Genomic DNA, 60,948 nt, shown 5'->3' on the forward strand with positions numbered 1-60,948 from the left:
TGTCACAGGAAAGAGCTCCTTTGTATGCGAGTTGCAGCATCTATTTTTCAAGATAACCTTTATTTCATGTACTGAGTGTTAGCTTTGCTGAAAAAGAGAAAAGCCGAGATAACTCCTTCACCTGTGGAACATTATTACGCTTTCTGGAAAAAAAGAAGAATGAGTTGTTCTGGTATATGATAATGGAGGTGGAATGAATCGGGCAGAAGCAGGTGCTGAATTGCACCTCTCTCTCTTTCTCCACAACTGCCTATCTTTGCAATCTCACTCTCTTTTCTCTGTCTGTCTTCCCATTTCCAACACAGGCTGATTTTTCTCTCTCCCTCCTCTCATTATCTCCAAATTCTCCATTTTTCTTACGCACCATATAACGTCTTCTGGGATTCATCAGCAAAAACTCTAACCAGCAGCTCTGTTATTTGTGCTTTCTGGTTAGGTGGTACCTGCAGACCTGCCCTGCTGGGCTCAGTGCTGTACAACCAAAGCACAAACTACTGGCTTCTGCAGTGAAGATTTTCCAGTCTAAAAATTTTGTGGTTTGCGTTTGGCCACAAATTGGTCTGTGGAACATTTTCCCCCTGGGAAAAGGCTGTTCTTTAGGTAATAGGTAAAAATGTGAATGCTTCATTGGAGTACTCTAATTCCAATGCCATTTCAAAGGCAAAATATTGAATCAATTTGAAATCAAAATGGACTTTAAATTTTTTATTATTTCGGCTGTTTCCTGCCCCATTTCCCACTTGTTTTCACTTCTATATTAGAATCTTAATTTTATTCTGCTACATATCTATATACCATTCAGTATTGCAGTACTAAACTGTGTTTCAATAATATCAAAATGAAGCATTTCAGTCGGCGGTGGCGTAACTTCTGAAGAGAAATATTTCAAAACCATATTTTCTGATCTGGTCTTATCTGAGACATAAACAAATGTTTAGTTGCTAGATTTCTCTAGAGACAGAATGCCTGTTTTCTCATCAACTTTAATGATGAGCCCTAAGAAATCCTGAGTTTGATCAGATGGAATGAGGCACATTCAAACATATCTTCTGAACTGGATGCTGTTATTGCTGCGTGACAGTGATGTATGGAAGAGATTCCCCCTGTCCCTTGGCATACCCCATTCTCCGTGTGAAAACGTGAATAGTGCCTTCCCCTGCTTCCAGCTGTATGGTTAATGCCTCATTTGACAAATTATTTCAGCAGGGAAAAGAGGCTGGTTGCCACAATTACAACAGGCAGCAAACCTGACTGGACACCAGCCTTTTTATGTACACCAGTCCCTGGTACCCACAGTGGGAAGCCATCAGTTCAGGGATGCAGGAGGTGGCATGGACCTTGAAGGGAGAGAGGGAATCCCAGATGGGATCAGGACTTTAAATAAAAACCAGAAATAAAATTAATGTTCTGGGAAGAGCATCTTAGCAGTCATTTATCCTACTGCTCTGGAGCAGGGCTGTGGTGGGTTGTGGGAAGCATGGCTGGCTTTATGCTCTAATCATGGCCATGTGTGTTTGCAGAGCTGGCAATTTCACATCGACTGGATCCTACTGGCAGGGGAAAAGCTCTGCAGCGCATGCATCAGTGAGCTGTATGCAGATATAACGGCTCTGAACGTTGCTACACAGAGTCCGTGCTGCACCATAAATTACAGGGTAGTTATTTCTTAGTTATTTAGCAGTTACAGTGTAATTAGTTCCACTTAATGTCAACTTTTGTCAATACGTCTTCCATTAGCCAGAAAATTACAGCTGGGTTTTGAAGCGATGGCGATACATGAGCTTCTCTGAGCTCAAACTCGGAAAGAGGAGAGGGTGTGCTGTGGGGAGGCGATGGGGCTGCTAGGTGAATTCCAAGCCTGTCTCATCTCTTCTGCATTCCCACAAGCTTGCACATACTCACCTCCACACTTACACAAAACACACATCTCTTCTCCAGGATCAATATTCCAGCCCAGACAGCAGAGAGGAATCAAACAGGTCCTTGGAGAAGTTTGCTTTGGCTGCTCAGAAACAGACAGACAAACAAACAAGCAAATAAACCCAAGAGCTGCCTTAAGATAGCATTTGTTGCCCATATTTTGCAAAGAAACTAATTAAGAAGTATGCTTTAGATTTTGGAGATCCCAGCTTTCATTCAAAGAGGGCTTGATTTCCAGCCTGTGACTGCTTTACTCTTGGTCATCACTGGATGTATCTCTGCCTCCCTCCCCCCCCCCCCCCCCCCTTTTTTTCCCCTTTTTGACACTGCAGACATCGTTAGGAGATTGACATTACTGAGTTTTGCCATTCCTTTGGCCAGTATTTTAGTCTCTAGTCCAAAAATGATGAAAATCAGGGGACTGGGGTTTAGAAGAAGCACAGAGAAATATTTTCCTGTGTCCCGATTCTCTGAGTGACGCAGGATAAGGCAGGCTGGCTTTAAGAGTGTTATCCTTCCACCTAAAAACCTCACCGTAGGGCATCACCAGCCTTTGGGAATAGTCTTAGTGTGCAAGATCCTTCTACTTATTTCAAAACCATGTGAAAGCAGATTGTACCGTGTGACTATTGACTGAGGTACTAACAGTAGACTGATTAGGAAATTGCAAAAGAAATTCTTTTAAGATTACTTCGTAATGGTGCACATCCAACTCATTCTGTCTTTCTGTGTGCCACTAGACCAGGTCTAGGTAAAGAAGTAGAAAAGAGCCAGCATGGGTATTTTTTTTTAATTATTATTATTTTTAAAATATATATGTTTGATATTCCAGCCTCCAATACTCCCCTCCATATAATTTTCCTCTATGACTATGCTATATTCATTTCACACAGTGTCCTGTATAGTGCCAAAGCTGGTTCTTGAAGAAGAATTAAATATTCAGTTCAGGAAAAACATATCAGGCAGAAAGAATATAATGGTAATGTTGGTATTAATACTTCCTCCAAACGTATAATGAAGATCCTTTGGTTGTCCCACACCCCTCTGTGTCCACCAGGAGGCCAGGGACAATGAAGCTCCTCCTGCTATTATAAAATAAACAGTAATAAGAACAACAGCAATAAACATTTGCACCACAGAATTTTTCCAGACGAACATGAATTTCAAAATTAATGGGCATGGCTATTCAGTGGTGATTGCAACTTCCTCCTATTATGGATAGTAAGATCAGGAGCATATGGCTCCACTCACCCACTGCAACTGAAACACTGAGACCAAATAAAACCTCTCCTGAGAAACTCTTGGAGATTTTACGTATACATATATATATATACACACACACAAAAATAATCCCCAACTATGCTTGAATAATGAAGGACTGTAATAAAAAATAATGATCTGAGGAATACCATAAACCAAAATAGAAGATAAACTCCTCTGATAAATAATGTATTGTAAACTACTCACTCAGCTGAGTCCATTCCATCTTGCACACGTTTGCATCCATATGGATTCTTCCTTCTCTCTGTGGGCAACCTCTTCTCAAATACAGAGAACGAAATTTATGCAGAGGTTTGTGTCTGTTTCTCTTGAATATTTAAGACCACATTAGACAATTCTGCCCCACCAAACTCCCTTGCCTTAGTCACCAGGAAAGGGATAATTGGCTGTGTTAATGCTTGGATGCACCACGTTTGCAAATCCTGTAGAGTCAGCAGGGACTGGAACCTGTGGTACTTTGGCTTTTTGGAGAGATGTCAGCTGGCAGTCAGCATGGTGGTTAGCTGGGTCTCGGTCTGCATGGGGATGAAAGTATCTTGATCACGTAAACGAAGCAAGAGGACTGGCACGTTGGCTGGCCCCAGGGTATGGCGTGTCGCTCTGGCAGAAGTCATTGATTGGGGAAGGAGAGCTTAGCCTGGTCTCTTCAGCAGCAGCTTTAGGGTCTCTGTGTATGGCACTCTGGGGTGCCCCGAATCGGCTCCTGAGGTTCACTTGGGATGTCCATGTCCCAGCCATGCTCTGCCATGAGGCCGAGGTGCTGTCCCACCTGCTGGGGCTGGGAACTGCAGGAGTGTGGCAATCTTACCCGGGTCCAGCCCTGACATTCTACCACCCCCATGGGACTTGGTCTCTCTGTCACATTTCCCATTTCCACTCTCTTTTCCTGGGTAAACATGCTTACTGCCTGTGTGGGAGATGACTATTATGGGTTAGCACCATTTCCTCTGCAGAGAAACCTGCTGCCTACAGTGCTTCCTCTCACTAGCTTCTTTTTTTTATTTCATTTCCCTGGGACGAAGCTTGACTCTCTGTCAGCACTGCCCCAGCCTCCTGCCACCCCGACCAAAACCAAAGCAGATACAGATCCCTGCCTGCCAAGCAGCAGGAGAGAGGAGGAGGATTAAGGGAGTGGGGAAGTTAAGATAAGCACTTTGACAAGCGTTAATGCAGAAAGGAGAAACCATAACAAACTCCACTGGGGCCAGGATAATTTCTGCCTCTGGGCAGAGGCTGGAAGGCCCTCAGTGACGTCAGGAGAATTTCTAACGGCATCAAGTGTTTGTCATCTCTTTTTGCCTCTCTCCTACACAAGCCCATGCCTGATGACACTGAACCTACTTCCAAGCTTTTGCTGTTCCAAATCTGGAAGGTGTTGGCTGAAGAAGGGGAGGATGTACTGAGTCATGATCTCCATGCTGCATCCATAACTTCTGGGGCTGAGTGATGGAAACAAAACTGAGCTACCACCCACAAAAGCCTTGTGACAGAGGCTGTGGAGTCATAGCCCAGGCCTGTCTCTGAGGGTGGTGGGCTGTGAAACACCTCACAGCCTCCTCATTCCCTGGAGCTGAAGTCCAGCCATAAGGGATTGGAAGTCAGGCCAGTGCAAACAGGAACGTTTTGGTCGGTTGAGAGGGAAAATACTGGGGTCAGTCTTCCAGAGTTACCCTGAAACATGTTTTGGTGCATCTGTGTACGCAGCCACAGGAAATTCAGCAGCTGCTGAGTAAGTTTTGCAGGCTGACCAAGTAGAAGTCTCTGGTAACTGAAAGTCTCTGCTGGGACTGTAATTTGGGACTTTGGGAAATGTAGAAAAGACCTGCTGCTTCTGATCTTATGAGAAGAATAGAATAAGGGTGAGACAAAGAGGGAATGAGGTAGGAGAGAGCAAGATGCAAGAAGAGGGAGCAGAGAGTGTGTGTTCTTAAAGAATCAACAATACACATAGAAAAGGGAATTACCCAGGGGAGCAGAGTGTGTGTGTGGAGCTTGGAGAGATGTTACGGGAGGAAGATATTAAGGCAAAGCTACTGATATTTGAAATGTTATTTGAAGAGAAGTTTTAATCTGATAGGGCGCAGACAGAATTAATGGATTTTCACTGAGTTGCATAGCGCTTCGGGACAGTGCTGGGAACAAAGTGAAAGTTCTGCTGCTGGAGGTCAATGACACATCCCTGGCACAGAGCAAGCTGTCGGAGAAAAAATCAAAAAAGCAATTGAGAAATCAACTCTGGCAAATTCCTCAGAGATGAGAGAGTGTTTGAAAAACAAAACCCAAAAATATAACTCCTGTATCTGCTTTCCTTTTAATTACCCGAGAGTTCCATTTGGATAGCTAGAGTCAGGGATGGGTATGTAAGTGAACAAACCCAGGTAACAGTGAAGCATCTTCCATGTCCTTCAGACTATGGCTGGTCACCTGGCTGGCCGTGGCAGGCAGAGACCTGCGCTTGGAAGTAAGCCCACAGGAGGGGCTGGCTGGGCCACCAGGAGGAGCAGAGTATTTGGGGAAAAACTAGTCACAATCCAAAGCCTGCTTGGTGAAGCTGGTTGTGAACCACTGTATCTCCCGTTCACCTCAGTGGTCTGCGTGACTCAGTTGTCCCTCTGGAAAGCTCATTGCTGTTGAAGAGCAATGGAAAAGAAAAGAGAAAGAGAGCCAGGGAAAGGGAAGGAAGGAAAACTGTGCTCACACAATGGCAGGAAGATCCTTTTTCAGATAAACACCAGTATCTTGGAGATGAACAATACTCCCTGGGCCATCTAGATATCTTATCCTCTCTGGAGCTTTTCTTTTATTTTCTTTTCTCTTTTTTTCTTATCTGTTTTATTTATCCTGCTTTCTTCTTACTACTGCTTCTCTTTTTCTTGTCTGTTCTTTTTACATGATCAGAGGCTGCAGCTCTCTTGTGTTTCCCAGAATCCCAGTTAAAGATCTCATTGGCATCTGGGAGGCAGAAAGTGGCAAAGGTCAAGAAGGCAATGAAATATCAAGTTGAGTCATCCCTATTATTTAAGTCCTTCTGGGAAATGCAGACCATTTGGGTTTGTATTTCTGTTTTTTACCTCTGAAATGTCCTTTCATCTAGGGAAATAGAGCTTGGGTCAAAACCACGCAAGGAAAACTATCACATTTTTTGGTTCTGCTTTTTGGAGTCAGCTGGATGGAATCGGGAGACTCTAGGGAGTTCCTGGTGAACAGGGAAGAAGCTGCAGCATGAGGTCCAAGATTTTAAGAAAAGCAAAACTCTACAGGGAAAGCTATTTTAGAAAAGCCCCAACAACAAGGTCTACAGAAAGGCATGCAAAACCAGGCTTCCTTATTTCTTAATTCTTGTTTCATATATTGATGCCATCAGTAGTATTGTTTATAACCAATTAGCAAGAGAAATGTCTCTCAACAGCAGGTTGAATTCTTCATTACATCTGTTTCAGTATCAAACCATTCCAAGAATTCTTCTGAGACTGCATTTCTCCCAGTGTATTATGGAAATGCAGTGCACCTTTTAATCAGGAGGGACATCTCTTTTCAGGTTTCAGACTTCAAAATTTCTTCTGTTCAAAATGCTGTGTTATTACTGGAATGAAACTAGAGATAAAACTCCAGCTGATATCATGGTTTCAGGAATCTGCAGATAATTCATTTCTAAAACTTGGGACTGAATAATGCATTTCCTTTGTGTTTTGATTCTTATCCAGTTTCTTATCAACTGAAGTTCACTCCCCCCTGCTTAACAAATTGAAGGCATGTATGTCTGGAAGAGGATGGCATTAGGACTAAAATACTCTGCTGAGTATGTCTTGGCTCCGGTGTACTCTCCTGCTGTGATCACTTTTGCATTGGATATTCATGGTCATTGTCTGTGGGTCTAGAGTTAGGAAGGCAAGATCCACAGAGGCTCGAGGAAAGGTCCAGGTGGCTATTCAGAGCTGCGAGTCAGGGTCCTGTCCTCAGGACCTGAAATGTCAGAGAAGGACCTTGCCCAAATGAGACTGCTTTTCAGTCTTCTCATTTATGCCTCTGAACTGAAAGCCTAAAATGGGAAATAGCGGAGATTATCCAGTGACTCAACCATCAGCATTCACAGTAATTATCTAAGAGATCTGCTTCCTTTAGAGTCCAGAAAAAATACAGGCCACTCCAGTGGACAACTTGGAAGCCAAGGAAATGGTATCTTTAGTGAAATTAAGTTGTGATAGAACACCAATTGTAACACATTGGGGGTAGTTGGTTCCTCAAATGCTTAAAACTCTCTTTTTTCCTACCTTTTTAAATCAGACTGCATGTTTTTTCAAGGCAGGAATCTCATCTTTCAATGTGACCACATGCAGGATCATGATACATTTGTGTCATAGATGGGCCACAAAGACAGTCCCTCAGTGTAAGCAGCTGATACCAATAAGCTCTTATCACATCACAGTAATACAAAGGGAAAGGTGGAGCTTAACCTTAGATACGGGACTTAGATTGTCCTGCCCAAACCAACCACCTAGATTTAATGATGCAGAGCATGGAAGAGTTACATATACACCATCCCATCAGGAAGATCTTCCCTCTACTCTGCTGCTTGCTCTTGTCTCAGTAAGGGGATTGAATTAAGTGATGGAGGAAGGTGGATCTGCTCTGTAGTTGAAAAGAATGTGTGAAGCCAAAAATCAAATAATAATAGTAACTCCCATTCTGGAATCTCTTCAGAAAAACATCTGTAAGTAGCTTCTTTAGAGTAGTAAAGATTTTTCTCTTTTTCTTTTTTCCCTCCCTTTACTACAGTGAAATCTTTAACAAATAATCATTTTACACTGTACAGTTCATCAATAAAAGCAATAACACCGGGTTATGTAATAAATTAAATATGATGTGTAGTTGAAAGTAATCGTGCTTTCAGGCATCAGCTTCTTGTCACATTAAGGGCTCTGGCAAACAGGTTTAATATTCGTGGAATGAACAGAATTATTGACAAGCAGTGGAGGAACTAGACAGCAAGTGAGCATCATATTAATTTTTCAGAGGCCAATATTGCTTTTCCTGCTGACATCGCAATAAACTTTCAAGGCTGGCTTTTGCAGTAGAGGGTTTTGGTAGTGGTGACTTGTTTTTTCTTGATCTTTTCTTTTCTGCCATTCTGTCAAGTTGATGTCTTTAGAAAGAGAGAAGGAAAAAGGGAGAGAAATGGTGGTGGCTCACAGAGTAAGGGTTGCTTTACCTTTGGGTTTATTTTCCTAGGTAACTCAATTCAGGGTTAACTCAGATTAACTCCCTTTCACTATATCAATGGACATACTCCATTCTTTCAAAAAATGGTCTGATATTCCCATCACACTTTTAGAATATGCAAGGATTTAGGTACTTCCCACTGCCCTTGGGCTTAGAGACAGTCTGAGGGTTGAAACAATGGAGGTCCTTTAGAAGAGTTTCTCAGTATGGATAGAGTTATGAGAAGTCAGCTGGATTATCTAAGCTTCCTGATATTCAGAATTTTGAGGGAGTCACATAGGAATAGAAATTTGAAAAGCCAGACTTCCTGAGGTCCAGGTGATACAGTTTCCCAGAGCTGAATGTGGGTAGAAACTGATGACAATTCACCTTTTTACCTAAGAATTTCCAAAGTGCTACAAACACAGCTGAAGAAAAAAGAAAAAAGTGTGGCTGGCCGCTTTGAGGCATGTGTTTTGTTTGAGGCAGAGGTAAAAATAGCCACTGACATTTTTTCTTGTCTCATATTTGAGCCCTAACCACCACACCCTTCCTCTGTATGTCTCATGCAATTTGTCACCCAAGAAAGATGAAAAAAAAAGGTGTTAAATAAAAGGACTAGCGTGTCTCTGTTGATGGGATATGGAGAGGCAGAGGAGAAGGTTTCTGCAGTGTGGTGGTCAGTGACTGCTCAGATCAGAGGTGTCTGATAGTTGTCATTAGGGATGCTCACAAAGAGTATCTGTCTTGAGATTTCTGCATCCCTTGGAGAAACACTGCCCAAAGCAACTCCCTGGAGTTGCCTTTTACATTTGGGTAGGATGGATTTGAGCTTCCCTTAAGCATTTCTAAGGCAATGGGTGAGATCTCTTATCTTGTATGCAATTATGTGCAAGAATCCTTGCAGAGACAGTTTCTCTCCCTCATCTACATCAGGGTGGTCAACTCTTTGCTTTTGAGCATTTTTCACAACACCAGGAACAGGGTAATGAGAAAAATGGGAAGTGGGTGAAGGTGTAAGACAGCTCTGGGCTGGTCAGTGATGCCTTCATGGGCTCTGTTCAACCTTTTCTCTCCTCTCCTATCCCTGTTCAATGCTCTGAGGGTGTTAATACGGCTGGCAGGGAAGGCAGCGCTGCAACGAGCTGGGCATGCTTTTGAGCTTGGCAGCATTGTCATTTGATTAGCCTGAAAAGTTATTTTTGAAGGAGGATTGTTTTGCAGACCCCATCAGACAGCACTCGGGTCAGGTTGGTTCATCACACTGAGGTTTCCCAGTCTGGCCTTGGCACACGTGGCCAAATTTTCAATAACAACCTTGGGTCTCTGCAAAAATCCATCACCACTGAATATGGCCCTGGCCATATCTTCCTTTCAGCTGTGAAATGTGCTGGCTACCTCATTCCAAAATACCCCACAATGACCTTATTTCTCCAAATAAATGCCAGAGTATAAGAAAGCCAAGGAGGAGTGGGGAGAGAGCTGAGCTGTGCATCTTAATCAGAATTAGACCCAGCTTCCCCACCCACTCCAACAGATGAGATCAAATCAAGACTCTGATATGAGCAGAATTTTCTTTTTCAATGAAAGGTGATAGAAAGTGTGGGCTCCAGTTCTCCTCTGTTTTACCAGAAAGCTGACAAACTGGTGGATGTTGTCAGCATTAAGATTTGCCAGTGTGATCTTCTCCACTCCTCTCCTGGGATTGGTTTTAAGGGGTTTTGTACCTAATTGTACCCAAGGCTGGATAGATCACTGGACTGGCAGAGTCCAGGAAAACCAATATAACTGAGTGGGATGGTCTCCAGAGCAATAGGCACAAGATCCCTTCCTACTTACGAACAAGTTGTTCTGTTTCACCCCCTCCATGTGAAAAGAGAACCAGAAGTGAGAGAGGTTAAAGCACCAAAAAGGAATCCAGATATATCTGCAGGTCTGGGACAAAAGCGTGAGAAAAAGTTACAAGCAAAATGTCAGCATGGGAGCACCATTTCGGTAATGAGCTGTTTTACAAAATGTGGAAAATGTTAGAATTTCAAGCATCAACTGTGTGTCCTAATGGTGTATTAGCCACCTAAAATGCCTTGGGAAATCTTGTTGGAGTCAAGTAACAGAATAAACACAGGAGAAGTGTGAAGCCATTTTTATCTAAGGGAGAACCTATCTGCAAGGAGCTGGAGGGCTGAAAGAGGGATCCAGGCAAGGAATCCACCATCCAGAGTGGGGACTTGTGTCCACATACAGGCCATCTCCTAAGAGATGGTGGGAAGGAAATGTCCTACCTTTACAGTGAGAGAAAGCAGAGAGAAAGCAGAGAGAAAGCTGATTAATGCGTTGAACCTGTGAGGCTATGACAGCAGAGCAAAGGCTAGTAGCTTCAAAAGAGCTCAGTGCTCAGAACAGGGCTGAAAGAGTCAAAATAGTAGCTGCAGGAAGCATCTCTAAAATCCAGTCTGAAATATTAATAATGAGAACTGCCAATAAGACCTTTGAATTGCTTTGGATGGGCACCCTGTTCAAGAAGCACCTGCCTCCCTCCCTGCATCACTGCCAGTGGGACAAAGTCAAAAGGCTGGATTGTCATGGGTGAAAAGTGGAGATTTTAATTTTTTTATTTTTTAACCATGCTCTTTCAAAGCTGGTGGTTATACCTGTCTTTAAATCTTCTCTGATTTTTCCTCAATGCACGATCTAAGCATTTTGCTGTCTTTTTCACAGGAGTTGGAGAAATTGTGCTATCCCCATTACCTGTAGTGCAGAGGGAGAGAAACATGGAAAATAATATGTGTATGGCTGTTGGGCCCCGAAGCACACCTGAACATCCCACCAGGTGCTACCTATAAAGTCTGAGACCATTTGATTCCCCCAGAGGTCAGTGGTAGATGAAGAACATGCATATGGGTTCCTGATATCACTGAGCACCCTCTTAATCTAAGATGTCTTTTCTCTGCTGAAAGGAAAGCAGCTACAATATGTCTCTTACAGTGATTGGAATTAGAAATGGATTTGTTAAAGCAAAACAAAACAAAGCTCAAGCCTTTGTGTTAAATCTTGCACAGGCGATACTCCTGGGTTTCTTCCAGATTTAGATATATTATTGTTAATATAAAGTAATATTTATTTTTATCCTCACACTTTGCCTTTTCTATTTAACCAAGTTGCTATTTCTGAATTGAAAGCATGCACACAAAAAATGCAAATCCCAAATTTCAAAGGCACCTTCCTTCCACTTGGAATTGGATCTATTTTTGTCCCTGTGACTATCTTACACAGCTCTAATTGTCATGCCCCATTCTGAAATCCACAGTACATTCCTCTCGCCAGCATATTTTTGGATTATTGCTCATTGTGATCAGCCTTTTGTGTTCTTTTTGATATGGGCCAATTTTTGGCATGAGGTGCTGAGTCATACATAATGTGAATCTTATTTGTGTCTCAAGGAAATCTTCCTTTTTCTGTTCCCCTGTACCTGGGCCAACACCTGGCATAGTGTCCCCCATTTCCCAGACAGACAAAGGAAAAAACACCTGAAACATCAAAGTGCTGAGCAGCTCAAAACAATTCATTTAATTACTATTACAAAATGTCATAGGGAGTGCCAGCTTGATATTGTAGTTTCTGTGCTCATTTGTTTTGTCAAAAAACTGAGCAGTGAAAAAAAGTCCCAAAGAAGAAGGGAGGGGGGAAGGAAGGAAATCGTCTTTTGAAACTGAGGTCTATGGACTTGAGGGTGAAATAATTTCTGCACACCAAAAGTACGGTCATACCTGAGTGGGAAGTCAATGAAAAAAAAATATTACTGGAAGATGATGTTTAATTTTCTAAAGACAAATTACATATTACAAGCACTTTTAGGGAGTGATGAAGGAAAGGGCACGATGTAATGGGGTGGAAAATCCAAATAATCCCATCTCTGCTGTAGAACTCGATGTTTTCTGGAGTGCTTTCCCCACAGCCCATACCGCAGTACAGCCCTTGCTCTGGCGCTGCCAGCCGCCTGGTACTTACATCGCATGGCCATGGCCAGGTTTCCTCGCAGGGAGGGTCCCTGCCCGGCAGCTCCCAAGGCTGGTCAACAACATTTCACACCTTACATGTGAATGGATCTTTGTAAGTCTCCTGCAGCTGAAATGATTCTGGGGATCACTCTTTTTTCTTCTCTTTCAGTTTCTTATCTGATCAGCACTTACCATATGTAAGCACCATTTGATATTTTCTCAAGAGGAGGGATGTGTTTTAACTGGGTAATGCAAAACAAAGATGCAATATTGGGGGTAGAATCTGCAGCAGTTTCCATAATAGCATCCTACATGAGAGGTGTCCTCCCGTTCTCTGAGTGGCCTCTCTGAACGGCTCCTCTTTCCTGAATTTTGGGATGTTGAATGCAAAGTGTCTGATATCCGTGCTGCTGCTTTGTGCCTCAGCTCCTCACCCAGAAAATTTCCCTGACTTTCATGCAACGGTGCATTGAGATAGGTGAACCAAGCAGGGGCTCTAGCCCTGCTCTTTAACCCACAAGCCAGGCTGCACAGTGAATTCGGGCAGAACAAGCTCCAGTGGATTTTTGTTTGCTGTTTGTGCTGACCAGCTGCTTTGCAAACTGTTGGGTTATTTTAGTTTTGTTGCCATAATCATTTGGCTCCCTTGGTGCTATCTGTCACCTGCAGATGAAAATGAAAAGCCTTGAAAATCAGGTGACAACAATCCAGCATGTCCAGGAATGTGTATATGTGTGTGAGCACAGAGCATAGTGAGCTGCCGTTAAGGAAATTGTTAAGCACCCGAGAAATGGAGTTCTTGACACTGGAGAGAGAGAGTGTGTGTTTATGAGAAACGTGGAGAAACACAGCCATATGTTCTTCTACTTTTTATAACTCGAGACCACATCCCTTTGAAGGTGGAAATTTAATTCTTCAGTGTCCAGGGCTCAGAGCATGCTTGGTCTATCTCTCCTGCACGCACGGTGGCATTACCTATGGGTTGTCAAAGATGAGCTATTGGGCTAAAGAGAGGCAACGAGACTGCAGTTCTCTGCCCTGTTGTGCAGGAGGTCTGTGTAAGATGTAATTGTTATTGTGGATATTAGAATGCAGAATTCCAGGAAAAATCCTTAAAGCCATGCTAAGGGACAAATTTATGAAGACTCCCTCAGCTATGGCCACAGCAGCCTCTTGGCTGGCACTTGACGTTATCAGAGATCCCAGCAGTTGGTGTTATCAGGGATCCCTTGGTGGTTTCCTACTAGGATAGCAAGGAAGTGTTATCTAATGCTGCTGCCTGAGAAGGTAGTTCCTGCCACCTTTCCCCATCTCCGTGTTTCCTGCATGGGCCGATGGAAATGGAATGAGCAGCCTGTGCAGAAGCAGGAAGTGTAGACCTTGGGCTCAACACAGGTGTCACACTAATTTTCTGTCAGCACAGCCCCAGTGCCGCTGGCAGAGCCGGTCCTGGCTTCCGTCAGTGCACAGGAGGAGGAGCAAGGACTGCCAAGGGAGGGGGCGCAGGGCGGGGGTCAATCCCCGTATTTCCATCTGGCTGAGGGTCTGTGTCTTTGGCCACCTCCCTGATGACCTGAATTGAGTTAAGCTTGATTTAGACTGGGGGAGAGGGGAGAACTGAGCGCTACCAGCTGCATCCTAGAATAGAAAAAGGCCACTGGAGGGGGAGGCAGAGTGTAAGGAAGGGAAGCTAACGCCGTGGCCTCTGTGATTCTGTCTTTGCAGATCCCTCAGGCAACATAACCATAAACAGTCTCTTCAAAAAATGTGAATATTATGCTCCTTTCTGACAGTTTTTTCCCCAATTTCCTTCTGCCTTTACAAGTAGCTGAAGAAAATAAATATTTAATGACCTATTTCAATATTTTAATGTAGGTTTCTTGGTTAAAACACCACAAATCTCTTCGTGAAAGGGCGACAATAGAATTATAAAGTAATGAGCATTGCAGCAAGTGGGAAGTTTGTTGGAAAGAGGAGGGGGGGGGGGGGGGGGAGAGGGTAGGCTGCAGAACACGGGGGCTTATCTTCATTAGGTGGCAATCAACAGTGACTCATTTCAAGCACTCCTTTCCAGAGCTTGTTGGGAAGGAAAGACCCAGACAGTTTGTTGGTTTACCCTTCACCAATCCTTTCTAGAACAACACATCAGTTTCCCTCCTCCACAGCCCAGCTGGACCATGTTACTTTGGTCAGCATCCTGGTGCAGGCTGCAGCAGTTTGGAGCGAGCCGTTAGCTGGAAAGACTCTGGGGAGCCAACACAGCTGATGGCCCAGCTCTCCAGCTCACCAGGGACATGCGCTCCCGCACTGTTACAGGCACCCCAAGGGCCATAAAGGACCTGTTGCCCTTCCCCCGGTGCAGCCTGCGGTGGTGTGTCACCACTCTCAATACATGATGGGGCAGTTGTAGATCCGTGCAGCTCCACCTCCTCTTTTCTAACTCTCACGACACTGCTCCGGCTGCTTCCTTCTTTGTGGGTTCAAGTTGGATCATTTTTTGTCAATCAGCTGTTAGGTCCTTTTTGTGGCACTTTCACGAAGGCCACATTTTCACTCATCCTCATCTACATTTGAGGTTGTTCTCTTGTGTAGGAGACACAGCTGTACAGTGCACCCAGTGTAGGATCTCGGTAGCACCCACAAAAAAAGAAGCCAGAAAATCACATCCTTGCACCACTGTGGACCTCATGCCATCCTTACGTCCTCACACAGGGGTTGCAACAAAAAACGCACGTTCCTGGTGCTGGGCCAAGGCTACTTCATTAAACAACACTCATGGTGCAGTCAGGGGAGGCATGCGCAGAGCATCAGCCTAGTTCTTCTGAGAGAGGTGGGCTGCAGCCCAGGAAATGTAGCAGTGAGTAGTCTCTGTGTAGAGACAACCTGAGAGTAAAAACTTGGACTGGTAGCTGCAGTGAATATTTTATACCGCTCTCTCCCTCCCTTCTCTGTCTGATCTCGGCAGCAGTCTCTAGCCAACATAATTCTTTGTGAGTTACTTTCGTTAGCAAAACCTTTCACCCTATGAAGATGTTCTACTTAATTAGTAAAAGTTCAATTTTTTTGTCACCGACAGAGCCCCATACATCACCATGTCTGGAGAGTCATTAGCTATAAAATTAATCAGGGTGGATAATGGCTGAATAGAGTCAGAGCCCTTTGTGTTCCTTCCCACATCTTTACCTCCAATGTGAGAACTTTTTCAAGAAGGAGAATCCAAAAAGCATCTCCAAATATCCAGGAGACCAGTTTCTAGGGTAGCGCTGGAGTCAGGGATATTCCTGAGCCTGAAGTGGAGGGGGCAATCAGGCCCGGGGGGCGAAGGGGGACAGGAAGCCAGAAGTCTGTCAGTTTTGTTCCACCTTGGTCAGACCCATGAAGAACTCCAGCTGAGGGGCTCTGGATGGTGGAGATTTTCCTTTCACCTGCCTCTGGGAACGCATCAAAGGCACTCATTGCTCACTATCTTCATGGCAAGTTTGGTGTAAGCTTGGGCTGTGAAAGAAGAGGGATCAGGTCAAAGAGAAGGGTGTGCCACATGCTATAGCTTGAGGACTGTGTGCCATGAATGGGTGTCCTACAGAAATCCAGGCCTACAGGAGAAATTCAGACAAGTAGATGACTGAGTTTCTAGCGCAGCCTGTTTCTGTGGTGCACCAAAGGAGCCACAGCACAGGGCTCTGCCACCTGGCAGATCATCTGCCTGGGTGTTTCTGGCAGCCCCGCTTTATAATCCCTTGAGCATTCTTCAGGGCTCCATGTGTGGTAGGGATGAAACGAGGTGCCTTTGCTCCCATGCCTTTCACCAGCATGTCCAATTGTGCAGGGCTGCTGCCATCAGAGTTTTCTGCAGCCCATCATGGTGTAACACGGGACACCTTCCCAGCTATGTACTCATCTCTGCTTGGGAGGTTGCCACTTGGAGGGGACTACTGCAGTTTCCTACAGGCTCACCTATTTCCAGGCAGGCTAACAGACACAATTAGACCAAATGACCAATGGCTCAGCATGGACTTGCAAGTCAGCTTCTTCCTGGTTGTTCTTGACGTTTTCACCTGTTTGCTCCCTGGCTCTGGAGTCTGGGCTTTTCCCCTGCCCATCTGCATGCAGGTGGGGAATGTTGTACATAGTTGTGCTGAGGATGTTGCATGTTTTGCAGGAATTTTTGGACAGGCACATTAGCTTAAGAGATTTTTTTATGAGAATAATAAAATCCTGTTTTGTTCCTATCTCCTGAGCACAGGACACTGTACATATGTCAGTCTCAGATCACCACTTGCTGCTCTGATACTTCTTAAAATTAACAGGGAGATGACAGTAGCTAGTTTTGGTGCAGAACACTGATTTTCTTTATTTTCTGGTGGTAGTATGGTGGTAGTGTTAACAGCAGTAAAGGAGGCCTTACAGTTTGGTAGCAAAGAGAAATAATTATAGATAATGCAAGTGACTGCAAGCGAGTTGATATCACTTATAATTCTGCATAACTGATCACAGGACCTCATTAAAAGTGAACTCCTCATGGTAGACTTCATTTTGGTACAGAAGAAGACCAGACAAGGGGGAGGAAGGAAATACTTTGCCTGCACAAAAGTATGTCATCCCACTTTGCAATTCTCCTCCTCAGAAAATGTCTGGGAAGCAGCCATCCCGGGAACGACTCGCCTGGGCTCTGCACTCCTCCAGGACTTGCCAGTTCTCTTCTGCCTCCGCTGATGCTCATAACACTGTAGCATTCTGGAGTCTTCTCTGACTAACAAGTGGCTCAAGGCCGCTAGCTCTGTCCTCACACTCCTGTCGAGTATAGTTAAGTAAGTGTCTTAACAAATGGAAAGCGATTTCGCTGCCACATCCCTTCTGGGTACGAATCACACCCAGCCAGAATCACAAACGCTGAGGCCTTGTCCCCAAGAATGAAGCATGTGTATCTCAGCAAACAATTTTGTCCTTGGTGTCTGACTGATTTATAAAGCTTGTTTTCAGCATGCTTGTGAAGGGATAAAGTAGAAAAAAATGGAGCTTTAAGCCTCAAAACTCAGTATGATTCCTTGCAGTAGGACATCCTTTAGGCATAGTGTCTCTGCAGAGCTGCAGAACTTTTCTTGTTGCTTTCCTTGGCCAGGCAAGGGCGGAAAACAAATGTTTAGTCTTAGTATTTACCCAAACCAATACAGATCATGCACCACCACCACCACCACCCTCCCCTGGTTATCATTCCTTTTAAAAATAACAGGCAAGGATAATTTCTCTTAGGCTCAATTGAAATTTTTTGTTTTCCATTAAGCATAAAGAAATCTTTTCATCTTGGGGAATCCTTAAGCTTAAGACAAATACAATTTGGGTAACAGAAACCTCTGCTCTCTTTTGAAGAGTTTTCATTTCTAAAATGCCAAAATGAGATATTATCTTTCTTATTTACTCTTGTTTCCAGATTAGCTATTTGAGGGAGTCAAAACAAATTTGTGAAAAGCTTCCTGCACCCTGAAATTACTTTTTCAGCAAACAAAAAATCGACTTCTACATTATACCCAGATACAGTTATCAAGATATGTTTCAGGCTTTTCCCAAGCATGTTTCCCTCTTAAGATTTTATTTGCAAGGACTGAAAAGCTCCACTTCCAAACAATGCCTTTCCTAAAATGACTTTCAGGCCAGATTATGGCTTGACAATGTCTGCAGTGTACGGGACCCTAATGGGGGACTCTTGGCGTATTGATAATATCACATATAAAGGCAGAAAGATGCCCCATTCCCATCCAGATCCCATCTTTAAAGTACTTAATGGGTGGACCATTAGCACTTTAATCATGGTAGAGATCATCACTGCTGATTTAGACAGAAGAATGATTTTTTTATTATTATTATGGGCAGGTAAAGATGTCATCAAGCTATTTGTTTTGTGCTTGATGATCAGTAAATGAACTAATTTATATATAGGATTAGTGTGATCTATAGAACAGAGGTCAGGAACAGAAAGCAGTACCCTGAACTATGTAAAGAATTCTCTTAAGAGATGTTCTATCTGGTCTTCTGCTTTGCACTGAATTCTTGTGAGCATAAATACATAACCTCCTGCTGCCAGTTTGAGATTGGATAGATGGACAGAGGGTTCAGGTACAGAGCTGCAACATGCATCCCCTCTGCTCCCATAAATTAGCCTCAAATATCCCCAGTGTGCGTGTTGCAGTAACCTAGCACACAGACTGTAACAGCTTTCTCCCAGAGGTTCCTTGTCGCCATTTGGCACTTGGAGTAGCCACAAATTTTCTCCCCTACGAACCAAAATCTAGCAACTTGTTCGATGTTTACTGGGGGAGCTGATGAGAACATTTTGAAAATGTCTACATCTCAGTGGAAAAAAAGTGAAATTTATGTACGAGTATACACAAAATGTTAGTAAAATGATTTAGAGATTCTCTTCCTTTCTCCCACTCTTTTGCAGTCAGTACCACTCTTGGGCAGGGGGAACCTGCAGTGCATTGCTGCGAGTCGATCTCCACAGCCCAAGAGATAGTGAGTGGTCTCTGGGGGCTTTAAAATCAGCCTGTGCCTCAGGAGACACATTTCCAGCCCCACCATGTGATGGCAGCCCCTGTGACTTTAGGTAAACCTTTCCTCTGCTGCTCTTGGCTCTTCATTACCCAGCTCACCTGTTCCCTCCTGAGTAAACATTTTAGGACAGGGATGATGTCTTCAGTCACGGGTCCACAGGGCTAAGCACAAAGCAGCCTTGATCTCAAGAGGGGTATGAGGGTGCTAACATAATAGCAGTAAGGAAAGCAAAAGCTCTCTCCATTCCCCCTCCTCTTGTTTGAAGCTGAGAGAGGAGTTAGCTGTTGTCCTTAAAGGGCTTGAAAAACAAATCACTTTTGTGTTTGTTAAGTGCTGAACTTCATGCACTACAACATCAGCAGGCAAAGATGAGAACCTGCTCAGCTAATTAAGATCCAAGGTAGGAAGCAAAATGGGTGCTAGTGAAACTTCCCCAGGAAAGACAGAGTAATTCAACCAGTTATTAAAGTATATTAAGGCAAAGAAATGTCAGCAAAGGGTGATTTCTGGAGGAAAAGCCCCCCTTTCCTCCATGTCACAGCCCAGCATCATGCAGATGTCACATAGAAGGGATTCAAGTTTTTCCAAGTGTTTTCCAGCTTCATTGCAGCGTCTGCCCCAGGCACAGAGTACCCAGACAATTTGCTCCAATTTGTTATCAAGATGCACCAGACTTCTCCATAGTCTCTTTAGTCTCCCAAGTTCCAGGATGAAAAACCTCTAACTGCAATACTAGAGCAAAAATGGCTCCAAGGCACCCAAGTTAGGATGAATGTGCTTTAAAAGCATCCGTTAACTCCGTATCTCTTTTAAGCAATAAAAATTATTTCACACACTCTCTGCAATCCCCATTTATAGGGCTTCAATACTTTGGTGGATGGAAAGAAGGAAGCCTGGGGCATGCAGAAAGGAAGGTAGTGCATAGCACTCATAGCACATTTTGTAGTAATCAGTTAATTTGATGGTCTTTTCAGATTTTTCCCTACAGGGTGATGCCTATGCAAAAGTCTGGGCCTGTGGTTTTCAAGGCATCATCCATGCCCTGCCTGCTCACAAAACACAGATCAGGATGCCTGGGAGGGTTTGCTTCTGGTGCAGTGGCCACAGAAGGCTTGCCAAATGCATGTGTGCCTGATAGGCTGCCTCCCCATCCCACCCCTAGTTTTCCAGCAGGCTCTGCCTGCTTTGTGGTGGCTGAGGACTGTCAGGGACCAGGGAAGCCCAGCTGGCCAGCAGCTCTCCATCGCAGTTTGGCCAGTTGAGCAGCACAAGCAGGCGTGGAGGGGAGCTGAGATGTCCTGGTGATGTGGAGCTGTAACCCTCGAGGGATGACTGTGGCATGTTCAAGGCACAGGGAGATGTGAGGCTAGGCGGTTGGCCCCCCACCTCTCTCAGAAGGCTTGTCCTTCAGCAAGTGAACTTTTTACTGCATGTCACCTGCCAAGGCTCAACGGGCAGTCACTCTTTCCTGCTCCAAATATTTTTTATTGTCATTTGTTCCTGGTTCCCCACCCCAGAAAAAAATACCCCCGAAGGCTCAAGTGCTGCTTTCATCTTTCTTTACTGTTGTCACTAGTTTTCCCATTCCCCTTTGTCATGCAAAAGAAAAAAAAATAAATAAACCCCATCTTAATTATACACAGGCACACGAACATCACAAAGGAGCTGTTAACATAATCAGCAAAAAGCACTAATTCCAACAATCTTTCCCAGGGCCCTTCATGGTGTGTGATGTTGGAACAGCCACTGCCGAGCGGTGTTCAGGAGTGGGGCTGTCTCCCCGAGCCATCTCTTCCCCCTTCCTCCCACCACCCCCTGCCACCTCTGCACTCCCTGTCCACCCCCTACCATGACTCGCCCCGGCATCCCAGGGTGGCTCTCAGGGCCAACAGTAGCCCTAGCCCTCCTCCTGCCTCTCCCTGGACTCCCTCCGCACCCTCCCCCGCCCGCAGATGCAGGATGCTCAGATGCTCGGGTGGAACAGGCACCTCCTGCCAGTTGGCGGGTGCAGGGAGCAGGCTGGATGCGGTGGGGGTTGAACTGTTGCCATTGGAGATGGCAGCAGATGCTTCCTGGTGGAGGCTGCGCTGGCTAATTCAGGGCTTTGTGGTTTGAGACAGAATCCCAATTATTTCCAATTAGGAGATTGTAGTGACAGCTGCTCTGAACAGGGCCTTCTCTTGCAGCCGAGAAACCTGCCGCCAGTTTTAGCCAGGTTCGGATACCTGCATTTCCAGCACGGGGCTCTCAATCTTCCCTTTTATAACCTCTTTTTCTTCCACCTCTTGCTAAGCAATTCTTCCTCTCTCCCACACAACACCACCTCTCATGAGGAATTTGGCAGTGGAATCATCCTTATCTCTCGCTTACCAAAATCCATTCATTTCACCCTTTCTGTATGCAGGATTTAATTTTCCCATTGTGCGGTCCAGGTCTCCCTCTTCCCGGTTCCCCCATTACTTCTGCCTGTCCTGTGATGTATGGACCTTGTCAGGCGCTTTTGGCCTGACCCAGCCAGCCAAAATCAGAGGAAAACCTGGTTTTATTTTGCCTGGGGAGAATTCATCACAGAAAGTGTCTCATTTAGGGAAATTAAGGATGAAGGAAAGGGAGCGCGAGAAATTTATTCTGCTTTAGTGTTAAAAATATATCTATCTACTGCTGTGTTAAAGGCTGATCCTTTCTCTCCAATTTTCTCTTCTTGTCCAACCGTATCACACAGCCCAGAGACAGAACTCAGGAGAAAGGGGCACAAGCCTTTGCTGGCTTGAAATGCTGGCTGTGCTAGAGGAGCCAACAGGACAAGAAGGAGATGCTGAACAAGACACGTTTCTCTCCGTTCTGCCTCATAACTACTCAGCAGAGGCAAACCTAATCCTAAAAATACAAACTAGACAAATCCTCTGAAAGGAGAAAGGGGAATTTGCGGGTGCTGGCTTTATTTATGATTCAGCTAAATCCTTGTTTGTTTGGATACTGAGTTTGTTGGATCACAGCAGGCTCAGCAAAGCAAAAGCAAACCCTGAGGTGTGCAGTGCAGTCCTGGAGAGCCCCAATGCAGAGGCTGTGGTGCAGAGCTTGCTGTTCCTGCCCTCCCCGAGCAGAGGGACTGGCACCTTTCCTGGTCCCCCTTTCCTATCTCCCTGTCCAAATACAGTGAAAAGTTCATGGTTTCCTCAAGGATATTTCCAGAAGGTGCTTGCCTTTACCAGGGAAGGTGCCATTTGGCTAGACCAAAGCCAGCCCAGCTGTGCAGTGTGAGCACCAAGCACCTGTGGAGCAGCTCCAGGGAAGCTGTAGGGCAGATTTGCAATCACAATTTCCTTTGGTGTAGCAAACCCACAGCTGGAGGGAGCCCAGGAACTCTCTCAAGAAACAGTTGTCTTCTAAATATGCTTGCACCCAGAGGGGACAGCATAGGGAAGCTGGGGGCACTACCCATGTTGAGAAGGTGCTAAGGGGTGGCCAGGTTCCACCTTAATACAGGTGATGTAAACAGTGGTACTGGTCTGGGCACAAGCCTCTGCTGTACCAAGGAGAGACACAACATAAAAACCTCAGCTGGTGTCTAATCCACTGAGACCAACAAGAATTTTGACAGCGGGTTTTGGCCCATAGTGTTTTATCTTGATACCTGCATAGCTATGGTCTTCATCATGCTTTCCCTTTTACATGGGATCCAAGAGGAAAGCTTTTAGCCCAGGACATTTTTCAGTGTGATGCAAAGCACCGACACAACGTGGTATTTGCATGACAGTGTTGTCTGTTAATCCATGTGGAGCACTCCAAGGGGAAAGCTTTAAGCCCAGGAGATTTTTCATTGGGTTGCAAAGCACCGAGACAACGTGGTATTTGGATGACATCGTTGTCTGTTAATCCATGTGGAGCACTTAGATGCTACAGAAGATAAGTGCCTTGTAAACAGAGATAAATAGATTATATTAGACCTTGACAGTGGTTCATGCAAAAGGCATTTTTATGTGCAAAAATAGTAACATTGTAGAGAAATAGCTATTATTTGAAACCTTGGGCTAGAGCTTCCATAATTGATATTGTTGGAGGAAAGAGGAAGCTAATGGAGAAAAGCTGCTCTGACTGCCCTTTTGGCATTGACTAATTCTTCCAGCAGCTGAAGTGACATTACCCAGCTCCCATTCAGGCCTCAAAGCGTGTGGCCACATTTTTCAAGAGAGCACAGCTCAATGAGTACCGAGTCCCTTCAAAACTCTTCTTGCAAGTGCTGTAATGGTGGGGATGAGGGAAGGAGAGTGCTTTTGAAAATCTGCTCTCCCTCTTACATCTTGACTGCTTGGAAATCCAGGCCACGACACAGCTCAGAGAGCAGCCCAGGGAACTGTCACTGCCCAAGGATCTGGACTTTCATACATCCCCAGTGGGAATATCCTCCTCAGCAATTTCGAAGGCAGCGGGAGGAGAAGGATGTGGGGGTTCCTGTTATTATTAGCTTGGCCAGGCCTGATCACAACTTGAGTTTAAGTACCTGGTGCCTATCCCAGCCCATTCAGGTCCAAGCTCCCAGCACGCAGGATGTACCTCCAGTGATGCAGATCCACATCCTACTAAGCTACACAGTGCTGGTCTACTGAAAAGACAGGCAGACCCTGGATCTTAATTTATCCCCACAAAAATAAAAGAAAGAAGAGCAGAAAATAAACATCCGAGTGATCTAGGAAATCCTGAAACAAACAGCAGTTTTGTTCCTCAAACAAGCTACAATGAAGTAACAGCATTACTCCCTCAGCACCACTTGTTCCCATTGCATTAGGAACAAAACCCAAGTGCTTAAAAGCCAGGAGATAAATAATTAAGAACAGCATACATCTTTTATTGCCTACATAAAACATATAAAGGGTGAAATCCTGACCCATCCAAAGGCAATGTCAAAGTTCTTCTTGGCTTTAGATGAACTTGGATTTTACCTAAATTGTTTTGTCAAATACAACGAAACGTGGGGTTTAGGACACCTCAACAATCTTAATCCTGACCAGAGAGGTGCTTTTCTATGATCACTTCTAGAATTTAAACAGAAAACAGAGCCTTAAAGGGGTGCATAGTCACCTATTACAAATGCGGTGTTACCCAATACTTGGAAATACTTCAGCTAACTAATCGTATTTGCCACTTAGGAATATTCCTTAAAAGAACAAGTTTGTACACCAAGTTGAATGAAATGAAAATATCATATAAAAGAAGGGAAACAAAAAAAATAGTCCATAGGTTAAGCAAGAGGTCGTTTTGCCAGAATAAGAAGTGCATTTCTTTGTACTCAACTTCAAAATATGTATTTATTATGTGGGCAATATAGGGTTTCAGGAGTCCTTAATCATTCATTTCCTTGTTTTTAAGTGTAAGGGTTTTGCAAATGATGTGGTAAGTAAGTACATTGTTGTCACTTAGCAACCTTAACTTGTTTCTGAAGTGAGTTGTTTGTTTCTATAATAAGTGAGACACTCAGATACCATGGTGATGAGCATAGGAGACCACATGCTTAGAGAGAGTGCTATCTTGATAAATATGATTTTGCTCAGAGGTATAAGACCCCCCACAAAAGAGTTCTTCACTCTTGTCTACAGCATAGAGACATGGTCACTGGCAGTGCCTGTGTTGCCTTCTGAGGAGCATCTGAAAATTGTTCTGAAGACGAGCCCTTGTCCTCTCAGGTAGAAACCCCCAGAATCTTGGCCCTAGCTATGGCCAGAGGCCACCTCTACAAGGTCCAAGTGTGATTCTGGTGGGTTTGCAGACAGCTCTGCAATGTTTTTGTTGTTGCCACCAGCTGTCAGTGCGAAACTTTATTCTTTGCCAGCTCCACACTGAAAACAACATCTTCCCATCTCCAGGCAGTCCTGCTAGAGTGGCACTGGGCCGTCCCTTGTCCCCTAATTTCTCCTTATGCACTTCTGATGTAACACAGCTATAAAGCCAGCTTAGCCAGCAGGTAGAAGATTGCTGGCGTCTGGGAAGCCTGCTGTGATAAAGAACCTCCAGTACAGTTCCTGCAGATGGGAACTGATGCCAAACCTTAAGGGCCACATCTGGGGAAAAAAGGAAAAGGACAAATAGTATGGGTCCTTCAAATTTGGGCTTCTTATTTCTGGGAGTAAATTAAAGCACAAGAGCTAATAATAAATGTCAAAAGAGATTCTAGACAACTCTGTTCCACCCTAGAACCGCATTTACTGTACAAGACTCCAGTAAATCCCTGGACATAGTCGATCCTGCTCAAGATCACCTGATTTTTCCAGTTTTTCTCTTCCCTTTTCTATGTTTCCTGACTTTACACACAATATATCCGTATTGCTGCTACTGCTACTTGAGTTTAAATTAATCTTTTAAAGAAGGATGAACCACATGAACTTTCTTTTGGTTTTAGAAATCACATCCATATTCATAATCCACTAATCATGTTTGATAAATCAGAATTCATTGTGAAACGTACTAACCCTTCATGTTGCTTCAGTTTTTAATCTTGTAGGAAAAGCAATCGTCAATGCAACATATTTGAAGGGGTTGGGCTGGGCTCTCTTGGGTGTCTTGTTGAGTCAGCTTCCTTGTTTGCACAATACAGCTTGTGCTTCTGAATCTAAGCTATCATCTAAAAACATAATTAAGTCTTCAGCACTTCAGTAGCAAGAGGAATCTTCACAGTGTGAATCAAACACCATCTTCTTGGTGATGCTGTCCTGAGTCTGCAACTTGTCTGGAAGAGCAGCTCTGAGCTCTCCCCTCATTCCAGTGGTGTAGCTACACTGAAACCACAAGATCTTATTCTTGCAAGTCAGAAATGGTATTTCACCTGCAGTCAAAGAATAAACAGAGACAGGACTGTTTGTGGAGATCAGTAGTGTCTATTATTATGAAGTAACTTCTTTAACCTGGATACGGTTTGTGGCTAACAGTGAAAAGATGGTATTTCTGCCCCTCAGTCCTTGCACATGAATATGCATGTTTGGATGTTCTCTAACTGTTTGCAAAACAGGATCTTTTGGTAATACCTAGATAAGTGCAAGATTAGCTACATCACTTTTTCTTTTTTACTTTTGTTTTTCCCCCTTAGGTCCATTAATCCTGACCTTTGCTTTAGAGAAGGAATCTTCACATGAGTCCAGATGCTACAATCTATTCTGTCTGCTTCTCTTGCTGCCTACTCCAAGATCATCTCTTCTTCGCCACTGCTGTGTGGCAGCTGGGCTGGGACAAGAGACAAGCAGCCCACAATGGGGGAAGGACAGTGACGAAGTGGAGAACTCTAGGCCATGGACCCACCTCCTGTGGGTGGTGTAAAGGTGGCTGGCTCCAGTCCATACACTGGAGTTGCTCTGCTTTTCCCACAGTCCCAAGTTTTGGGCTTCCACGCCTTCCCAAAGAAATACAGCTGTTATTTGCTGAAGCAGATTCTAAGCCTGCCACACTTAATAATTCAGTGGTGAACTTTAGAGCTGAGCACAGGTTGAAAAATAACTTGCTTTAGTAAGTAGAAAATCTCCATTTCTGCTGCCTTCGCTTCTCCCTCCTTCTCTCACCCGTGGCCCTGGCAGCCCCCTGCAATCCAAACACTCACCGTTATTCTGCTGTGGAGTGAAAGAGAAAGGCGGACGGGGGAGGGGGTGTGGGTGGAGGTTCATTTCCTCTCTGTGGGATGTTTATTGTTTTTTCTGCTCTCTGCGGTCCAAGGTCTCTGTCGTTTTACGTGATATTTTATAATGGGAACGGTTCTCATCTCATAGGCACCAATGAGTTCATCTGCAGAGATGCACGGATCCTGGAGATTTAAATTTATACCTCCCTGATGCCGCTGTAATTGGGACTCCCGGGAGAGGAAACCCTGACAAGTGACACAAATAAACCCTGCCAGACCCCTTTCAAGACCTGTAGCAGCAGTAACCCCGGGAGGATTCCCATGATCAAATTACCCTTAAACAAATGCTTCTGCAGTAACTAAGGATGTAACTGCTGAAGGTCAACAAGGTGTTCGTAGAACATCTTTTCCAGGTTTATTTCCCATTGCCTGCTCCCGTTCAAAGACCATGAGTTGCAACACTGGCAGAATGGAACTGGAAGAAGCTGCAAACCTAATTAAAACTCGTTACTCCAATTGTCTAGGAATATATCATTCCTTTAGGCCTTCCCCACCCCTGTAGCTATTCAGGCATAATTACACCAGCGATGTTTCCCTGAATATAAATGAATAATATAAAGTACACACATTCTCTCTCCTGTGAACGGAAATTTGGCAATGTCTGTGACACTTGTTTGGGGAGCTAATGAAAACATTTTGAAGATGTCTGCATCTCAGTGGAAAAGAGGAGGTTAAGGAAGATTGATAGACAGGCAGATAGATATGGATATACAGATATATCCACAGATATATATAAAAATGATTTACAGTTTGCTTCCGTTCTCCCACACTTTTGCAGTCAGTACCCTTCTTTGGTGGGGGGTACTGCAGTGCGTTGTTGTAATCAGATCTTGACAGCCAAAGCAACAGTGATCTTTAAATTCAGCCTGTGCCTCGGGAACCCTTATTTGCTTTCCCCCTTGTGATGCCAACCTGTGTGACTGGATCAGCCCCTTAATTGCTTGCTCCTATTTATGTTTGTTTGTTTGATTGGCTGGTTGGTCGCTTTTTCTTTCTTCTTTTTCCTAATCAGATTGTAAGCCTTTTAGAGAAATGACCTATTGTATAAATATATGTTATTTCCATGTAGGAGGAAAAATAATTAATACTGATATGTGTCATTTAAACAGCTGGAGGGGAATGCATTGCAGGTGCTGCATTGCTTTAACTGTTGGTTAAATGAAGAAAAGTCACCATAACTGACTCACAAACTGTGTTGGTGTAAAAATTCTGTATTGATCTTATACAAAACACAAATAACTCTTTCTGATAAAAGTAGTAGGACAGACAGAAATTACAGATGTAATACAAAAAACATGGGATGAAATTCTCAGACTGGGTTTTATAGGAAGTTCAGACTTGAAGACTAAGGGTGATAACCATCTTTTATTCTGGATTTCCTCCCATGGGCTGCTCGGTTTGAAACATAAAGATACTTGTTGGTTAGCACAGAGCTTTGTAGTAAGCCTGATGCCTGGCAGGAACTGTATGTTCAACGCAAGCTTGGTGGGACCCAGGAACTTTAGCAAGATTTTCTCAGAAAGAATGAGTTATAGTGTCAAGGGACTCCTTCAATCCTTGCTCATTGTTTACCATTTAGTCGTTAACTAAAGCTCACATTCCTGGATCTAGCCCTGTTTGCAAATTATCCCTTGGGGTTTTGTTGCAATACAGGCCATGTCCTGGCCTTGCATCTCCCAGTCATGTTCTAGTCATACTCCTGTTTGTGAGCTGAACTCTTCCATGCAGCCAGAGGAACAGCTGGTGCCAACAGGTTGGCATTCCCAGGAACAGAGCATGGCCAGCAAATGTCCCATTCAGGACTCAGCTGCAGGGAGCTGTTCATATTCTTGTAGTAAAGGAGGAAAACCAGGGATCTTCTCCTGAACACTGGCCCTACATCCCAGGGGATGGGAGGAAGATCCCCAGCCCTAGTCCAGGCTGTGTACCTCAGTGCAAGCAGGTTCCCAGACACACTTTCCAAGGTTTTGAGCAGTCTAAGTGCCTCAGTAGGTGTAGCCATACTACCATGCCGTACACAGTCCACCCAGTAGCTCACCAACCCATGCGTTTCCCAACATGCCTAAGTTTTCCTGCTATCACAGTTACTCAGTGCTCCAGGTCATTCTGTGCTGGTGGTAAAATCTGCAGTCACAGAACTGGACTTTTGTATGTTTTCCCTCAGTTCACAATCACCAGAAGATGATTTAATTGCATGAGAAAATGTTCTCTGTAATCTCTTAGAATTAGTCATCTCTTCCTCAGTCATCTCTCTATATTTTTGGTTAGAGAAACTGAAAATCTTAATATATCAGTGACATTTATAGCACATGTTAATATTATAAAACGTCAGCGGTCTATTTGCAGAAATGAATACTGATGTGATGGGAGTGTTTTATTATGTCAATGACTTTTATTATAAATATGATAAAACTGTGTCATCTTTTTTTTTTCCAAATAAAAAATAAAACCACCTAATCATTTATCTCAAGGTTACTGCTCTGTTACCTGGTTAATTTATTCAATAGCACTTTTAAAACAAAGAATACAATCTGTAATGGATTTTCACATTGTGTGGTCATTTGGTGGATGTTATCATTTATCTGCATGTTTGTTTAGGATTAGAGTGTGACAACGAGCACAGAAAGAGGGCTCATATAGTGGCTTCCTATGGATACAAAGCCAGGAGACAAGATCTAGTTTTAAGTGAATAATTATTCATTACCAGAGAGAGAAAGGTAGCTTGATATCCTGGCATCTCCATTGCTCTCGCCAAGGCTACTGGCTGCTGAAACTGCCGTGCTTCAATCCCATCAGCCCCGTCTGAAGATGATGCTCTTGAGAGGGTTCCCCACCTGATGTCCCCTAGCCCTCAGTTTCATTACCAGACCCACAGAGATCTCAAGGCCCAGGGTGGTATCTTGAACAAGCCCATTGTGAGGGCTATGATACCATCCTACCAATTAATCTTTATTACTACAGCTGGTATTTACTGTTGTGAGTAAGCTGAACTGGTCATAATAGGTTATTGCACTTCCAACACCAATAGTAGTGTGGCAGTCACAAAAAATCAAGAGCTCTTTATGACAATAATGATATTTTATGGAAAAAAAAAAATACTGAGTGTATATATTTCTGCTCTGTCTCTTTGACTGTTTAAATTTCCTTTACTATTTTTTGAAAATTGCAGACTCGTAAGAATCATCTTTACAAGAAATAAAATATTAGTGTATTTAAAAGAGGGAATGAGAAAACTTGAATTAATTCATACAAAGTATCGTGACTCTGAGGGCTGGGATTTTATCATGAAAGTCCCTTCCAAGTTGGAGGCAGCCACCATAATGAACTGGTGCATCCTTTGTCCCCAAGTTAACAGGCAGCACGATGAGGGGTCTGTACCTGTGGGGAGGAAGCACAGGGAGGACAGAGACTGCAGCGTTGAGATCATGCTGTTGCCATGGTTGGTAGTGTGCAGGTGTGCAAGACGTGAGGATATTAATTTTATTTTTTAAAAAACTTTTTCTTCTCCCCTTCCGTCTAATGCACTAGCTTTACTGCAGAGGGAAACGCAGGGTTACAGTCCTCAGAAAAGACACCGGTTACCGACTTGGAGGAGGTCAGGAACGGGCTGTGGAAGGTGGCTACCATACAGTAGATAGTAAATCCAGGGCAAAATTTAGTAAGTGGCTGTTTTTAACGGTAGGCACCTAAAAGGTCTAGAGAGCCACCTAGTCTGTTTTTTCATGAGACCTCTGCTACTGCTGCTGAGAAACAGCAGAATCGTTGCATGCATGAGAGGGGCTGGCCAGAGGGGTCTGCAGGGAGCTTGAAGGGGCTGTGAGGAGTGAGTGCAAGGCAGAAGAGCCAGAGTGGCAGGAGCCTTTTCAGATGCCACTGAACCAAAGAGCAGCACAGGGCAGCGAAGCACCCTTAGCTGCTACTCGAATGAAAAATATCTGTAAGCTGACTCTGCTGGAGTGCGCCGGAATTTCATGCTTTAGGTGAAGAGAAATAACTTTCTGTTGGTGTCCAGCTGGGAGATGCTCTGAAGGGGAAGGCATGAGGTGACCATCTCTGGGGCACTGTCCACGGGACACAGTGGGCTGTGTGCTGGCTGTGCCAAGACCGTTCCCTTCCCATGCAGCAGGAGGAATGCTGAAACGGTGCCTGGGTTATTAGGCTGCCTCAACAGTGTGTTTATGATGGTTCCTCAAGGACTCCAGTCCGAAGTAGCAGAGTCACACAGCTGTAGCAGGCTTCTCCCTCCCAGAAGTGAGCTACAATAGCACTTTAGCTGCAGACAGAACAACAGCTCTTTAAAAGAAAATGCTGCAGCTTCTCTTTTAAATGTTCCACTGGGCTCTTGGGGAGGTTTGCAGACACCCACAAGGCTCTGAATGCTGAAGGGTGCAGTAATGAGCCCTCCTAATTCACAGCGCTCTCCAGCCGGTCTCGTATCCGCAGCAAGAGAGAGCAGGGTGTCGTGTGGTTGCAAAGCAGGACCCAGGAATCAGCTTGTCTCATAGTTTTCCTTTACTTTCCTTCTTCTCAAGCCTTAATGGGGGAGAGGGGATATACATCTTCCTCCCCTGTGTTGCTAATGGCTATGACTAAACTCAAAGTAAGTAAACCATGGCAAGTTATGCACACCTTGAGGAAATGCCCTGTTGAAGAAACATGACTCAGGGTTCATTCAGAAGATTTCCTAATTAGACCTACAGGAAAGCATGATCCCCTTTCATTTATATTGCTGTCAAACAAGCTGCTCCCGATATTGGTATGAATTAATTGTTCCTGCTGTAGATTTCATAGATATCTTGTTACTGGCGTTTAACATATCTTTAAAGCAGGGTCTATAGAAACACCCTTCTGTGTAGCATCCCATTGCACTCAGGAGTTTAAAGATCCATAGCAAATAAGACCGGAAGTAAAGCCTCCTGAGACACAGGTGGATTTTTAAGCCTCCAGAGAACACCGTGACTTAGGCTGTTGAGATCTGGTTATTGATCTGGTTGAAGATGTGCTGCTGTTCTTGGACCTTGGAAAAAAATGTATTGATGGGTGGGAGAAAGGAAGAGAATCTATAAACATTTTTTATATACTATATCTATTGATACATCTATATATCCATATCTAGCTGCCCAGCTGTCTATCAGTGCATTTCATTGCAGTTCTCCACTGGACACTTGTATGGCTTCTGCTCTTCAGCTCACCCTCCTCGTACAGCTGGTGCTGGTGCTCGCTCAGACAACAGCCGGACGAATGCCAGTCGTGTTCTGACCTGGGCTGGGGTTTGTTTGCATTACTCCTGCAGCTGAGTTTTATAACTTCCATTTCCTCCAATCTCATGCTTCAGGAGCTGGCCGCTGGGAGATAGATCGTGTGAGGTAAGAAACTCCCCGAGGTGTGTGCTAGGATTTCAAAACACAGCATGGACGGTGCACTGGAGAGCAAAGCTGACTGGAGGCCACCCAGGAGATGCCTTTAGTGAGTTCCAGAGAGACAAGCATGGCATGATAGTGCATATAATACCAGCAAACCAGTGGACCCTGAAGCAGATGAGTGTCTTCAAGCTGGTGTTACTCTGGAATATAGAAAAGACGGAGCCTGAATGGCCAAGAGTGGGAAAGGTACAGCAGGGGGCAGCTCATGGAAGGAGGAACATGGGCTAAAGGTGAAGGGGAGCCTGTGTGAGATGGCAAGAGGTAAGAAACCATTATAATGACACAGAAAGATAGTTAGGAGATTAAATGAGCAATCAGAGGGGATGTCTGAAAGGCCTTAATGTAAAGGCAAAAACTGCCAAATCCATGATGCTGCTGATAAGCATGAATAGTGTAAGGAAGGAGTGGGGCATCTCAGGGACTGACATAGGGTGGGAACTGAGGATCTTGAAGAAACAAAAGCTGCACAGTGATGCTAGAGAAAACCAGAAGCATCAGCCTGAGACAGAGAAGAGGGATAAAGGTTGTAGGACCAAAGCACAGAGATACAAGTTTGATTTATGGAGAGAGGAGAGCCTGGGAGAGGAGGACAGCCAAGGGGAAGTGCTGGCAAGAAGGATTCAGTTGAGGGAGGAGTAACACCGTGGACAGGGACAGCCTGCCAGATCTTGCTATTCTTTCCATTTGAGTTTGTCACTTCACTGTAATTTCACCTCCACCTTGCTGAGTTTCTTAAAGATGACTCATTAAAAAGAAAAAAGAAAACAGAAGGAAAAAAAGTAAAAGAAAAGCAATAGCCACCTATTTCTTATCTAAAATGAAAGGACAAGCTGTGTTTTCTATTTGGGCTAGAAAATGCCTTTCAGAGCTCAGCTGGCATTTAATTTGTTTATTCATTCTCGGGACTCTGTCCTCTCCCTGCTCCTATTTCCCACAGTTGCTCCTAAGTGGAAGGCAAAGCCAATAATGGCCAGGTTGGGAGTGAACTTTCAAACCCACAATATTGGAGCAGGTTCAGAAGGAAACAAACGGACACTGCTCAGGCATAATTTAGGAAATGGCTGGAGACAGATGGGCATTTGGAGCTGAAACAAGAACAGGAAGACCATGAACTTTGGGGCAGCAGAAGGATTTTCTGACAGTTCAGAGAAGCCAACAGTGCTGTCTCAGGAATAAAGAGGGGTGCTAGCAACATTCCCATATGTGAGATGAAGCCCAGGTGAAACTGGCTTTCCCCTTTCTGGAGATGTGACCTTGGTACCATGGTGGCAGTGGGTGGCAATGAATGATGACAGCTTTATGAGAGTATCTGTAACAATGAGGCTTAGTTCCTGAACATCTCCAAATGGGACTTTCAAATGCTATTAAACCAGCTGTGCAGCATTTTCTGGTTCACAAGAACAGCAGTGGCAAGGTCTGTGCCAATTTTCCATGCGAGGATGTGCATGTGGGCATGCATGTGCGTGCACAGAAACTGGAGGGGCTGCAGTGCACTAAAGCCCTCCCCGTTCTCCCAGGCTACTTTCTGATTTCAGGTCTGATCTGAGGAGGAAGGGAGCTAGAAATACAATGTCCTTTGAAAACAGGGGCTTAACTCCTGCTGGCCTTGTACATAGAGATGGGGACACTGAGGCAAAAGGAGGCAGATGTTGCCACCTGCCAGCTTGCCATGCATGGTCTCCTTCCCTAGTTCACGCTGCCCTCTCTGAATAGCAGAGATTCCAACTGCTTCTCCTCGTCTCGGAGGAACCTTATTTTCCTGAGCTCACACTCTCAGCACTGATGGATGATGTTTTCCTCTGGGATAGTTTCTGGTTACTCAGACTAGAGGCCAAGAGACCAGCAGGACCTTCTGGCAGGTTGCAGTGGGGGGAACCAGGCAGAGGTGAGTGGGTATGAGGACAGGTTTATCAAGAAAACAGCCAAAAGCAGCAAAAGGATGTCAACCTTTGACACTAGAGTATATCACTTAGAAATGGAAAATGTGTAACATATTTTCATGTTTCAACTGGACAAATTTGATTTGAGAAAAGATATGCCTGGAGAAGGCAAAGCAATGCGGTCAGGGTTTGACTCCTGGCAAGTGCTTCACAAGCCAGGAATCTCTGATATCCCATCCATCTATCTGCATCCCAGCCTGAATTTTGGGAGCCACCCATCACTTAGCCAGGCTAAGCCCGGCTAAGCCACACTATCTCTTCTGGCAGAAAACGCTCTGCTCTGTCCTGTCCTTGCCTTGCCTCTGTCTGCCTCGCAGCACGAGTCTCTGCAGAGCAGCCAGGCCATCAGTCTCTCTTTCGCTTTGGGTTTGCACAGCCTTTTCCTTGGGATCCAGGGGACTTGTTTGTATTAACGTAATTGGCAAACACATTGTTCAAATATTAGCAGTGGCAGCAAAACCATTGTGCGGGACTAGTCAAGAGGCAAGCGGTCCCTTCACTCGCGACAGTTAAAACCTGGATGCTGTTGCCAGGCATGTTAGGTGCTGAATATGATCCAGAAAAGCCGTCCAGCTCTGAAGCTGGCTGAACCGCTCCAGTCTTAGTCATTACTAATTTGACTGGGGATAAAACTACATATAAAGGCTATTGTCTGCAATCAAAAGCAAGTGACAAAGCATTTGGCATTGCATTCGGCTGTCCCCGCTGCAGGGAGCAGATGAGGCAGTCCTGGTGCAGGAGCAGGATTAAGGCAGCTGTGCTGAAGGAGCCTCCCCGTCCCTGCATGCCAGGTCTGGTGTGCCCTCCCCTTCACTAATTCCAGCTGTGTGGTCCCAGAAGAGGTGAAGCAGGAGGGTTGCATAAGGCTGGATAAAGGTTTGAATCAGCAGCTCCAGCACTGCGGGAAAATGTCCTAATGGCTTTGCTGCTGCACCATGTTTATGTAACGTGTGAGTAAGGAGGTTTTCTGGGCAGCTTGTTGAACAGCACTTCATGGGAAGCATTTATAGCGGTAAGCCAAATTCCACAACCCCACTGAAATCAATGGCATTTTATGCCAGGTGTGAACCAAGTCAATATTTTTATGATGATGCCTTCACTGATATAGTCTTTGCCTAAAAAAAGAGAATGAAAGCCATCATGAAGCTCAGTTTATGCTTAAACTTATGGACATGTGAATAATGCAGTTCCTGTATGGCAATAAAAGGATGGGAGGGTGATCTTCTAAACTCTTGATTGATTAATTTTATGTAGCAGACAATACCAAGCCTTTGACGTGATGAAGGGGCTGGGGTAGCCATGTCCATGTCTCTGATATGAGCCAGCCTAATGGTTGATGAAAGTGAGAATTTGAGTCATTCACTACTTATCTCCCTTCTAAGGCTGTGAAAAGAAGTGCCAACAAGATCACAGAGATCTCCAGATTACCTTCGTGTAAAACCGAGTGCCAGTGAGAGGAAGCTGGCAAAAGCATCTGTGGGATTAATAGGAATTCACTTACCTGTCACTGCCCTTTATACAAAACCTCCAGCATCTCCTCCTTCATGCCACTGGCCAATGGTACCAGCTTGCTTTTCAGGTAAGTCCCCAGTTCTTGGAGACATGTATTAAGGAGTACTTTTTGTGTGTGTGTAAGAAAACATGCAGTGGGTTTTTTCTGTAGACGCAATTGGAAAAAAAAACCAATCCACAACTCCCCCCCACCCCATGATCCCAGCCTATCCTAATGATTTAAAATAGAGAAGACACATAAACAAGAATTAAAAACATGCTTCTAAAACCTCATGCATATTTTTTTCAGCTACTCTCGTGCTGTTTGAACACAGAAAGCTGGGCATACTCTGGATACAGCCAATGTATCTCCTGCTATAACTCTGTTGGAGTTGAGATGAGCTACAGAAGCAAACAATTTGGCCCATAATTTTTCTCACAATCAGCAATTTAAAAAAATAATCTCTGAAGGCAGTGGGTGTTTGAACAGTGCTCTCTCTGCTCATGCTGATGCTTTCCCTTATGCTCCATCCTGAACCAAGCCGTGTGTGCTGTTTGAAGCCTTGGCAGTAGTACAGCCTGGACACAGAGTGGCCCTCCACCTTGTCAAAGCACCCAGACCATGCTTCTGCTCAGCTAGGCTCAGGCTAGACTACAACAGGAGTAAATCCCTCCCAGCCTGCCTTCTCACTTCCCCAGACAACTGACATTTGAAAGAAAATCCATCCAAAGTCTCTTCTACTTCAGGTATGTCACAGCAATGCCACGTCCTCCCTTCTATGGGTAAACTGAGGTATGGATTACCTATAATGACAATAGAGATTTTAACCCCCCAACTGTATATCCTGCTCATTGGAGTAATTTTCTTCTTAAACCCAGTCTTACACTTCAACTGAAAGTCTATCTTTAGATGAGAAGAGAGCAAAACCTGTGGCTTCAGCAAAGTGTTCCTGTTGGAACTGGAGAACCCTGGTGCTTTCAGTACGTTAGTGTGTTCATTTAATTTTTTTTTAAAATAATGGGGGAAAATAAGAAAGCAAAAATCATTAAACAAAGCTTTTTCTTTTAATATGTATAAACTCAAAGAGATTGATGAACTGATTTCTTTTCTACACAACAGTTTTGTTAATGAAGTTTGTTGTTGCTTATTTACCTTTACAAATATCCAAGAACAGCTTCACAGCAGGGTTTATGTTATACCCCAGGAAGCAGAAAGTTTGTGGGTTTAAGGAAATGTTTTTATTTGACATTTATACCGGAACACAGATCTGATTCAGATGCAGAATTTTGTCCCACTAAGGTGTTTCAATATATCAATAGGGTTGATAACACAAAAAGCCAAACATAACCATAATTCTGTTGCAAAATAGTTGAAAAGTAGTTTGAAAATGCTAGAAATTTTATTTTAAGTTAAAATCCTCCAGATAAGTCAATTTGCTTCATGATAATTATATTTTGGGGCACATTATTCTCTCCCACGGCTTCAGATTAGGTCTTATACCTGTCTGCTTCAAAGGAAATGTTGAAGCCATTTCTGTGATACTGATCTCTTTCAGCTGATTTTTTTTTTTTTATGATTTTGATAGAAATGAAATACTTCTTTGCAAATATTTTGATGGAAAATTCCTAGCAATTTCCCAAAATTCAATAAATTCAATTGCATTCCTTAAATGGTCTAAATTCCAAGAAAACCAGCATCCTGAATCTGTGTCCAAGGGAAACAGATACACTCTTTCTAGTAGGTTTATTATGTTTCGATCTTCCTTGGTTGTGTCCCTGTGCCCCCTCTGGTTGTTGCTGTTCCCAGCGAGAATGGAGCACTATTATAATTTTGGCTGCTCCCCATTTGAGCATCCTGGCTGCTTGTACATCCCGTAGACACTGAGCTAGAGAGGTGCAGGGAAATGGAAGGATGCCTTCTGGGGAGCATCATTTCAGATCCATGCCAAATTTTTGTGACCACCCAGCCCTAAAATGGCATTTGTCTCCCATTTCCCCATCCCCAGACAGCTATTAAGAGCAGTCATATTCATTGCTAGCAGGTCACCACTTATCTTTCCAGCCTGTTATGTACTGATATACTATGGCAAGCACAGGAATAGGAGATCTTCACATGGAGCTGCAGATCCTGGACCATTTAAGATGATTCCAATAGGTTCCTTTTATTACTTTATTGCTACCAGGAGCCAGCCAACCATAAAATAGCTGATTCAGGTTCAGCCACATGAAATTGAACACATCTCACTCTCTTCGCCCCACGACCCCCTCCCCCCTTCCTTCCCCCCAGTTGTACTTCACAGTGAGTTTTGATAAGCCTTAGGGATACGTGTCCCTGCATGATCCAAAGTTAATAAACCAACAATGAGATCCTGAAAGTACTAATGGGATAATATATGGGGAGAAAAATGTACTGGGGAGAAAAAAGAAGGAAGAGACAATATGTAGAAAAGGTGAGGGGAAAAAAGTAGAAAGAAGTAAATAGGGACAGGAGCAAAAAGGAAAAAATGAAAGTAATGCAAAAAAAAAAAAAAAGGGAAAGGATAGAAGGGAAAAGTGCAGATGGAGGAGACAGAATGGAGAAGATGAATGGGTGGGCTGAAGGAAGGCAAAGGAAGGGGAAAGCAAAGTAAGGAGTGATGAAAGAACTCCGGAGTGATCAGTTTTGCAGGTGCATCTCAGCAGGTTGCCTCTGATCGGCTCTCTCAGGGACACAGCATGTTACCTGGACTAATTTATAAAGGAAATGAAAAGGAAATGGACTTGTTATAATGAACACCATTAATTCACCTCTTCAGACTTCACTGTTTGAACAGAGAGTATCAAACTACTCAATTGTCATTTGTCTATTCCATTCTTTTCTGTTGCCTGTTGGAAATGACTGGTGAGCACATACACCCCCGAATGGCTGCACAGCCACTAATTAGCATATATATTGTTTGTCCTGGTACAAATTTATAGCAAACAGCAATATTTTACACTCCAGTAAAGTTAATAAATGAGGCTTTAGGCTATAAAAATTTCATGTTCTTTTGTGCAAAGGTCAATTACAAATAGTTAAGCACATATTCATCCAAAAGCTCTGGGCTTCAGCACTGGAAGAATAAAATGTATTTTGGTCAGTCTGTTTGCCAGCTGGACAAATGCCTCTCATACAGCCTCTGAGACACCTCTCTCCAAAAGACCACTCAGTTGTAGAGTGCTTTTGGCGGTGAGAGGACTGATGTCCTTTTTTAGCTTAGGGAGGGAAGATGCTCTGAAGTGTTGGAGGTACAATAGGATCACACTGGCCCAGGCTAGGGGAGACTTCAAAGATTGAAGTCTTCTCTGAGAAGTTCTGGGGTTAGAAAATCAGATGCATTCACTCAGCGTCTTCAGTGATGCTACAAAGGACAAAAACATAGGAAGATGTTAGAACTGTGCAATATGAATGCCCTTCCTCATTTTCAAGATGGAAGAAAATCTGGATTTAAAGGTATCTTTTATTTACATTATGTAGGAGCCACATTGTGCTCAAGACTGTAAATATATAACAGAGAGGGGGCCTGTGTTTTAAAGGGCATCATCTGCATATAAGTGATGCAAGGAGATTTTTGCCAGTTATGTGCTTTGTTACTAATATTATTCCTTTATAATACAGTTGCAACAGCAAGACTATAGCCTATTATATGGGGTCACATGTGAACATATAAAGAGACATCTCTCCTCAAGATTGAGAGCTCAGAAGGTAGGGAGTCAATGATATATGACTATACCTTCTTTGTAGTGCAGGGGGGGAGGAAAAGCATTGATCTTCCCTCCAACAGCCTTCTTAAGAATGGAGACATTAAATCGTATTTTTTTTTTTTTGAGGGATCCTCGGGAAGCTGGTCTGTGAAGATGTGACAAGGTAATTCAATCAGAGGACATTGGAGATTACAGGATAGACTAGACCGAGCATAGGTTGCAGAAGGCTGGGTACTGGAGAGACACTCTGAATAAGAGCATCTGAAGACTTGACACTGCAGGAAGTTAGGAGCAGAGAAGGCTGGAGCCCAGACCATGGAGAAAGCAGTGTTAAACAAACTGTCATCCAGCACTTGTCATCAGTGTTAACCTGGTAACTAGGCAACTGAGAGATATGTAAGAAGCTCACTGCATCATCCAAAATGAAGGGATGTGTTTGGAAGGGATGAGAAAGGGCTTAAGAGCTCTGTGATTCATGGGATCAGCAACCCGTCATCAGGGGCTGTCAGGCTGGCAACTCAGGGGACACACACAGACTTCATAGGGTAGATCAAGGGTGAAACAGGAAAGCGTGGAAATGATAAGGAATCAGCTCAGATGGGGGCTGTACTGAAGATCTTAAGCTTCAGTTATTGCCATCGCTAGCAGCCTCTGAGCAATTTCTGCAGTCATCCCAAATGCAGTTTTTCACTTTGGTTTTACGCTTTCCCTCTCCCTCTCCATGGTTGTGCATCCAGTGTGTCTCTGTGGAGCTTTATCCTCAGCTAGGGGTCATATTCAGGTACACATAGCATCCCTCCACTGCCCAGAGACCATGTCAGGCATGACCAGCTCCAACAAAGGAGGCAGAGCCACTGGACTACAGTGACTATCCCCACAGCAGCAGGTGGGGATGGAGGAATAAAGTTGTTGAAACCGACCATTCACATCCTGAGACTGGCATGTCTGCAGACTGGAGCAAGGAGACCCCCAAGCTGGATGGGTTTCATACAACGAATGGTTTGAAGTTCCTGTACAAAAAGGAGAAATTTGTCAGGGAACAGAATCTGTGTAGATGAGAGATGAAAGAACTCCGGAGTGATCGGTTTTGCTTGGCACATGAAGAGATGTAGAAAGGTTTTGGGACAAAGGAAGGGGTACAGAGAAAGGGTAGGAGGAAGGTGGAGGCCACTGGAAGGGTTGTTAATGCTCTCCATGCATCCAGAAAGGAGAACCTGGAGGTCAAAGCCTGTATCTCCCACTCACCCTGCTTTCCACTGGGTGAACTAGGAAGCAGAGTTCCCAGTTCTCAGCCCTCTGTGAGGAGGCACCCTACACACCACACACTTCTGCGATGGGCTTAATGGTAAAGTTGACTGAAGCTGAACTATTTCCATCATAATAGCCCGTGAGTTCATTTCCCCACATTTCCACCCAATCCATTTATTCAGCTGACATTAAGGGAGCTCTGCAGCAGCAGGCAATCCAGAAGAGAGCAATAACAGGATTGGAAAGGAGAAGCAGTCACCCAAGGTCAGCAAAAGCCTTTGGCTGCTAGTGCCAGGGTGGCTCAGCAAAGGTGACCACAAACGGGCAGAGATGTCTGTTTTGCAAAAGGCTGGTCAGTGTAGGAAAGAGGCCAGGCCTGACCTGAGCTGGGCTGGGGGAGGGGGTCAGAGATGCATCTGGCACCCAAAAAGGGAAGGGATGCTGATGTCTGCACTTGGTCAGAAGGAGACAAAGCTCAGCAAAGACGACAATCCAGCTGTGACTGTCATGTTGGCTTTGCTTCATTTACAGCACCTGTTAATTATACAAGGTTTGTGTTGGGAACATCTGGTAAGGTCCCTCCTTCTGTCCTGCTTCTGCATGAGCTGGTTTGGTTATGTTCTTCTCAGGATTTCAGTCCCAGGTTCAGGAGGAATTTATTTGATCGTTTGTCTCAAAGGTGACCTAAATCAGACCCAGGAGGTTCTTGTCTTTGTGTGCCCAGGCACCAGTTCTCATTCTGGTTTTAGTTATGTAACTTTGCGCTTTTAAATTGAGCTGTGAAACAATTTTAGAATTTCTTTTCATCTCAAACTGTAAAGGCTGATGAAAAGGGGGGTGTGTGTGTGTGCGTCTCTTCTGCTTGGATGTTTTCAGGGTCTTTATATTCTTCAAATTACAGGGAATCCTAAAGACAGACAATTTTAGCTCTCACTGCTCCAAATCTAGATTCTCCATATTGTACATATGTGAGGAAGTTTGCCTTTTAAACTTTTGGAATTACCAGAGCTAGAATGGGAAAAGCTTCTGATGTTTTGTTGCTCCCTCAAATTCAAGGGAGATTACATTTATTAAGCAGTGGTGTATATGTGACTGAGGAGCTCACTCTCAGAAAATGTTTACACAGGTGATTTCAGATGTAACATCTGGGATTTTAAAGCATTTAAATGAAGACTTTGGCTACAGCCTGTATCTGCACAAGCAGAAATGACAAGCCTTGTGACAGTGCCTCACCTTCACAAGGAAGTCAGCAGAGCTTCTGCCCACCTGGAGTTCAAGCCAAGTGAACAGAAATATGTCAGCAAAAACCCAGGTACTGTGATAAGAGTAAATATCTTCTGTTTTTTTAGTGATAGGTCACATGATGTGCTTTTCTATTTTTCTGCTATTAAATTGCAAAAACTCTGGGGGTTTTGCTTTTTAATGTTCTTTGTAAGCATTAAGAGAAGATTTGGATGAGGGTGGCCAGTGGTTTAGAAGAAAACAGCCACAGGAGTGTGCTTTTGTGAGACGAAGCCACTGTTGATGGTCCCCAGTTTCTACTGATGTGTCTTTAAACTTGCCACTGACTGATGGTGTGGGCTAATCCCTCCTCCTGGTACTGCAGAGATCCCAGGTTTTCCAGCCCGCTGCGTGCTGGACACTGTGCTGTAGCAAGGGCAGGGTAAGGGAGGCACCGGCCTGTGCCCTGAAGGCAGCGATGCTGGGAGGAGGGCACTCCCATACTAGAGCACACCCAGCTCTGCTGCTGTTATTTCCACCTTGGAAGTGGGGCTGTGGGTCCTCACATGAGGCTGGAAGGAGCCTAAGGAGTATGAGAGGGGTTGTGCTATGATCCACAACATCTCCTGTAGCTCCAGCCATGGTGATCCAGGTGGTTGATAGATACGGGTTAGTTGTCCACTCTCTCACCTGGATATATTAACCCCTCAGGAGTTCAAAAACTCATATAGATTCAGAAATGTGGAAGTTCATGCTGGTCTCAACAAAGCTTTCAATGTTATTATCACTGTTAGTCAGAGACAGATTCCAAACACCCTCAGGAATTCACCTTTAATAAACAGTCACGGGGTGAGGGGGTGGGGAGCACCCAGCAAGGACCCTGTTATTATTTTTTCCCCTTCTTCAGTGTTGCTCTCCCTCAAATATCTCTGAGCCATAGGGGGCTGCTGGTGTGGTGGGGATCTTATTGCAATTCATTTCTCATCCAAATTAAAATCAGCGCGTTCAGTTCACCTTGCTGTGCTGACTGAGTGCTTTTGCTGGAACAGAGTAAGGCCAGTGGTCCTTGGCAGTGACAAAGGTGGGAGGTGGACACTGGAGACCGCTACCTGAGAAGATAAATGATAGTTATTGTAAAATTAAAGCTAGCCCAAATTACCCCCTCCTGTTTCCACTGAAGTTAAGCTTGGAAAGTAATAAGATTACCTTCAGACCACGGTCTTGTGAGGATGTGATGTAGCAAATGTCATCTACACCTGGAGAGGGTTAAAGAAGGAAAAAATACAATTCCTTTGTCAATATGCAATGGTACAGCCACCTCAGTGCCACAGCTAGGCTGTGCCCCTGAGACCTGCTCAAACCACTTCTCTCCTGGCAACAACCATCCTCTGAGACCTGGGTCTGCTCCAGGTGGCCCCTCAGGCTCTGCTGTTCCCCTTTCCACTGTGCTGGACAAGAAGTAGTAACAACATCCAAGTGTCTGCCACAGCCACAGGTCCCTTTTAGTATATGATGGTGGCAACATAAGGCAGTTTCCTCAGGGTAGCAGGATTTGGCATCCCCAGGCAATGTGAGGAGATGTGGGGGGAAGTCAAGCTGATAAAGCCCTGATCGGAGTCATGTGAGTGACTTGCAGGATTCATTCGGCTAAATCGCTGATGGGGTTTGGGTCATTGTTCTCAAGCTTATTACCAAATCTTACTGCCATCGGTAAGAGGAGCACAGCCTCGGCGTCTTCAGCAGGAAAGTCAGTAGTGGGGTTTCTCTTCACTGCTGTTCAGAAATCTAAATTACAAATGCATCCCTTTGAAATCTCCTTTCGCTTGGGAGTAGAAGCATGGGCTCCAGGGTTTATTTTATGTTTTACTATTTTATTCCCATTCTTTCTTTCTTGTCTTCAAAAGGTGCTTCTCACAATGCAGAGGGAGGATCTGTTTCTTAGTTTAAGAGGGGAAAAAAGTAAATGTGGAACAATACTTGACAAAATAAGCCTATAAGGGAAAATCTTCCAGCAGTTTTGCTTTTTATTGCAAGTTAGTATGTACACCCCCTGCTCTGACATTATTTTATAATCTAAAATACTGCTACACAGTAAAAAAAAAAGAATACTAATATATTATTACTTCTTTGCCTGGCTTCATGATGGACACCTTGGGTAGGGTTACCAGTAAGGTACAAGCAGCTGGTGTCTCTGTTGCCTTTGACAACGGCTCCTTGTACCCTCCTCTGACTCTGTCACCTCATTTCTATGTGCTGCAGAGCCTGTTTACTTGGCCAAGAGCCAGGAGCCTTCCAACAGAGGGAAGGATTCCACCATGTGAAGATATTTATTGTCATATGTACACAACCTCTGACATCAACTTAATGTCTTGTTTTTATTGACCCATTTTGTGCTTCTGAAGTCTGTTTTAAAAGCCTGTTAGCGGCAGGTGTGCTCCCATGTCCTTGTTAATTGGCCAAGCTTTTCAGAGCTCCCAAAGAGCACAACCAAGCAGTATCTCCTTATCTCCAGGGCTCAAACTCCTGGTGTCAGCTACTGCTGAACTCCCCCCTGGAGCCCAGGAGTGGAACAGCTTTGGAGCCAGACAGAGAAAAGTTGTGAGGCAAGGAGGAGGGGGCAGGACTGGAATGGACTCCAGAAAAAAGAATGAAAGTAAGAGAATAGCAGAAGAATGAGACTTACCATGGCAGACCAGGATGGAAAAAATTAAGAGTTTCCTCAGGGTAGCAGGAGGATCGTAGGGGGATAAGCTGGTGTTAACATAAAAAGAGCAGTGTGGGAGATGGAGGTGGAAGAGCAAAGGTTTATGGGAAGGAGAAAAGAGAGAAGGCAAAAAGAAATAAAATAATTGAAAAAAGATTCTAAGGAAGACAAAGAAAGAAGGAAAAGTATAGCAAAGAGAGTTTGTACTTAATCCTCCTGGAGCTGCTGGGTCTAGTTTGAGGATAAGCATTCTGTGTCTGTGTTTTAGAGGCTTTTCTCGCTCCATATGTGAGTATCAACCTTTTGGGCTGTCCCTATTAATGGTGGCCTGGCAAGAGGACACTGCAACAAGAAGAGAGCGGTCCCTACCAAAAAGGTGCATTTCTTCCAAGGGTGGGTTCCTCTATTCCAGGGCAAGCCAGGAAACTGCTCTGAGTGTGCATGAGGTCCTCTTGGGCTTTCCACACCGCCAGTAACACCCAGTGTTCAGCTCTGGGTCCTACCAGCCACAGCCATGGGATCCATCCCTGCAGACTCCTGATCCACCTCCGCGTCCTCAAGGCAAAGCGCTTCACAGTATGTTCAAAGCTGAACAGATACTTAAGTACCACACAGAACGGGGGTCAGCATGCCCAGTACCTCACAGGATCAATCTCTATGAAAACAATGCCTTAAGTTTTCACATACTAGCTTGCAGTAGCCATTTTTATGTTACAGGCATTGTGAGTACCACAAATAAAACAAAAATGTAGTTGATGAGACAGCAGGAAGGGAGAATCTTTACAAATTTTTACCTAAATTCGGCAATTATTACTGTGTCACTGAGGCAACACTCTTTTAGGAAGCTTCTGAGTAAAGTACATCAACCTGTTTCACTGTCTTTTAGCAGGATCAGGGCCGTTCCTGGGCGTTGAGAGCTGGAAGCCAGCTAGGGCTGAGCAGAGACTACGGCCTTCCCATTCCTCACTCAAAATCACTACCTGCCACCCTCAAAACCCGCTGAAATATGCTCCCCATGACTCGTCTGAGCTCCCCACTGTCAGAAGCCTCTTTGGAGTTCCAATTTAACTCCTCCAGGGAGAGTGTGCCTGGAAGGAAAGAACAGAAGCTTACTAAATGAATCTCTTAATCACTGTCATTTTAGCCTTAAAAAAACCAGCCAAAACAATGGTATATTACTTGCAGACAAATGGAAGTCCAGAAGTGAATTCTCCCTTCATCTGATCACATCCCTCTTGAGAAATCTTTTTTGTTGAGCTGATTATATTTTTTTTTTCATAAAGCATATTTCCTTTGATATTTTTCATATTCCTCAAGGTGAAAATGCTAGGCAAAAATGTTTTGTTTCTGTGCAGAAAGAAAAATAATGTGTATACCAAGCTTTGAAGCCTTGACTAAACATAACCAGAGTGTTCTCAGGAGGCCCCAAGCCCAGGACATGCCTTGATGGAGCAGGCTGTAGCCCACCATCAGTTTGTGCTAAAACTAAGAGGACTTTTTCCCTGCCACTACTGGAAGGTGCGGGGTGAGACTGAGCAGTACAGACCCACATTGCCAGTTTGCTATGGATGCAGCCATCCTCATGACAGCACTAGTGTTGCCCCTAGCCCCCAGCTGGTCAAAATTGTGGTGCACCCAACATGAAGTATCATAGTTAGATGAACCTGAATGGCTGAAGTATAATTTACTCTCCATGTTAAGCTGTCATAACATCACATCCAGGGGCCAGGGGGCAGAAGCAACCCATCTTTCTGCTCACTGTGGAGCTTGCAGGATTTAATTCTGTTTGAGTTTGGCCTGGTGATCCTAGGCAGCCCTTGGGAGTGAACTGCCTGTAGATTTCTGGTGGTTGACCTGGGATTTTGGAAAAGCAACTGGTACAGATATTGTCTCCTTGCTATTAGTTGTCCTGGGGTAAGCCTCACCATAAGGATATAGCTCTGCTTGCTAGATGGTGATCTTTGAAGAAAAGACTGAAATTGAATTGCAGAAGGCTCCGTAGCTTCAGTCACATTGCCTACATGCCACGCACAACGAGGAGGAAAAGCTGAGCCCTACCTTTCGTCCATGCAGTGAGCTTCCTGCATCTGTGGAATGTTTTCCCAGGCTTGTGGAACAAATGAAATACAAAGAGGCCCTGCTAGCCTCTGCTTCCATCCGCAGCTGCCTTCAAATTGTGCATTCAGAAAGCAAGCCAGAATGGAATCCATTTAACAAATTCTGTTTGAAAGCTGGAAGGAGGTTTGCAGCCAGCAGAGGAGGGAAGCTCTGGAACAGCCTTCAGCAGGAGTGGGTGGCAAGCAGCAGCCTGACTAGTTTTATGATGAAGCTTGCTCAGATTGCAAGTGGGATTGTGTAGTGTGGTTGCCTGTGGTAGCAGGGGACTGGATGCAACGACCTTTGAGATCTCTTTCCATCACGTGCTCTTTGACGGCAATGAAGTCACAGGATATAATGGGCATAGTTCAATTCTTTTCATGGAAGCTACTTCAGTTTACACCAGCTGAGAATCTGCCCTAGTGTGGCCAAAGTCAAGGCTGGCAACCTTTAATCCTTGTAATGTGTGATAACACCTCAGCCCTCTCTGCCTACACCTGGCTTCCTGATGATGCCAATGATGTCTTTATTCTGCGATGCCTTTTTCTGTTGTAGAGATGATAGCAATGGCCTATCGGTGGCCACATTCAAATATATATTTTTCTCTTTGTCTGGCAATAAAAGATACCTTGAAAGAGCAAGGATGGTGGTGAGAGTGTCAGGTGGGGTCACGAGGCACAGGCATTCCACAAAAGGGAACAAAATAACAATGAGAAAATACCTCAAAACACCTTCCAGAAATAACAGCTTAATTAATACAGCTTTTATTTGCTCAGTGGCTGAACCTCCTTTTCCTATGCTTTGGAATGACCACTGGGGAGTATTAGTAGGAGCTCAACTTTGTTTCTAAGCTTTAGTCCTAACAACATGCTTTGATAGAGAAATGTGTGTGAAATCAGGGGGAGCGATACACAGCATGTGGACTCTGAGTTGTGTCAGAACTAACCAGCACAACGTGAACATGGGATACAGAGTACTATCAATGTCCTGTCTGTTTTTTTAAATACACATATATATCTCTGTCTCACAGAGGGACAGTGTGCCCCCAGTCAAAGCGCTAGATGGACTACAAACAGACGAAAAAGGACAACCTGCAGAAGCTTACAGTTCAGGTAAGTGATGGCACAAAAAAATAATTCCAGGAAAAAATATTCGGCAAATAAATCCAAAGAATTAATTATCTCAGCTGTAGGAGGGCAAAATGAGTCTAATAAATTAGAAAGAATTTCTAAAGCAAAATTAGCTGAATAAACCCATGGCTAGAAGTTAATCATTGCAGTGCACAAGCATAATGCAACTTCCCCAGGTGACCCTGTGCATGGAGAGTGACCCGGTGTGGATGTCCCAGCCAGACATGTCGGAGTTGGGGAGGGAGGTGGGAACCGAGGGTTTGTTTCACTCTTTTATGGAACCCTGGCAGCCCACTGCTCATCAGACAACAGATGCCTCAGTGTGAACCCAGTCCATTCCTGACTGGAGACTGACACTGGGTTGGTAGATCTAGCTGTTAAGCTTTGTAAGACTTCCAGATTTGTAGGGCTTTTTTCCTAGTTTCTGTGGTCAGCCAAAATGGCATCTGTTTGTGCTGTTGTTTCTCTAGGGGTCTTTCAGGATCTGCCGTGCATGCACTGCTAGTGTAAACTGACATCCTTATATATGTGAGGATACCAAAAGAAGGATCTAGCTTTATAATCCCATCAAATAAATTTGTCCAAGCTGCACAGGAAAGCAAGTCCAGTTGCAGGGTTTTTTTGATTAATTGATCCTACTGGCAACAGCTCAAGGGTACAAAAGTTTGTGGTTTCTCTTACCGCCCCATATTGCCAAGAAGCCGCCCTACATTTGACATGGGAATAACATCAAGATATGCCTCCATCCACCCCCATGGAAGGGCAGGCTAGAATAGGGAACGTGCCAGGTCAGTACTCTGTGGCCCCAGACATCGCCATGGAGGAGGGAATGATGCCCCAGCCATGTTCTGCTCCTGCCAGCATGCACCGCAGCACGTTTTCTGTGCATCCCCACTGTTACTGAGGGAAGACTTGAAGTGCTGTCTAAAACTCCGCTTTTAAGAAACCTCAGCAGCTGCCCAAGGACACTAGTTTGCTTAATTGCTGTATCAGTACATTCAAAGATACTCACTATCTCGCTATCGGCCCTAGCGAAACATGTATTATCCGTTTGTCCTTGAAACCAGCCATCCCCTTGCAAAGTGATTAAAGTAGTCTTGTGCTGGATGAACCGTGCACATCTTTTTTTCTCCTGCTCCCCCCAAAAGATATCATCCCCCCTGCCTTCCTACTAGTCACGACAGGGATTCTTACTTGCAATTTATTATGTTTGCGCTCATTTGTTTTCCTTCAGAAATCTTTGAGATGCTGCATCCAGTGACCTCTGGCAAAGGGATGGGAATAGCACACACTTTTATCCTGACATTAGGCAGCAGCAGTGACAAATTGGTTTACTTTTCTGCCTGAGCCTGGGGGTTGTGAATAGGGAAAGGCGGGGTTTATAAGCCTGGATGTCTGAAATATGCTTTGTAATCTCTCCTTTCTGATGTTATTTAAAATATATATTTGGGCTTGTCTATTACTGTCTGGGAATACAGAAAGTTTTGCCCGAATGGACCGAACCTTCTGGTGGGAAATAAACTTGTTACCTCATTATGCCAGGATTTTTAATTTTTATTTCATAACAGCTAAATATACATATTCAGTTGTGTGAGGATGTATTCTACTATGCTAGGAAAAGGCACGGCAGGCAAATCTGCAACCACACTTTCCAGCATGAAAATACCAAGCCATGTACCAGTGAACTGAGGTTCGGAGGTGTGCACAGCCCTAGACAGTCCTCAAAGCTCATGGAACCTGCTGGTAAGTACTTTTCCCACGACTTCACTGTTCCTAAACAGAGCAGAAATAGCCCAGCAGATGGGGAACTCTGGGTGGTTCTTGAAAGTGCAAAGTGCTAATAGTGATGATTTTGGTTTCACTAATTGTGTTTTGTTATCACCTCTCCTGCCCCCCAGCGCACATACCCCCATGGACACATCCACCTTTGTGGGGTGCCCAGAAAAGTGGCACAGGCACTGAAGTGATGGAGATAACTTGCATGGAATTCAAAATACTGACCCTTTTTGCAAAAGCTGTAAGATTTACTGATGAAAATCGCTCCCTAACAGGTGGGTATTGTTGCCTTTACTATGTTCCTCATCGATTTAAAAACCAAGGAAAGTTTATATAACACTGGAGCACTTTTCCATAAGAGTCTGAATAGCCATTTCTAAAAGGACATTTGTACATTTGATTCTTCATCTTCCGTTCTGGCTGTGCTAGTTGCTGTTGTTCTGAGATTGATCCGTGCAACACACTGTTCATCCCAGTTCAGCGCACTACCAGAAGAGCATTTTAGTGTTCCCGTGTTGCTGCCATGTTCTGACCTCAAAGGGATGGTCTCAGAAAGCTGCATGTGTTCCCTCCTCCACTTTCTTTTTTGTGGCTGATGTTATCTTGTGTTATCTTAATTACATACTTTAAGGATGCCTGCTGCACAGATCATTGATGGAGTTTGATGCTTGTTAATATCGCATTGCGTTATGAAAATCTGGTACATTAAGGCCTTGGTGTCTTTCCAAATTATTCTGAAGATATAAAAAACTTAATAAGCAACCCACTTACACTAATACAGACTAATAGGTTGAGAAGAGGGAGGGTGCGTTTGAGAACGTGTTTATTTGAGGGGTTGTGAGTAAAATGATTTAAAGAGCCCTCAATCAAGACTTGCTACTTAAGGTCAGGATTTAGTGTCATTATTAGGGTTAGTACTGATGGGGATAGTAGATACCAATTTGTGGTCGAATCTAGTCAACCTTCACACTTGTATTTAATTTTTCCCCAACCAGCAATTTGTCTTTAAATGTGAACACTTAGCTAAATCGGATGCAGATGGTTGTTTTTATCAAATGAATGCTGTTTTATCACTTTAAAAGCTTTTGTTTTTAGTCAAGTGAAGGAAGTGGGCAGCACTCCCTTGTTTTTGAAAGAAGAAGAGCATATGCTTTTTAATTTGAAATGTAGCACTAATAGCATTATCCACAGGGGGATAGGCTGTGCTATTGTGGATTGTGGATAATGCATTTATGCTCAAATATCCTTTATTCCCTCCTGAGTGAAAGAATTTAACAGCATATTGTATTACCATGCCATGGAGAATATAGTTTACTCTAAGAGTGAGTTTTTTTGACAGTATTAACTCTTCTTATAACGCTATGTTGAAAAAAAACACCCTCAACCTATCATGAACAGCAAAAAAATACTGTTGAGGGGAGATCTGAAGATAATGCAGACAAGAGCCAGAGACAGTTTCAAAAATAGCTTTACTGACACATCCTTTTTTTGCATTTCTCAGTCTCTGCTCTCCTCTCGCCAGAAGTTGGTGCTCATGCTACAACGGTGCCAAGCTGTCGGTGCAGCAAAATGGAGAGAAGCAGGCTTGAGACGAGCAAACTCAGTCCGTTTGTGACTTTCTGTAGCAAACTCCTTCTCCTCTGGGCTGTAAGACAAATGGTTTAATAACCCAGAATGCTGTGCTCTTTGCTTCAGCAAAGTTGAATCTCTGCATTCAGCCTTATTCACAGGTATCTCCAACAACCTCCCGGGAAAATGTTGAACAAAGGAGATCATGGCTTGGAGGCCCGGGGCTGGCCTTGCTTTGTTTGCTTTTCATTGTAAAGCTTATCTTGCTGTGTCATATGGTTAAAAACTGGAGCCTTGCCTCCAAGATAGCAGTGGGAAGGCAAGAAAAGCTTGTGCGCATTTGTCTTCAGGTCAGTTTTATAAATGAGTGTACCGATGCAGCCCCCAACAAAAATGCAAGGGAGAAACTATGAGCAAGAGAGAACAAGTCCTAACTTCTCTCCCATCATGTGGTTTTCTGGAAGTGAAAAATCTGAACGGTGCTCTCATGCTCTCTCACCAGAGAACTGGCTGCACTCCAATAATGAAGTGCTGGACTGGTACCTCTGCTGTGAGACAGCGAGCCCAGCCCTGGCTAGCCTGGCTGGAGTGCATTTGGAAAATGAAACCAGGTCTTCGACACAGTTCCCACCTGCCCAGGATCTTGGGATGCCCTAGTAGTCCCAGGGACAGTAAGCCAAGCCTGTTAGAGATATCAAATCAGAATCGGGGGGCTGAGGGTGAGAAGTTCAGTGGAAAGAAGGCACCACAGCCCACAGGGTGCAATGTCCAAGCGGGGTGCCAAAGGAGAGGGAAGAAGTTTTTGAAATCAAGTAGGGCTCACCCAGTGTTCACCCACTACTTAGTAGCAGGAAACACAGAAAGAATTCCTGCTGTGTCCCAGGAGAATTCAGCTGAGGCCACAGCTTGCGCCTGAGCTGGCACACTGATGGGCAGCAATTGCTTCAGATCTCTTTCGGCCAGGGCAGGTGGCACATGCTGTGGCTCTGCTTGCTGCAGCTCCGCTCACAGGGTCACAGAGCACAGCGGTGTGGTGTCCATCGCAGTGCTTTGCTGTGAAGCATGGCAGCATCTGCGTCTTCTTCAGCAAAGCGAGGATTAATTTTACCCAGCTTTACCCATGTAAAAGTTTAGATGTCTAAGCCAGTGATTTAGCCTTCCTCTACAGGCTGTGAAGAGAAAGGGAGACATCTCCAGAGGATGAGTCACTTCTTCCTATGTACAGTGTCTAAAGTGGGTGGGATGACTCATCCTCCAAAGGTAACAGTCTCTCTTTCTATGGCTTAAATGACTAGTGTCAACTGAAAACCTAACTTTTTGGTGGCAGAAATTAGCCATCTTCACTGTTACCTGCATTCATCTGAAGTTATTTTCAAAACTCAGAGTGAGGTGAGAAGGCTTACTTCTCAGTAGATGGCCCCTTCAAAGGACCATTTTGTTCTTTCTCCTGGGATCTGCACATCTTTGCCCTTCAGAAATGGTGCTTAAATGGTTTGCTCAAGTTACATGGAGTCAGAGAAACTAAAGCCTGTTGGAAACATAAAGAGAAGTCACTTGACCCATCCCCAATGCACAGACAGAAAGCTGCAGTTAAGTTTTGTTATCCTTAATGTTTCCTCCTTTCAACAGTGCCTTCCAACAGTCAGTAAGAAAATTTCAGTTGTCTTCAATGGGCTTTCATCCAAGCCTGCAGAGAGAGCAACAGAGAAAATACAGCTGCAGAGGCAAATCAACAGAGGGGAAAGGTAATGACATGAGAGAGGCAAAAAATGTAATTGTGAGAGGGGAGAGAGAGGGAAACAAAGAGAGGTGTTTTAAAGATTGAGCAGTGGAGGAACACAGAGGCAATGCTTAGCGGAGAGGAGATCTGGGCAGGGGGAGAGGGACAAACCTGTACCCTTGAAATACGCATCTCTTCAGTGCTGCTGCATCGCTTCCATTTGAAAATGCCTAACTGCTCTTCAGTTTAATCATTGCTGCACTTTTGGGTATAAGATGAATAATTAAGCCTGGGAGTAGAATACAGCAAGTGTTAATAGGGCAGAAGCTACTGCAAAGTCCTTATAAAAAGCTGTGCTTGCAGCACAAAGTGGCTGCTGTTCTCTGCGTCCCCAATCACGAAGTGAGGAGCATGAAAGTACTAAATTAAATGAAGTGCATCTGTATCCATTCTCCTGGACTTTTTTTCCCCTGCGTTTGATACTATCGCTTGCTAAATAATACCCCGTCTCTAGCAAAGGATGAACAATGTAATTTTAAATTGCCCTTCCAAATCAAACCAGGACAGACAACCTGCACAGCCCACCCTGCCGTGCCTACACCCACGGACTCTCACAAGCACAGCCTTCTCCCTTACCTAAGTTAATGTTTAAAGAAACTATCTGGTGCCTTAAAGAGACAACTCAGCCTGAAGTGGCAGTGTTACAGAGTTCATCCTCTTTGATGAGTTCAAGATTGCTTCCTCTTGCTGTCAGAAGATAAAAAATGAAGAAATAAACACCCACTTCAAACCATGAGAGACAACAATTACACAATGGCCAAGAAGACACTGGGCCAGCTCCACTGTCCAAGCGCCTTGTGGTACCAGCTCGTGCGTACAGCAAGAGAAGGTGCAGCAAGGAAAGACTATAAATGGAATAAGACACAGCTGTTAATCCAGGTACAAAGCAAGTTATTGTGGTTTGCTGCTCTGTATGCTGTTTCGCCTCAATCTGAAATGCCTCTCTTTCCCTGAGCGTGCTTCTGCCTCAGCCTGCGGACCACCAGGACCACAAAACAGTAGCTCAAAAGAAAACAGGTCATATCTGAATCACCCAAAACCTGTTCAGAGACAGTGTTGTTCATTCCTGAGAGATCAGACTGAGTGTCACGCTAAACAGCAAATGCAAAAATCCTCTTTCAGGTCTTCATTTTCTGTATGCAACCAATTAAACAGTGCTATATAAACTATTCAAATTAGACTGGGAAGGAAGAAAGACAAATAGTTATTTTTAAGTACTTGGGAGATGTTTGGAAATGGGAGGTCATAAAGGTAAAGAGGGAAGTCAATAAATAGAAAGGAGGAAATTATTTTTAACCATTGCAGATAAGGTATTTTTAGAGCAATCACCTGAAAGCTCCCTGAACGACACAGGATGATAAGCACTGCCCAACACAGCAGCAATCATGGGAGCTGAGTTACAGCCTGGCTCAAACCCATGTTCCCTTGCTTCTTTCAAGTGAGTTTCAGTGAAAAGATTTTTTTTCTTTTCCTTTTTTCCCCACCTCCTGTCCTCACTGCTATCACTGAGGGTACCTCAGAGAATCTGGCTCGTGTATGGACATCTGAGGAAATTTTCAGTTATTGCTAAGTGGGTATTTCCCCCCCTCTTTGGTTTGTTTTTCATCCTTTTCTTTTTGACTGGTGTCCTCTCACCTTTGCACTAAGTGGAAGAGATGAAAAGCTGAGCCTCCACAGGCAAGCATGTGTGAAAAGAAACCAGAGCTGATGTCCAAAGGGACTGGAGGACCTTGGGGCCAGGGGGATACATCTCTGGCTGAAAAATCATCAAGGGATGCCACACACAGGGCAGGGGTGCTGCCAGAGGAGCATCGCCCCTATCCATCCCTGCAATGAACCTCCCTGCTGCAGGCAGCAGATGCAGGCAGAGCTGCCTGGGGAGCCTGTGTGGGTTTTTCTGTGGGAGGACAGAGGGATATCACTGGATTTTTAAGTTCACTTTTGGTCCTCACAGTCTGGGGAAAATAGCTGTCTTGGAGCCATCTTCCTATCTGCTATCTTAAGCTGAACGTCTTCCTGCATCTTCCCGGTCATTGACACCGATGGTGCCTCTGCTGTCCAGATTTTCCAGAGTGAGGGCAATGAGAAGGATCAAAGCAAAACAGAGAAGATGTCAAATGATAAATATTTGACTTTGAAACATGAAAAAGAAGATGAAGAGCAGCATCAAGGGAATCAGTCTCTTGGGATGTCCTGCATTCTGAATGCACATTTTGTACTGCTAAGATAGGAGTTGTGAATGCAGTGTGTGGGTTTTACAAGAAAATAGAATCAGCCAGAAGAGAAGACCTCTGGGAAATCACAGAATGTGTGCATGCTTTATGGTTTGTATAAAATTAAATGATCTTTTTTTTTCTTAGAGATATTGATCCTTGTTCTTTTATTATTATTATTATTTATTTATTTTCCACTCTTATTTGATTGTCCATATCCCTGTCTTTCAGGTCCCTTGTTTGAATTTGTTCTATTTATGTGAAACAGGTTGATAACTCTCATCTCTTCTCTCTTGCTCTCAATAATTATAGGTCTCCTAGGAAAGCTGGCCTTCAGTAGAAATTTTGTAAAGGTTTTGAAAGATTTTATTAGAAAAGATTTGGATCCTGCACAATTATCAGTTCTGAAAGGTGCTTTGCCCACCTCCTCCAGTGGAAGTGTTATTGATCATCTCACAAAAGGAAGGCATGTACTTACAGAGAGAAAAGGTGAGGTCTGGTTGCCTCTTCAACATCAATGATAAAATTGCATCTAATGTTCACCTCATTCACCTCGACTCCACTGGTCTGCACTAATTAAGGTGGAGCAAGCCGTGCCAGTTAATAAAGAACACTGTAATTCAGCTTGTGCTGGTCAGTGATTGCAACAAGAGGAACAACCCAATCACTGATTCAAAAGGCAGGCTTTGATTAGCAGAAATATCTGGGGCTTTTGTTCACTGATTGTACAGCTCACACTGTAAAACCCTGCCACTATCAATGCCTTAGATGTAAGACTCAAAATACCTTTTTTCCCTTTTAAGCTGGGCTCTAACTTGTAAAGTCATGTTTTAAAATATTGCAGGTGATCATCATAATTCTGCCTTCTATTTTGCAAAAGCACTGTTCTACTTGGCCATGCATGCCACCGTCTTGCTCCAAGGTCCTGTCCTCAGGGCAATCACATCCCACATGATAGCTGACTCCTTTTGGAGCAATCACCTTGCTCCCTCCAAGTTAAACACTAATGTGGTTTACAGAATAATTTTCTCCTGGGTCTATTTTAGTTATCCATACATATACCACGTTTGGTTCTTTTTATCCAGGACAGTTCTTCACCACTGTCAGAACAGGTTTTAGACTTTCACGTCACTACCAGCCATCCTCAAGACATGTCCTGCAGTAAGAAGCTTGTCCTTTGTGCCATGATAGAAGGGCTGCAACTCTTTTGCTACCTCCACAACTGTGAGGTTAAAAAACAGACACATAAAATAATTGGGGGGGGGGGGGGGGGCAGTGGGAAGCCACACAAGGGAAAGAGCCAATTTGGGTGCAGTGTGATGTCTTACTATTATGGCCGGTTCCCTCTACAGAACATTAATCATGGGAAGTGTGATGGACACTAACTTTTCTAGACTGGCCTGTAAGGACACGGAGCAAACCCATGGCTTCTCACACTCCAGCCCTGTCTGGATGAGTATATTACAGCTGTAGACAGGAGAGAGTAATCAGGGATCACTTCTTCCCCTGAGGCCTCTCAGAAGCAGTAAGAAAGGTTTACATGTACTCTGTGAAGCCAACTTTTCACACCCCATTAGCACAGGTGTGATGAACTTCACTTCTGATAACTACCTCTGCCAATAGAGCTGGCCATTTTTTTTCACCCCAGCTGAACAGTTTGTTCTTACAGAAATGCAAATTCAGCAAAACATAATTTTTGTTGACATTTGTAATAGGAAATTATTGAAACGCTTCATTTCCATTTTAGCATTTGGCCAGTTCTGTCTCATCTGGCATGAAGTAATCAAAATCCAGCAGAGAAGCCCTTGACTCTTTCAATCACTTCGCAGAGTTTCCTTCAAGGAGGCTGTCCTGAGATTCCTGAGCTGAAAACTGATGCCTTTCACCCTAAACTTTGAGAACAGCACTTTCCATTTAACTCCAGAACTTTCCTCCTCAGAATGAAAATATTGGTCCAGAAAGTTCCATTCCTAGGGAGGAAAGGTATCTTGCACCAGCTGAATCATAGAAAGGATGATTTGACTCATGGCTTTTAAAGAATTAACAGTCGCCACAATGGGATCCCTCTTATGCAGCCAAGGCGGTGCCAAAAGGAGTCGGTACAGGGAGTCCTGCGTGGTTTAGGCTTTTTATAGTGACAGATTTCTTTGCATAATGTATTTTGGGTGAAGCTTTGGGTTTATTTTGTACTTATCTGATGTCAGAAAAGTATATATTAAGTCTTCAAAAAATAAGAAGGTATTTTAATCAGCTTATTACAGCCTTCCATGTATAATAAAGCAGTTATATGGCAGTAAACCTGGAATCCTACAGGAGTTTGTTGTAAAGTGACAGATTCAGGTCAGAGCGGTTCGTGAACAGCCAGATTGATGTGTGATGCATAATGATGGGAGAAATGGCATTATTGTTTTACAGGAGAGTGCAGAAAGATAGTATATGCCAGACCTGTTAGAACAACTGGGTACCCTGCAGTTTAATGCATTGCCTCTGGCCAGTGCCTGGTATTTCAGAGAAATTAGAGCTATTCTACAACTGGTGAACAACATAGCCACACAGTAGACGTGGTTTTGGCTCCTTACCTCCACTCACCCTGGCAGCAAACCCTACATTTCCCAGTTCTGTAGACACAGACTTTGAAGACCACTAGCATGGGTGGGTATGACCAGAGCAGTGCCGCAAGAGACCCTTTTCTGTAACTTCTTTGGCTTCTGCCACCAACTATGTGACCACAGACACCTCTTTCAACATCTACTTCTGCCTTCTTTCTTGTTTTAAACAAATACTTTCTGGACCATGAGTTTCTCATGTCTGTGGCATCTAGTTGGCTTTTTAAAATTCTATTTCTTTTTCTAAATTTGCTGGTCTTTCTTTTCATTAACTGGATCCTATAATCAACGCACAAGTAATGCTGACCTGAAGGAAACGCTGCTCAACCTATAAAGAATATCAAAGAAGTAAAAAAACCAAACCAAAACAAAACCACTTTGTGAAATATGTAGTGGCAAAAGCAATGGCTCCTGCTCAACATTTCCTGGGAAGAGAGGGCAGCAAAATAACACCTTAAAAAAAACAGATGAAGGACTGGTCCACCTTTATGGGACTGACCCCTGAAAACCCACTGGGAACTAAAGCTGGTGCCACACATGTCTTCCTCTTAATCTGTGCTCTGCTGAGAAGCTTCTTGAAACCAGATCTCCTTTTTCTTATGTCTCAGTAAAATGTCAGCTACTCCGGGGTCTTGGTGCATGACTGAGGCCCCCCAGTGCTACGTCAGAGATATTAATTCTCATTAAGAAGTGATGCAATTGATGTACATTTGGACAAGCATCATGCACTTCACTGGCTACTCCAGGGTGCAATGTAAATGCCCATTTCAGTCTAAAAGGCTCTGTGTATGCTCCATCACAGCTGCCAAGGCTTACTGAACCCAACACAGACACTGAGATTAAAAAAGTAATTCAGGCTAGTAAGTTGTTTTTTGATCTTGGGATTCATGGGCCTTTACAGCCCTGAGATCTGGGATTCCCCAGAGCTCAACACACATTATCAGTTATTGAGAACTCTGAATTTGAGCCAGAAAAATATATGGCCATGTTCTTAACTCATATGGGTTTGAACAATCGCTTTGACTTTCACCCATCTTCCTGCACACATGCAGACACTCAGTATTGCAATCCATCGTGCTCAGCACCTTGCAGGAGTGAGCCCTTCTAATCCTTCTAAACCCAAGTCTATTGACTTTCAAAGCAACCCGTGAGGGTTTCTTATCTATATTTCCTGAACAAACTGCTTGCTTAGGCTGAGCCTTTTTGCATTAGTCTTCTACCAGAGTTGATTTTGAGCAATGAACATGATTAGATTTTCATATCAGGAGAGACTGAAAGTATGGAGGTAGTTCCCAAGTATCCTGGAGTAAGACAGGAATGAACTCCCTTTGTTGAGTAGCTTATAAAAACAAAAAAGATCAGAATTAATGTCTAAATCCTGACCAGCCAATATCCAGGTTTTGCTTTCTCATCCCGGAATGAATCTTAACAGAACTCTGAGTCTAAAAGTCTGAGGGAAGTTTGAAAACCAAATCTCAGTAGTTAGATGCATGACATTTGTATAATATGATCCTGTCATCACATTGCAGAATGAGATTCAGTCCTAAACTACACCACACCCAACTCAGAGGGAGATGCTGCATGCTGTCGAGAAGTCTGCCCCAGAAAACAGACTGAAATAAGGATTGCTTCATCTCTAGAACATTTCTATTATGGGGCTCTCTTTGCACCAAAATCAGGCAAAGGCAGTTCTTTCAGGCTTGACTGAAGCATTTTGGATGTCACAAGTCTGGAAAAAAAGCCACATCATGGTAGCACATCATTATACATCTTTCTCAGGGTCAGTATCAATGCATGTGAGCATGGGACTCTCAGACACCAGGAACCATCAGTGGAAATGAAAACATACCTGGCGTAACTGTGCCTGCCCTGTCGTCTCTCCTCTTCATTCAACGGTCAGTCTCAAGACTGAGACTCCAGGCAGAGTCTGCTCCCCGTTCTGCCCAGGTTTTGCCATAGCAAGCCAGGCTCCACCTGTTGGGGACTTCCCTCTCCAACCTGTAAAAATCAGGCTGGCCCTAAACTGATCAAGTCTGTTTAGGTGACAATCTTGCATTAATTCTGTATACGCCCATGGCCAAACAGTGAGACTTGGATTGTAATTCCGACATAAAAATATAGATTAATAGATAAATTAATAGATACCTATTAATAAGTTTAAAGAGATCTAATATAAATATATGAAAATTTAACTAAATATACACCTGTATATAGAGATTAAAAAGTATAGTTTCTGTTTCTTTGTGATGTCACATAAAGTCTCTTGTCTTCCTCACTCGAATTGAGCAGCACCATAACCCAGGTGCTCTTTCCTCTGTTCCTGGAAGCATCTCTGAGAACTCTTGACCTTCAGCTCCCCTTGGCACACCCCGTTCTAAGAGCCCTGTGAGAAAATAATCCCAGTTAAACTTAGCCTTCCCATTTAGACGAATCTATGATCTAGACAACATGACTGATGGTATTAAAAAATAGGGGTAGCTCAGATACTGAAAGAGTAGTATCCATTCCACATGTTTCAATCAGAAAATATTGACTTTAAATTTCTCTTTTTCTAGACCTCCTTTAAAATTTCAGTCAAAATAATTCAGCTGGACATTTTCTACTGGGCACTGTTGTGTTGTTAAAAACTAAGGCGTCTCACAGCAATTTATCACTGGCAAAAGCATCCCTAATAAACAGAATCAGTCTGTGTGCTTTTCCCATTTAATTTTGCTTCTTTCTTCAGTTCAATTTGGTTGACTTTTTTGGTGGCATTAAAACATTGTTTTAAGCTGCCCTTACATGATGTGTGTTATATATAACATCTAATGGGCTGTGTTTCTTCATTACTGAGCCAAAAGTGAAAAGGGGGGATGATGAGAGACAGAGTGGGTTCGGGGAGTGAAAGGAGTCCTCCCTGGGAGGTGAGGTCAGTAATCCAATTTTTTTTTTTGTGCCTGCCTGTATCTGTTCAGGGTCACATAACCAGGTCTCGCTCCTTCACAGGTCCTACTGCCATGATTGTTTTTTTCTAGTGACACCTTTTGTAGTTCTCCTGGGGAGGGCCCCATGACCTGGTTTTTCCTAGGTCTCTACATAAGGTCGAATTTCCTTCTTGACTGAAAAGCAAGCACTGGAGGCCAGGAGGAGCCACCCAGCGAGTGCACTGCTGTACAAGTCAACAGAGAAGATGGGGACACAACATGGTGTACCTAGGGCTCCCACTGTCGATGTCTCTAACAGCACTAAACTCCATTAAGATGTTTATCTACCTACACCCCATCTCATGTGTCCTCCTAAACTTAATCCAGCACAAACTGGGAACTCCTATGGTGAGACCCACTCTCACCACAGTGTCTGGTGGTGCTTTGTCGGTATTTATTGGAGAAGCCAGAGTTGGTAGGCTGCGGAGTACCACTGCTCACCTGGTTCTTGTGGTCA

The 60,948-nt window shown here is 44.0% G+C and overlaps 2 long non-coding RNA genes across 2 annotated transcripts; both read left to right on the top strand.

The window, feature by feature from the left end:
• The first annotated feature begins 34,689 nt into the window (after window positions 1–34,689).
• Window positions 34,690–36,201, top strand: LOC129736888 (uncharacterized). The gene is made up of 3 exons (XR_008734029.1): window positions 34,690–34,982; window positions 35,353–35,549; window positions 35,772–36,201. It is a non-coding gene; the product is annotated as an uncharacterized LOC129736888 (long non-coding RNA).
• A 2,896-nt stretch (window positions 36,202–39,097) lies between these two features.
• On the top strand, window positions 39,098–55,111 carry LOC114016619 (uncharacterized). The gene is made up of 7 exons (XR_003561188.2): window positions 39,098–39,185; window positions 39,311–39,347; window positions 41,559–41,744; window positions 47,485–47,566; window positions 49,200–49,327; window positions 49,483–49,635; window positions 50,862–55,111. It is a non-coding gene; the product is annotated as an uncharacterized LOC114016619 (long non-coding RNA).
• Window positions 55,112–60,948: the final 5,837 nt, after the last annotated feature.

Source organism: Falco cherrug, chromosome 9 (assembly GCF_023634085.1).
Source record: "Falco cherrug isolate bFalChe1 chromosome 9, bFalChe1.pri, whole genome shotgun sequence".
NCBI lineage: Eukaryota > Metazoa > Chordata > Aves > Falconiformes > Falconidae > Falco > Falco cherrug.